This window comes from Gymnogyps californianus, chromosome 5 (genome assembly GCF_018139145.2).
Source record: "Gymnogyps californianus isolate 813 chromosome 5, ASM1813914v2, whole genome shotgun sequence".
NCBI lineage: Eukaryota > Metazoa > Chordata > Aves > Accipitriformes > Cathartidae > Gymnogyps > Gymnogyps californianus.
The window spans coordinates 1,119,004-1,189,619 of record NC_059475.1 but is presented as its reverse complement, the minus strand read 5'-3'; the positions used below and the strand labels follow the sequence as shown (position 1 = coordinate 1,189,619).

Here is a 70,616-nt window from a genome sequence, read left to right as displayed (position 1 = left end):
AGATTCTCCCTTATAAACTGGCAGACTGGTCCCCCAGCCACTCCATCAAAGAAGCATCTGTCCCATATCAGTGCTTGTCAAATAAGGGGAAATGAGACTCTGGTACCCAGTCCTCTTAGGTCCTCTTAGGACCTCTGCCTTTCCTTCTGTGCCATGCATCTGTGACTGACAGCAGCCTGTGGCATGTAAAGACTTTGCTAGCGAGCGCAATGTCACCGTCACTGCCCTCCAGCCACCTACAAACTCAGCTGCCAGAGACAAGCTCACGCAGCACCAGGAAAGCATCCATTTCTTATACAAACCAACAAAACAGTGGGAGATCTGCCTTTTTGGTGTGTTTTGGAGTGTGTTTTTAAAAGAAACTCAGGAAACTGAGCAGTGCGGTTGGTTTTCAGCAAGCCTCTGCTTGCTGAAAGTGGCTGTGGTGGAGCTGCTCCCCAACAGCCAGCCAAGGAGCCGGGAGGAGTCCCCCAGAGACTTCCCCAGGATGAGTTAGTGGAGGATTTGATTGCCAGCCAGTTCAAAGGATCAGGAAGGTCGCAAAGTGAGACATCTGTCAGAGTCTCCCAAAAGACATGGAACTTTTATCATCGTAGTTTTTCACACTTGAGGCACCGAATTTTTAAATAGAAAAGGAGAACAAAATTACCTGCCAAAGTTTCAGCACAGTTGTGCCTAAACTCAACTGTTGAATAGCGCCCTGATAGCTGGGCAACAGATCACTGGGGCTATCTTCAGGTTCAGAACAAAGGGAGGAAAATAAAGAGCTTTTAAGGCCAATCCTGTTCCTTTTATTTGACATATTTAGCTGAGCAATTCTCTGTGAAAGTATCATCCGCAGCAAAGCCGTCCCGCTTTACAATCTGCCTGTAATGCATTTCCGAGAAAAGAGACAGAGGCAGCATCCTGCCTTTCAGGTTAAGCTTTGCAAGAGAGGGATGAGGATGGCGCGGCTTTCTTGGCTTTCCAGGCTCTCCGAGTCCCCCTCCAAGAAGCTGCAGGGATTTATGTACACACTGAATAGATCTTTTGACATTTAACATTCTGGCAAGTTAAGATGTAAAAACTCATGCATTTTTAATGGTGATTAGCTGTGGGGATGAAACTACAGAGAAAATGGCTGGATTTTCCGTCTCTGTTAGCTTAGAGTCAAAACTAGATGTTTTTGTGGATGCCTGGTTTCAGACTAAGCCGCATAATTGATCTCACGCAGGGGTAACCTGGTGAAATACAAGGGTTTGTGTCATAGGGCAGATCAAATTAATATACTTCAAGAGCCCCTACTGGTTTTAAAACATCAGTGAGCTTATTAGAGCCACTTGTTACGAAAAACCTCCTGGGGAGGAGGAGAAGTGCAAGGCAACACAGGCAGGGAAAGGCATGCCTGTGAGCAGCAAGCACATATAAGTGCACCTCCTTCCACCCTCATCTTCACAAAGTCTGTTCTTGTTCACCTGGAAGGGATGTCCTTTCAGGTCCCTGACAAATTCCAAAGCGGGATGTGGCAGAAACGAAGCCCAAGCAGCTGTGTAGCTGTCAGGAGCTGCTGTGCTCATTGCTGGCACTGCACACCTGGAACAGCTGGCCAAGCCTGCCTGCCAGCCAGGACACAGAGCATGTCATCCTTATAATTAAAATTAATTTCCTGAAGTGCTTTCTCCTCTTCCCCAGACACAGCAAACAGCTGGAGGCTAAGATTACGGACACTGATGCCAATTAGAGCTGTGATAAGGCCAGACGCATGGGGAGCATTAGCACACAGCTCTGCTGTGGAGAGATGGCATTTGGAGCTCCTCTGTGTCAAGGTACAAGGTAGCTTCCAGCTGGGCAGAGAGCAATGCCAGGCCGGGAGGGCAAGGATGGCCAGAGCAGTCCTGGGGAGGAAGCCACCCAGTCCTGTCCCGTCATGTCCCTGCAGTGGTATGTGTTGTCCTATCCGTGCATCCCACACTGTGGAGGCTATCTGCAGACAGGCAGAGCGCACCCACTTTGGCAGTCCTCAAAGGAGATTTGGAAGAAGGCCCATAGGGTGTAAAAAACCAGCAAGTGATTGATGGGGGCGACAGCTTGTCTTTGCAGGTCTTTAAAAAGCTCTTTGTGCTTCCTTGGTGACAGAGGGACAGCCACGATACACACATAGGTTGGGAAAACCGAGTTCCCCTCTCCCTTTGAAAACTAGACTGTGCCCTGAGCCTGGCTTTTGCTTTTCTGGATCACAGTGCCAGCCATGGTAAAACCAACCCTTGTTTCTCTACCGTGTCCATTCCCAAGCAGGGAGGAAGATTTGCTTGCAGGAGGGAAGTGCCTCATAGCAGCCCTTGCAAATTCAAGGCTGTCTCCTGCTTGCTGCAGGTGTGCCTGCGCAGGGGAGCAGCGTCTGCAGGATGAGCCTGGCTCAGCCTCAGCATCCCCAGGCAGAGCATCTCTAGGGAGGTGGACTTGCACCCTTAGGGGACCTTCTGGCTTAGCACCCATCCCTGCTCCAGAGCAGGGGGATAAGGGATGTTCTGGCTTGCTTTGAAAGCGCCTCTCTCATCCCATACCATGGAGAGCCAAGGCACTCCGCCAGCACCCAAGGTACCACTCATGCACCAAAGGGGTACTTTTCCCCTTTCTTTTCCCAATTCTTAGCAAAATGTTTTAAGCTTTTTGTTTTTTCCAGTGTGAGCCAAACACCTAATATTTTTCTTAACCTCTTCTTTCAAAAGAGCTGGGTTTTACTGCAGATTTCACCCAAGGATTTGGCTGGAAGCAGATACAACTTTGATCAAAATGACTGAGGTCTGCTCTAGCACAGCCCAGAGCTCCTAACGCAAAGGTTTTGCTGTCCTTGCCCCTGGGTAGTGCTGCCAACCACGGAGATAACTAGCATGTTCAGCATTTTCCTTTCAGACTTCAGAGCAAGTGGGCACACTTTCAGGAATGTGACATTTTATAGTTTTGGCCCCCGCATTTTAACTTTCTTTTTAAACTGGTGCAAATCCAGAAAGGTGCCATATGTTGCAGCAAAACACAACACATCTCCCACCTGCCTTGTTGGACTCTGCTGCCCAGCCGAACAAAGCAGATGAGAGACAGTCAACCTAAGCAAACCTAAGAGCAGCTCAGGAGCTGAGCACTATATAGGCAGATAGAGAGATAGCCACGCACATCCTAGATCCGGACACTTTCTTTGCTTAGAGTAATTTGCCCCTTGCTGAATCACATGCTGCCATGGAGGGATGTGTAGCCTCAAGGACAGGGCTCTCCCATTCCAGGACTGGGACTTGAATGAAACCCAGATATCTTGTCATACTGGGCATGGGGAGGTGCATACCCTGCTCACAGAATGAGCCTTATAGAGAGTGATATAGCCCATTTGCACACACAGAGGCACTGGGAAGCCAGCAAAATAGAGAGGAAACATGGCTTTTCCCTCTGTTTTGTGCATTGCTTTAAGCACAAACCTCCAAAAGGGACCATGAGGGGCTGGCATGCTTCTGTGACACTGGGTTTATTCCAAGACAAGGATTGCTCCCTACCCTGTTCAGGGTTTGGGAATAACTGAGTCTACCTTGGGGCTTGGGAGTAGGGTAGGTGTTTTTCTGAAGTTCCATGACCATATGAGACTGTGATTTTTCCTTCTCTCTTCCTCTCCCAAGCCCACCTACAGCTGCCCCTGCTCACCCCTTCCTCCCATTCGACTCTTTCCTTTTGCAGCCAAAATTACAAAATCAGGTGGTAAAGATTAAAACCACTCCTGAAACTATCCTGTGCAAGAAAGGAGCATTTAGAAGGCTAAATCTTCCAATCCCCTTATTCCAATTAGGGTCCTTTCTCTTACAGACCTGGCAGTGGTGCAAGAAAATTACTCCAATCTGCTCTCAGTAGATAGCAGCGTCATGGTCAGCTCCTTGGCATGGGGAAGGCTCATCTGCAAACATACAAGAGAAAATCCCCACTACACACATGGACTCACACACATACATACTAAGAAAGAAAAAAAACCGAATGGGGGAGGTAGAAGTTCCTGAACACCCCATAAGCTGATTAAAGGGTATTTACTTTTACGTAGGAAGGATTTAGCCATGCAATTCCTACTACCATCTGACCTCAATAAACTCCCATGCCATCGGCAGGTGCCACCATTGGATGGGGTCACAGCCTATTCCTGGGCTCCTTGAAGGTTAGCTGCACCTAGACAGCTTCATCAGGACTTGTGACACCATTGCCTGACATGTGTGGTGGATGAGATGGTCCTTCCCCAACCTTCTCAGCCTGTCTTGACCCTTGTGCACTTAGCCATCTCAAAGCCACGGACCTCAAAGAGAGCAGTGCAGAGGCTGTAGGAGCATTCTGGGATGTGTGTTTTGGCCAGCCAAGGTGTCTCCATGAAGAAGAGCAGCCCCAGCAGATCCTGAGTTACTGCAGTAACACAGCTGGGGTCTGGACTGTGGGCAAGCTGGCAAGGGATGCCACCTTGTAAGGGTTGCCCTGGATAAACAGCAACCCCAAAGGCTGGATGGACTTTCCTGGTCCAAGGCAGGAGCAACAATGTCCACATGACACTGTAGCAGCATTTATCCAGCCTGTTCTTAAAGCTCTCTGGAGGCGGAGTCTGAATGCATCCACACTGCTCCTTCAGCCAGAAAGTCTTTTCTGATCTCCTGTATCAATTTCTTTGAAGTGTGAATGGGAATTTTTCCCCTTCAAAACTCAGACTGACCCCCCAGAGCTCTGTGTGGTCGTTTTTGAGAGTCTGCCTGCGTCCTTCTTGTGGTGTGGGGTCAGGATACCTAACTTTATGATGAAACACTCTCTTTTTCAAAATGCAGTTTCTTATGTCTTTTCCTCCAACATAGAAAAAGGCCAGGCTCATGTGCTCTCCTTAAATAGTGCCAAATTTGGGGCTAATAAATTTAACATAGTTATAAGATGTTGCATTTCACACTGCAGGTTTGGTGACACCCCCCCACCTGCTGTAAAGAGGAGAAAAAAGACCTTCCTCTATGCCACTCTCAGCTTTGATGCCTTTGGAATGGGTCAGCTCATGCGCACTAGCCATTAGGTGCCCTTTAACGCAGAGCCTCGGTGTCGAAGTGGGGATGGCCCCTCTGTTTCGTAACCTTTGCTCACTGCCATGCACGAGGGTGTCCCCAGCCAACAGCGTGGCTGCTGTGAATAGCCCTTGCACCCATGGCAACTGGATTTACTTAATGCAGCTCACCACAGGTCTCTCCACGCTGCAAATGTCAGTTGGTGTCAAGCCTAAGCACAAGTGACTGCACAAAGATCATGGTGGCTTTACACCTGGCAATGTCCTCAGGGCAGCTCACCTCCTGCTCAGGGATGGCCCCAAGGCTCACAGACCCCTTCTCCCTCCTGCCCCGGGGCATCTCTCCCTGCCCGCTTCAAGGAGTCTTGGTGCACGGCCTCAGCGCTCGTTAGTGTTACCTGTTTGTGGCATTTTGCTATACATCCTGTAAACACTGTGTTATGTCCCATAAACAGGTAAGTCACTGGCAGCTGGTGGCAAGGATCAGTTCAGCCCTGACTTCTTGCAGCTTTGGGTATGACAGCTGTGCAAGGAGCAGGGATCAGATGAGGGCAATCATTTCCTTTTCCTTTGTCATTCTTAGAGTCAATGACAGGGAGCTTTTCTCTGCAATCATGCTGCACAGAGATGATGGGTTAGATTACAGTGATTAATGGATTATTTAATCACGCTTTGTGCCTGCTGGATGCAGGCAAGGGGAATCTCCATTCCCACTTTGAATGCTCACACAAATGGAGAATGGGAAAAGCAAGGTGCAAATTCACACAGCTCCATTCAGCTGATATTGCTAAGCAGTATTGTTTAGCACTCCTGTTTCCATAATGTCTCCTGATGAGAGTTTAATGTTAATTCTGGTTCAAGGAGAATCAGATGTTGTTTCAGGACTGGGGATTTGGTTTGGGCTCCAGTTTATTCAGGTATAAATTGCAGCTTGCAAAAGCTTTTGAGTTTCCTTGCATGGTCCTGAATTTCCTCATCAGGGGCCTCAGGAGCTGCATTTAAATTCAAGCCGGTGGTTGTCACCTGCGTTATGTTGCGGCAGTTCTGGGCATGGCCACACACTTTTTTACCCCATCACCTTTTCACTCTCTGCCACTGTTGCTGCAAGGCAAACTCCATTTTTTGTTGCAAAGTAGATAAATCAGGTTACTTAGTTCATGTTCTTCCACACCCCAGGAGCTTTTACTCTCCTGTTACTCACCCTCTGCTGCCATCACGGGGCCACTCCGTCATTGCAACCTCTTCTGTGTGCCTTTTATCTAGACCCGTTTAGATTCTCATAGCAAACTGAGTTTCCGCCAGAGCCTGGGGGCATTTCAGACCCATTGAGGTTATTTGCAAGGGAAAGGAAATCACATTAGTCATTTTTAGCTCCCTATATGTTGTTTAGCCTTTTTTTTATGAACTTTTTTTCCTCCTTGCCTTGTTCCTACATGGTCTTTCTCAGTTGTAGATGTTTGGCAACACCACAAGCCCAAGCTGAAGCCGGTCACCACCGATGCAGACATAAAATATGAATACAGAAAATAGGAAGATTTAAATGCAAAGAACAAAAATACAAGAGTTGCAGATGTCACTAATGTCACTGGGGGCTCCCAAAGCAGGGCTGGGTGCCCAGAAGAGCTTTCAGCTGCAATGGGAGAAGGATGTGACTCACAACGCATCCGCACCTGGTTGTATAGAGAGGAAATGCATTGAATGAGGCCGTAACACTACAGAAAGTTGTACCAGAGCGATGGTGGGAGCGCTGCAGGAGGAATGACAGCACTAACGCAGCTGAAGAAAGCAGTTGTTACAGAAAGGAGAGGAAAATAGTTGGGAAATGCCTGGACGTGTGCAGGACTGACCTGCACTGTCTCAAAGGAGAAAATGGGCTCCTCTGTGCAAGTGGTGGCCACGACACCTCTTGGTCCTCCTGTCCTGGAATGGGACCTGGAATGTCCCTGCTGCTTCTTCCCCTCCCTTTTGCAGGTGTCCGGCTGCAGCCTGCAGTCACATGCAGTAGTGCTGAGGCTTGCTGCTCATCAGTGTGTGCGTTGTTCTTCCAAGGGAAAGATGACAGGGAAAATCAGGTCCCTCCCAGCCCTCTAGTCATGGGGATGCTTTTCCAAAGAAAAAAAGATAAGTAGACAAGAAAAAGTGTAATATAGCTCCTATTTCTCCAGTTGGAAGATAAGAAGATTTATTTATAACGATTAATCCTTCCAAGCTACTTTATACAACATAAAGAAGGGGAGAAAGGGCATAATCCTATTTTCTCCCTCCATTTCCATGTCACTTTTAGCAGCAGTATTTGAAAGCAACCAGCTCCAAACCCCAGCAAAGGCAGGGAATATATTCAGGATGTTTTCTATGTGTGTATAAGTATGCTTCTTTCTTTGAAGCTGTGATACAGTCTGTTCTCAGCAGACCTTTTCCAGGCATGGCTGTGAAACCACAGCTTGAAAGGTATTGTCCCCTCATGCAAAAGTCAGCCCTCATCCTACTGATCAGACTATGTTTGCCCTAAAAAAGTGACACGTTGTTTAGCCAAATCGCAGGTACACACATACACTCACCGACAGTTCCTGGCAATTGCAAACAAAACCCAAGCCAGGATTAAAAAAAGAAGAACAGAAGATTAAGCTCCTATCAAGAGGTAATTAAAGCCAGGAGGAGAGATAATGATGACAATCATAATGAATCAGTTGGTACAGGGATGTTTGCCCAACAAATTACTGTCATTATAGACAGAAGCAGGAATTATTACCCATCAGCAGAAATACAGTCCATCAAACTGCTGCGAACAACCTGATCAGGTTTAGAGAGTAATTAAAAGGACATTCCAGCCTGGATGCATTATTTGCTGTTAATCATGATTACTCATATTCATATCTTTACCCAAATAATTGCTTCTGATAAGGGCTGCAGATTTATAGGAGGCCATGGAGAGGAGTGGGCCAGTGGTGCATCGTAGCCGTGAGACAGCCAAGAGTCTGGAGTGACCACGGTTTGGTGAGTACCGCTGTGCTGACATCGTCAGGCTGGACAGGCTGCCTTCTCCCCTGTTTCAATTTTTGGATGGTGGATTTCAGGCCTCCTTGATGCTTTGCTGAGCCATTGCCATGAGGCCATCCATCTCCTGAACAGCAACGCTGGTAATATGTAGGGGTTTTGTCCTCTGGAGCAACCAGAGGAAAGAACAGAGCCCAAACAGCAGCTGGACCAGATGGCTTCCAGAAATACATGGTCTTTAGTTTTAGGTAGAGCACAACGGATGGGCAGGAGCAAGAAGGTGCGCAAACTGGCTGTGTACCAGCCTTTTTGGAAGCTCTCCTAGTGGTAGTGTTCCTGCAGGGTGATGGGAGCCTTGATTCAGCAAAGCCTTTGGTTGTAATCTGACATTTCAGCAGTAGGATTTGTCTGCTGGAAAGGTCTGAGATGCTCCCAGGTCCTGGGCTGGCTTGGTGTGCCCTTCTTTCAGCTAAAGGTCCCAGCTAGCTAAGCAGTTTGCATTTATTGAAAGCCAGCATCACTGAGGAGGGCAATAAAAAAGCTCAGAAGTATCTTAAGAAGGTTAAACAGCTCTACTGTGATGACACTGAAGATCTACCTCCTCCCTGGGGTCTGACTGATTAAAAAAAAAAAAGCATTATTGATACACAGAAGAAGTTCCCCAACAGCCATTACTGTTCCTAGCAACTTCAGCAAGCAAACATGATCTGCACAGGGAAGACAGAATGCCCAGAAAGGCAAAAGACAAGTTGATCCACTTGATTAGCAGCTAGAAAGGTTATGAAGAGAGGGGAAACTCTGGCGCTAGGGATGGGGTTTAAAATGGGCTCTTAAATGTGGTGCTCCAAGACAAATGCCAGCCCAGGGTTGGAACAAGGAAGGCCAAAATGCTGTGGTGAGATCCTGGCCGGGGGTCAAGGCATTGCGTGGCAGGTATTGTACAGACTGAAGGACAGGCTCAGGATCCAGGTTTCCCTTCCCTGAAGGGTGGTGTGCTCTGGTTTTGGTGGCTGTTTTCACCTCTTTCACATCCCTCAACTGGGAAGCAGTATTGTGGAGTCTGTTTTGTTTGGACTCCAATAAGAAACTGATCTTCGAAATGTCCTTCTTGTTTTACTTATTCCATCCCCCTCAAAGCCAAATCAGGCAGGAAAACACAACACTAAAGCATCAGAAGTGTGTGTGAGATGAAGCTTATGGCTCCTTCATCATGCAAAACCTCTCACCTGTCTGCTCTGCAATCCCCATTAAATATTTGTGCTGTGCCTTACAGTGAATAAATTTCTGTATAAATCCCCCACTCTTGTCCTTCCTCCTCTTGCCTCTTCTCATCTTGCAGTATCTCTAGAATAGCAAACAGTCCCAGAAGGGTGGCTAGAAAGTGCTCAGGAAACTCTGACAGTCCTTTAATGCTCTTTGTACTGTCTAGTTTCAGACTAAAATAAAACCAAAGTGGGAGGACTTTGATTTTGGGTTAGAAAGTACTATGAGAGTTTCCAGGACAGAGACTAAGAAAGCAAGGTTTGCTTCTTTGCAGAAGGAAGGCAGGTATATTATAAATTACAGATATGGCTCCTGCGTAATCCTTGAGGAAATGTGAGCACCCTCTTATAAAGGTACATACACATCTCTACAAGCATAGGGCTGCAAAAAGAGCCTGGAAATAAAAGGGAAAAAACATGCAATGGCTTGTGATAAACAAAATGTGCTTTTCTTTTCTTTTTATTTCAGTAAGCAAACAAAATACAAGATTCTGCTGCTACTGAAAATGTGTATTATTTCTTTTTTCCTTCTTGAAAGATTAGAGGATAGGCAGATTTTGGCACACACAAGAGCCCTTCCCTTTCTCTGTGTGTAGATGAACTTTTATTTGGTACATGCCATTTTTTTGGTCTGAAAAAACCCAAACAGATTTCTCCTGGGCATCCTCTGGGTATACTAATAACTGTCTGTGTGGGATGTTTTCATGGGTGCTTTAAATCCTCTCCCTGAAGGCTCAGCTGTCAGAGACTTATAGTAGAATGGGGTTTATTCCATGGTGTTGTGCTGCTAATGGATTAACTCACATGATACCTTCCTGCATATTCAAGGCATATTATACTGACTCACAGCAAAACTCCAGCACAAACATCATCTCACACAGCCAACCTCAGACCTGTGCTCCGGGACTGCATGGTGGTGGTGATGGGGTAACAACTGCAAACAACTTCCAACCAACTGGCAACATGAATGATTTGAATTGTTCATCTTTTGTATTTTAAAGAAATACTATCTTTGCTGGCAGGAATTCCTGCCTAATTTAGTTATAGTGATGTTATTTATATAGCCATGTCTTCTCTGTGGCATGTGAACTGTACCAGACAAAGACCAAGGTCATTTGTTCTGCTGCTCATAAAACCTTGTGCTTTAATTCAGGAGAGAACATGGTTTCCCTGATGACTGGTCTGTGGCAACTAATTATTCCCATGATTGTCCTATCACACTTCTCAGCATCTCTTCCATCCCGGGAGAGGTAAGCACTTCTTGTGCCTCTGCTTCCTTTTTCTCCGTGGCTTTTTGTTCAAAGAGCCTGCTAGCTATAAAGTCAGCCTTTTATCTTCCTTCCAGAACTCGTATCTACTTGGCTGTTGGATTTTTTTCCTTCCCTAAATTGATTTTGTTAAATGAGTGCAAATGTTGCAAACATTTTTTCTTGCTTAAGAAAGGAAACAATGATTTGACTTAATTCAGGAGAAAAATCAGGACCCCAAACAGGTAAAATGACAGCAAAAAAGACACTCGTGAGTCTGTTTTCCCGCTAGGTACTTATACAGACTGATAGAGGTGGAAGTTTCTGTTTCAAATAGCCTGGTCCCATGAAAACATAACCAAAAATAGTCGATCTAAGTTCCCCAGTTCACAATCTTGTGTGTAAGACCTCGGCAGGGTTGTCTCTCCTCCCACTTGCGCAGGGGCAATTAAAGCACAGAGAGACTAAAGGACTTAGGCTGGAAGAGGACAGAGCTGAGACTCCCTTGCAGCCCTTCCACGGCCACAATCAGTGCCGGGCCCGGCTCCCCTAGCACTGTACCGCACACACACATGCACACGCACACGGGGTCTCTTCAGAAGCTGGACCCCAGACCTTTTATCCTACCCACTGGCTAGTCTGGTTTGAAGTTTAATAGCTCTGGTTGAATTTCTCTGAGGCTTTGAGCACTTCTTTTAATGGCTTGTCAATCAGTCATCTGCGAGTGCTGGTCTTTGGTACCATCACCGTTATCTACCTGTTCCTCAAGGTTTGTGTATCTGGGTGTTTAATTTATTACTTCTCCAGTCTCTTGTCCTACTCTTTTGTGCTGAATCAGTGTTAACCTCAGATTCCCATACCCTTATGGTAAGGTGATTACATTAGTAAGAAGCAAGTGCAGGTAGTTTTTCTGTGTGATTGTTAACTGTCCTGGTTTCGGCTGGGACAGAGTTAATTTTCTTCTTAGTAGCTGCTACAGTGCTGTGTTTTGGATTTAGTGTGAGAATGATGTTGATAACACTCCGATGTTTTAGTTGTTGCTAAGTAGTGCTTATCTTCAGCCAAGGACTTTCCAGTTTCCCGTGCTCTGCCAGCAAGCAGGTGTGCAAGAAGCTGGGAGGGAGCAGAGCCGGGGCAGCTGACCTGAACTAGCCCAAGGGCTATTCCATACCATGGAACGTCATGCCCAGTATATAAACGGGGGGAGTTGGCCGGGAGGCGCGGATCGTGGCTCAGGAACTAACTGGGCATCGGTCAGCGGGTGGTGAGCAACTGCATTGTGCATCACTGGTGGTTTTTTTTTCCTTTGTTGTTGTTTGTTTGGGTTTTTTTCCCTTCCTCCCCCTCCTTTTTGTTATATTCCTTTTCATTACTATTATTATTATTATATATTTCATTATTACTATTGTTAGTATTATATTTTACTTTAGTTATTAAACTGTTCTTATCTCAACCCACGAGTTTTACTTTTTTTTTTCCCTCTTTCCTCCTCCTCACCCCACTGGGAGGGGGAAGGGGGAAGCGGCTGCGTGGTGCTTAGTTGCTGGCTGGGGTTAAACCACGACATTAACAAAGATATTTCTTTTAAACTCTTATAAGATTTGGCCTTTTTTTGTGAGACTTTGCCAAATTGGCACAAATTCTTGCCCATCTTTGTTTGGGACACTCTTCCTTGAGGGAGCAGTTTTAAATGCCCGTTCTTCTCTGGTCTTAAACCCATGCCTTTTCACCTCTTTTTTCTCTTCTAACCTCCCAGGACTGAGAGGCACGCTGATGGGCTCTTCCACAGTGAACTCAGCAAGATGAATGGCAATGCCTACGTGCAGCAGCTAGTCAAACACCTGGTGGGCCTCAAGGAGAGGTAAGGACCAGCCAAAATCACCCTCCTGGGGCACAGAAGTCTCCAGTGGGAGATGGGATCCCAGCAATGAGGGGGATGCCATGAGGCTGAGCTGTCTCCAGCTCCAGAGCCAGCCTGAGCACTGGCCTCATCCAGAAGATGCCCAAGATGAAAGGAGACAGAAGAGGAGAAGGGGAGGGATACAGGACTCCTTCATGGTGGGAAGAGAGAAATTTCCGTGTCTTGTGATAAGTCCCACATCACATGGCTAGGAGGAGCAGCCGTTGTACTGTATTTTCCCTGACACAGGTCCCAGAGGCACTCAGATGGGCTGTTTACCAGCGAATACAGCAAGATGAGAGGAAATGCTCAGGTTCAGAAATTAATTCAAAATCTCATGGGCCGCAAGCGCAGGTAAGAGCTCTGCTTCCTGGGGAATGGGAAGGCAGCTTGGGCCATGCAGGCTGCAGGGAGGCAGGTCTCAGCTCCAAGGAAAGGAGAGTGGCATGACCAGTGGTTTGGAAAACTCAAGACAAGGGCAAGCAGGCTGGAGCTTGGTCTCCTCCTGCTAGGCTGTGCCTGGAGCTGCTGTGCAATGTCAGAGATATCCCATACACAAGCCTTCTCACTGAGGCCATTTCTAAGCATAAAACAACATTATCTCTTGCATATGCATATCAAGCTTAATCCATAGGACACAAAACTTTACATCAGATCACAGCCTGAGATTTTTTGTTTGCATTTTGATTTAGCCTTTTGGGAAAAGTTGTAGGTGATTTACCTACTTCAAATAAAGCACCTGAGAAACTGTAAATAAATGGGCTCTGTAACAGAATGAGGAAGATCTCTGGGTTTCATAGTCCCCACCCATGGCTCTGACTGCCAAACTGGGCAGGCTTTAGACATAATCACATATATGGCCAATATGGGGTCTTTCATCCAGCCGAAATACGGGACCACTAGCTCCCACTGAAGCCACATATATGAGCACATCATCAGTTATAATAAGTGGCGCACTGTGATACAACTCACAACTGCTGCTGCCCTTGCCGCTGGTGTGTTATGGATGGACAACATTGCCTGTAGAGGTTTACTTCAAGCTTGGTCCTTTCTTCAAGGCAGAGACATAGCACATTGATTCCTTCCCATCTGTTCAGGGTGCTTTGATATTTTCTGGGGCATGCACCACTAACAAAATCCTGGCAGATGCAGTTGATTTTTAATTTCCAAATGCTGGAAAAAGGTATATATCCATGGGTGGAAGGACATGCCAGTACTGGGTGATGAGGCAGAGTGCAAGTGCATATTAAAACCTGTGCCTTTGCCAGCCAGAAAGCATCTGAGCCTGATTTGAAGAGGATACTTCTTTTTCTTTCTGCACAGCTACAGTGACAGTCAGCAGGTTAACAGAGCATGGACCATGGGGCAGGTCGGTGGGGGGGGTGAACCTGCCTTCCAGACAGCAGTGCTGCTTTACAGCTCTGGTGGTTACACTATTTGGGTTTTTTTTTTATTATTATTAATTTTCTTTATCTAAACCAGCTCTCCAGGCCCAGTCCACACAGATGTGCAGGGGAGAGAGGAAGAAAGCAGCCACGAGGAACTTTGCTTTATGTGGTTGTACCAGAGCTTTCTAAACACCAGGTGGGTGGGACAGATTTGTCACGTCTATGGCCCTGATCACCACAGTATTGAAGCCAAAAGAGGACTTCTAGTAACTTGTAAATGCCCAGTTTTTGCCCCAAGCGCAGAAGTCTGCTGTAATGCAGCAGATCAGAAGGGCTCAGCTGATATCCTCAAAAATATCCTCAAAAAGGGAAAGGGTGGAAGATTTATTAAATTGTCCATATTTTAAAATCACTTCTGCCTCATTCCCCATCAGCTTGTGAGGCACTGTCTCAGGGACTGTCTTTGCTGAATTGCAGCCCTCCATCACACAGTTTTGTACCTCCTGTCACTCTGCCAGCAACCACACTCCCAGGGGTGGTTTGCAGAGCTAGAAAAGCAAATGCTTTAGTCTAACTGCAAGGTGGCATGTGGCTGTGTGCAATCTCAATTGATTTCTGTGCCTACATTCACGGTAATCTCTATTTCTATGTGCCAAGCCCACCTGGCACTCAGTTTTGCCTTACCTAAACCAAAGCTGGCATTGAGATTTACAGCTAAGAAGTGCCATATAAAAGCCAGTTATTAAAAATAATAAAACCCAAGAAAATGAAATAATATATTTTTCTAATCATAGAGTTGTCATCCTGGACTGAAACAATTGTTCATCCCATTAGGAAACCTAATCTAACAGTTAAAATAGAAAGCCTTTGCTACCCTGTCTTGATTCAGTTATTGATTCAAACACACACCTGAGGATGAGCTGTCCCAGCATCTGGACATTGTCTCTTCCTAGTGACCAACCACTTTCAATTAGACATCTCACTGTTAAATCACTAAAATTAGGAGGAATAAGCTGGCCCTTAGTACCTCTTGTCTGCATTGCCTAGAATAAATGGGGATGATAACACTAATAGGCTTGCTTGTGCATTTGTGGGTGCCTGGCTGCAGGCAGCCATGATCTGGGTCCCTCTATCATACATCTGCTCCTTGGAGTCAGCTTTGAATTTTACAAGGTGGCCTTGTCACACTTCCTGCAGTCCATGCCCCCAGGAATAACAAACTATCACTCATTTTTTCCCTTCCAACAGCCGCTCAGACAGTGATGCCAGGGAAGCTGCTGCAATTACCAGCCAGTACGTTTGCCCCATCTCTAAGCAGCTGGTTGCAGACATGAAGGAAGATACAGACAGTTTCGACTGAAGGTGAAGGGAAAGAAACAGTCAAGGAGACAGCTTTGCATGTATATAGCCTTGAAAATAAACAGGGAAGCTATTGAATTTGCTTAGGAAAAACTCTTGAGATCAGCAAATAAAAAAAATTCTGGAAAGCAGCCAAAACCCAATAAAACCTCTTACATTATCAAGAGTGAAATATGTCAGTGTGAACTGCTGTCAGTAGATGGAGCCTGAATGAAGCACATCACTTCCACTTTGTGTTAGTATCTGGCTGCCTGCTTCTGAAGTCAAATAAAGATTTGTTAGCTACGCCTGTGCTTTGGCTGCTCTTTGGGAAACAGTAATAAGGGTGGTATCATTACTAGGTGTTGGACCATTAGGAATGCGGGGTGGGGGGGAGAAGTATTTTGCCAGGCTTCCCGACATGAGGTATGTTGGGACTAGCTGGAGTCCCTGGCCACATCTTCCGTGGCTAGGACTCAGCACTGCTCACAATCCAACTGTACAAAGAGGCCAGCATCAGGGCCTCCATTTAGCAGGAACTTAGCCAGGTGCTAGATTTTATTGCAAAGAAATGTACTGAGAGCTATGCAACATAGATACACACTGTAAATACTGTTTCCACTCCATTTACTTTGTTTCCCCTGTATTTAACTGGCCCAGCTTTCTCATAGTCCCTAAAGACAAAGCTCCACTAGGAGGAATTTGTTCCCACCATTTAATGAGGTTTACACGTTATCCCTGCACCACACTGCCTGGCAGAGTCCCTCCTCTGATAGAACAGCAACTCCACCTTTCCTGTAAAACCAACAGATTTTGAAGAGCAGCTCTAAAATAAGGCATCTTCAGCTGCAATCATGTGTGCCTACCGCAGAACTTCTCGGTCCATCCTGCACATCAGTTTTCACCATTTATGATGTACCTGACGTCTGCAAAGAAGCTATTCAGTCTCAAATGTTCATCTAAGCACCCATTGCCTTATTGTGATGCTGAAAGGCTGTTCTCACAGACCTTGGCATTTGTTTATTTTCATCCATAGGAAATCTCTGCTAGGAAAGAGACCTCTTGGAGGACTTTGGAGGGAGTGTTGACAGCCTGTATTTTGTTAAGCCACTAACGGCCATCTGGCTAAAATGCAGCAGCTGAGAACTTTCTGAAATCAATTGAGATTTTAAAAGGAGCAGTGAGAGCAGCTGTCCCTTTCTCCTCCTACACAATGGGCAAGTTGAAAACAACAGTGTTTCTGTGCACAAGTGTCCAAACACCTTGCCACATGATATTTGGCTTGGAAAAATTTACTCAGAAAAAGACAGGACAAGACAGCAGAATAGTATGCTATTGAGGCTTCAGGAAGCTGCTGAGATGTAAATAATTGGAGCCTGGATGGAGATTCTGGGGAGCATCCCTGCAAAGAGCCACTGCTGGCCACTGGTAGGATGAGACATGCATTGTCCCTACAAAGTTGCTGGGCAGTCACTGGGCTGCAGCTGAGCCCAGTTGCTGTCTCTGGATTCACTCTGCTCAGCTTGCAAAGGTACTGTAGGGTGGCTGGGAATAATAAGATTGTCTCAGAAACATAACTGATTATCTCAACCCAAGGACTTACACAGGGCCTAGCTCCTTTCTTTACCATCCAAACAAAAGAGCAGCCAAGATGGCTTTGTCTTCACTGAAACCTTTGCCTTTTCCAGAAATGAAGATAAGACATTTGAGAGCTGGCTTTTGAATTTTTTTTTAAAAATCTGTTTTTCAGGAACAACATGACAGACTGCAACTAGAAGAGAGAAACCATAAGTCATTGGCTGGAGAGCAAAACCTGTTATAAAAGGGAATGTGGGCCATGCAGAAAAAGCCTGGCTAAAATAAATAAGATATAGGGGGTATAGTAGCATCATTATGACTTTTTCCAGGAAATGATCTGACCAAAACAGATTCTATCTCTGGCACATCAGAAACATAAACTTGCCCACTTCCTCCCCGCTGGGAGAGGCCAGAGTATACAGACAGCTTCCCAAGTGTCAGCCCTTGTCGTCCTTCATGCTCATGCTCATCTCAGGGGGCTTGGCTCTGAATTCTGAAATGCTTACATATCCTTGTTGTGACAGAGAGCTTAGGATAGGAAAGACCCAGGAACAAAGCAGACACAGGAATTTATGCATCATCATGTTCTGTGACTGGTAAATATCTTTCAACAAGTCATCCAATGAGGCAAAGAGGCAAAGGTTGAACTGCAGCAATCCACTCCAGCCAGCCAATGTTTTTTGCTTTCATGAAGCAGTGAACACAGAAGACGGCACTGGGAGAAACAGGGAGAGAAGAGGATCAGCTTAATCAGAAACAGAATTTTTTCAACAACTGGCAGCTCACCATGGCTGTTTCTCACTGGCTCCTCACTTCTGTGCTCTTTCTGCTGCCCTTCATAACACATGTTTCAGCACAGCAACAAGGTAAGCTCTTGCAAGAGGTCCATGACCACAGAGGAATAACCCCCACAGCAGCAGGTTGCACCATTATAGGTGGGAGATTTTTACACTCCTACTCCAAGACAGCTTTTTTCAATGACCTTCCTTCCAACGGTAACCAGAGGGGTCTCAGGTCTCACCCAACTCTGTCACAATGTGAATCCCTGGGCAATTTTGTGTCTTGTTTGTGTGTTTTTCCAGGATGTTCTGTCAGTAATAGCAAACCAAGCGTTTATGAAAATAACCCTCCTGGCTACGTGGTGACCACGATCCATGCGGAACCAGGCTTCACTGTAATGATTGATCCTACTTCCCCTGATGTCAGTTTTTTCACTCTACAAGGGTCCGAGCTGCAGCTGAACCGAAGTGTGGACTATGAGGTAAGCTTTTAGCTAGCAGGCTGTAAGGACGAGATAGATAATGCTGGGATGCAATGAGTTTCAGCCTGGGGTCTTGGACTTCTGGGGATTTGTAACCCATTTCTAAAGGATCTAGGAACTAACTTTGAAAAATAAACCTATTTCAGCTGGGTTTGAGTTCACTGCTTGGGAGGTCAGCCCTTCCACAAGGAGAGTATAGGGAGGAGGGGGATGCATGGTATGCCTGCTGTCACCTTCCTTCAGTGAGTCTGTATCAATTAAAGCAAGGGGAAGTTTTAAAACCAAAAATGTGACAACTGTAGTGTTCAGAGCTCTCCAGGACTCACGTAAAGTGATCCCTGTTTGCCTGTAGCAAACACAGCTCTGAGCAGTGAGGTGATCTTGTGTGAAGCATAAAGGCAGTATAAAAGGTCAGTGTGTTCAGTTAGGTTGCTGCTAAATTATTTTACCTTCCTGGAGTGCTCTGTACACAGCCACAAGCATCCTTAAGCTGCCTTTCTCCTAATGTAAAAACCCACATTTATTTGAGCAAAGAACAGCAGACAGAGTTAACACCCTGCAGGCGACACTGTACTTGCTGCATGGTGCATTTCTGTTTCATTCAATTTAAAAAGAAATCTCTGTTTGAATTCACCTGAAGTGTGAGAAAATGGCCGATTAGCTCTGCCGACATGTTACACGAATCACAGGGAGAGAAGCTGGAAGATCGATCTGCTTTGACTCCATCATAAACAAGATCCCAGCGCTGATGGATGGCTGTAAAGGAAAGAAAGGAAAAGTTAGATATGCCTGAAAACAAGATAAAGCCCAGCAGTATTTCTGATTCAGCAATGCGTGTATTTGTCTCATTTACTTTAGAAAGAGTTAGTACGTTTTGACTTGTTTCTACAATGGCTGGGTTTTTGTTTTTGCGTACAGAAAGACACCTTGCTGCTGGTGTACCTGATTTGTCGGAACACTGCTGGGCAGGTGAGTGCTCTTCCAATCATTCAGCCCTGTTACAAGGTACTGCAGGGCAGCACGTACTTCTCTCTGCTCTTCCTAGTCCACAGACCGGGATGAGATGTCGTCCTTTTCTTTATGGACATACACACTCCTCTCACAGTCAGAGAGCGAGCATCCAATGCTCTGCAAATGGGGAGGGAGTGGGAACAAACCCACAACCCACACACACACTGTGGGCTGGCTGCAAACGCCCGCCCATCCAGCTATGCTCCTTACGCCATCCCCTCTGGTCACTCTGCAAATCAGGATCAGCCCCTAACAGTCTTACTTTGTCTTTGATTCTCTTGCTTTACTCTTTCTGCAGAGTGATTCTTTGGAAATTCTTGTGACCATTCTCAACATGAACGATAACATCCCAGTGTTTAAGCAAACGAATCTCACCAAAGTTGTTCCTGAGGTAAGCATTTTACAGAAGTGAAGAGGGTACTGGGTCACCCAGTGCTGTGGGACTAAGGAAGGGTTAGCAGGGAGAAGTCTTCAGCCCATTTCACAGAGAGAGTAACCACAGCAACTTTGTTTCAGGATACAAAAGTGAATGCAACCATTGTAGCCCGTGAAGATGTAAGCGCTAGTGATGCTGACCTGGACACCATCTTTTATGAACTCACAACAACAGAGCCGGTGAGCATCTTTGGGGAAAAAATGGTAGCTCTGGAGAAGTCTCTGTGTTTAATTCAGAAGAGCCCCAACTTTGAGGCTAAGGTCACTGCATTGCATTTAGTTCTCTGACAGCTTCTGGAAGAGGTACATCTTTTGCAAAAACCAAACGTTAGTTTGGTTAGCAGAACAGAGCAATCAACATTGCAGGTATTGAATTCTTTTAGTGCTCACACTTTTATTACACTGTACAGACTGAAGTTTCATCTAGGATATTCTGAGCCATATGATCTAGGGAAGTCTGGGAAGTCTTGTTGGAATGGTCTGTAAACATATCAGGAGAGACCTTTGTACCTTACAGAGTTCAGAATTGCGCTAAGTCAGATAGGGAAAGAAGGAGTTACTGGCCTGTTTGCCAACAGTCTCCATGCAGAGTGGAGATAACATGAGCTGCCCAAGATCACACAAAAAGTCTTTGGCAAAGCCAAAGGCAGACTCCACTTTCCCCAGGTCCCAGTTTAGTGCCTTAGTTTATTTGCTCTTAAGGGGTTTGCTTGGTAACATGGTAAATTAATTGTATGCACAGTTAAACTGATGCCAGCCTGGAGTGCAAGGGCCTGCTAGAAACTAAACAAAAAAAAAGTAAATTAAAGAGAAAAACAAAATGTGTAGTTACATTTTTAAAAAGCATTGTGGAGTGAGCAGGCAGTGTCTGACATTCTGCCTCCGTTACCTCCATAACCCCAGGGATTTCAAGGTTTGTGAACAGAAACCACAAGTTTCTGAATTTCAGCTCTGGGACCAGCCTTTGCACTCACATTGGTGTAAATCTAGAGGGATTTAGAAATTCAGAGGAATTCTAGTCAAGACATAAGATTAAAGGAGAACCAAAGCAAGTGCAGAAGGTTATAGAGTAAAATGCAACATATGTTATTTCAATTTGGCTTTACAGTTGCTTCCAAAGTTCAGCTGTGCCAAGCTAAGGCAAGTGATCTTGCCAGCTCTCAGAGGCTGAGCCACCTTTGATCTGTTTTGTGCATGGAGGTGAGATTCCTTGGCTGTCATGGACCAAAGCCAAGCATTGTTGGCAACCTGTTGAGTGTAGGAAATAAATGAGGTAAAAGATTTCATCCAACACCTGCTGAGCCGGTAGGCAAGCAAAGCAGGGGATCTTGGAGAATAAAACTCACAGGAACACGAACAAACCTTTCTGACAAGCCAGGCAACTCCAGTGTGCAATACCAAAGATTAAATAGATCTGGCATTCTCACACTGCCCCTCTTGCCCCCGTCCGCAGGATTAAAGGTCTGATTGGGATGACAAACATAGCAATGAGCAGTATTTTGAACATGTCTGTGATTGAGTCTGCTAGTAGGGTTTTTCTTTTCCCCCCTGCCAGAGCACAGACGGTTATTTTGCCATAAAAGGAGTTAATAACCCAGAAATTTATTTACAAAAAGCATTGGACTATGGGAAATTTAAATCGACAACGTTGGTCTTGTATGCAAGGGTAAGTTCTTCAGGAGGAACAAAATGCCTTGTTTGTCCCAGTCTCTCTTAACTGAAGGGTAAGTCTGAACGGGAGATCTCTGGGATGGCAGGAGGGAGGGTGGATACTGGGGGCCATGAATTTGGAGCAGCTTTCCGCCCTCCATAATTACACAATGACAGACTTGCATTCAGTCCACCTTTGTCAGCAGAATGAGATAATTCACTGCTTTAGCTAATCTCACATAAGATGCTAAGCCTTAGGCCTTAGAGTTAAACAGCTAAAAGACCCTGGGCCACTGGCTTTTGCAGATGGGTTCTTCTTTTGGCAATAAAACTTGCATCTCACGAGTGTGCTTTGCCTTTGGGTACAGGACAGGCCTGTGGGCAGCACCGACACCACCAACACAGCTACCACAAAAATAAACATATTTATTGAACAAGCTGACACCAGATCACCCTGGTTCCTACCCTGTACCTTCATTAACATGGACAATAGCATTTGCGTCAGCAGCCCCTATACTGGGAGGGTCAATATCTCCGAGATGTCGGTAAGTAGGCATGATCAAACAGTATCCTTGATGCTATTCTCAAAAAATATCCAGATGCTATTCCCAGTGGGTGGTGCCTAATAATTTCCATGAGCTCATGCTGATCTCCAGTCATAAATGCAGATGGTTCAGCATGACAGGGAGCCTTTGTCATCCTGGAAAGTGGAGGTTCCCCCACCCCAAGCAGCACTGCTTGTCCTTATTCCTGCAGCACATCACAGGAGAGGCGAGAGCTGGAAAACCCTTTGCTCTAGGCTGTCTCACCTCTGCCCTGTTACAGCCATTTCCCAGCAATCAATGCCATTCTGCCCAGACAAAACCACCAGAGCCACGCTGGGACAGGGGAATGCTGCAAATGCTAATTTGGTGCTGTACTGTGGTACGTAATTCTTTGCCTTGTTATTGCAGACGGAACCACTCATCCTAGAGCCGGGGCCTATCTATGCTATTGATCCTGACTATACTTTAAATGAAAAAATCGTGTACAGTATTGTTGGTGGTGAGTAGAAGTTGTCACCTTCCACAAACTGCATTGCTCATATGTCCTCTACATTACTTGCCAAGAGGAAATACCCTCCACGGCACTTGAGAGTTGAGGGCCTGGGGATTTGCCCCTCTGTTTCTGCCACAGAAACATAACTACATCCACAGAACATTGTGGATTAAGTAGAAGAAACAGACTGTACAGAGAGGAAGAAAAAGAGAATTACAGTCCCACAAACCAATCTCAATGAAATCTGTTTCAAAAGGACTGTTTTTTTGGGAGGTGAGACATGTTTTATCTTTAAGCTTTTAGACTTGATTTTGCCAGTCTGGTCACACCACTTTCATTCAGTCTTTGAGCTGAACCTAAAATTCCCACATCATCAGTATAATTTTCATTCTTTGCCAAGAATTGTGGTTTTATTCCGCAGCACATTGCCACTATCTAATCTGCCCTGTTTTAGTCTTGATTTCAAAAAGATTACTTGAATATAGTCAACTGATTGCCCAATCATTGACTGGGCCATTTATTCATTCAAAGGATTTCTTTTTTCTTTCTTTTTTTTTTTTTTTAAACAATAGTGGGGTTTTGAATAACTCTCAAGGCAAAGGTAGATCATATTGGTCAGGTGGAGTGATCACTTGTTCATCTCCCTTTACCTATGCCACATGGCACCACATCTGTGAATATCCTCCTGATAATAAATACATTAAAGAACCTTAAATTCCACTGGCATTTTGGATGTAGTGTGGCCTCCCTACCCCCCAGTCAATAGGGAACCCCAGACTGGGGGGTCCTTGTCTAAATACAGCCCACAGTGTCTCAGAGTGAGGAGGAGAACTAAAAATTTTGCTTGTATTTTAACATATATCCAACATAGATGTTTTTATGATTCAAACACAGATTAGAGATGTAGGAATCTGATTTCTACCCCTACATCAATACAAGGAAGTTTCTGTGTCTAGGCTCTTTTTGTAGTCTGTAGAGAGAAATAAGCATTTCCAGAGCAGAATGCAGCTCACGTTGAGGCCAATGTTCACAGTAAGTTGGATAAATCATGCACTGAGATGCCATTTTCTCTTCACAATATAGGTAACAAGGTCACGTAGAGATGTCTTCCCTTTAGATGCCTAGAGCTATTTGAGACAAATCCCCACCCAACTGTTCTTTGTAGAATGGTTTCTTGCCTTTAAAATAGGAATAATCCTTCCCTTGTCTCTCCTGAAGTGCAGTTTGGGTTCAGTTAGGGTTTGGGTTCAGGTTAGGGTTAGGCAGCTGGAGACCTTCAGTCCTCAAATTGCACCAGAGTCTCTAGGCTCTAGGCATTTAGCAGAATTTAAGCTGGCTATATCTGGGCCTAGGCACTGGAAATGCAAAGCTTTGCTGTCCTACCTCATCTAGTTGGGTTTAGACACATCTTCTCAATGCTTTTTGTCTGTTGAGTCCCTCTGAATCCCTGGCCAGCACTCCCAGCCCTTGGAGCAGCCAGACAGGCAAGGAAAACAGCATTATGCCCTGGGGGTATTGTCACTAAGATGTGAAAAATGAGTCAATGAGCTCCAGGTCACTTTATGAAGGTATCTGATGATTCAATAGTCTTTCCATTTTCTTTAGGGGATACAGACAGAGTATTCTCAGTGGATGCAGACACAGGGAATCTAACTATGAACAAAGCAGCAACTTCCCCAGGCTCGTACCTATTGCAAGTCATGGTAAGTCTGATGACATCGCAGACAACGCAGCATAGCTGGCTTTCTAGGAAGCAGCAGTCTTGATGTGACAGGAGTCAATTACATTAATAATTAAAGCTAACTTGGTTACACCCTTTCTTTTGGAAGGGCCTAGTATTTGACCAGTGTCTTATACCAACTTAAATGCAAAGCTCTTGCAGAAGTTGAGGCATTTTCCATTATGTGTAAGTTGCAACATAAAAGCAAATTAACTGAATGGGGACATCCTGCTGAGTTGAAAGTATGGAGGAGCATAACTGGAAGGCTTTCTTTAGTCATGACTGGACCTTGTGTTACAGTAGCTAATGTAACTCAACCCTAGAGACAAGCTCCTCTTTTGGCTACAGCTCAAGAGGAAAGGAGGGAGTTGAAAAGCACTCCCTGAACATACATACCCAGGAAGATGTGGACTCCCAGGCAGTAACTGAACTGACCCAAACCCTCATGAAGATGAGCAGACTCTGCCTGCTGGTGCTGGAATCTCACTGCTTTGTACTGGAGCATGGCATTTTGTCCAGATGTGGCGCTTATGGAGGGTCATATTTAGACTTTGGGGTTAGACCAAGGCTATGTGGAGGGCCAACAGCAGAAGCAAGCTAAACACAAGGACTCCAAACCATAAGGCCACCTGTGACAGGCCTGGCCCAAAGCTCACTGAAAATGATGGAAACAACCCCATGGGTTGCAGTGGGCTTCAGATCAAGCCTATCCTTTTATGTCTCATCACTAATAAGAAAACGTTAGCATCTCTCTCTCTCTCCAGGCCACCCAGGTCAACAACATACAGAAATACTCCATAGCCAGTGTAGAGATTAAGGTCATCAATAAAAGTGATTATCCACCGTACTTTGAGAGTAGGATCTACAACGGGACAGTATTTGTTGGTCTGCCTCCAAGAAGCTTTGTCTTCCACGCTGGTGATCCTTCAAGGCCCCTGATGATTACAGCAGCGGATGATGATTTCCCTAATGTAAGAAACTGAAAATGCACTGCATTCTTTCTCACTGCTTCAGACTTAAAGCAGGATCAGAAAACATGAGGAAGGGGAGGTGGGGAGAGGCAAACATATGTTTTCCTCTAGTGTTCTGTATTATATTTCCCTGGAAATTCCACATAGATCAGAACTGCCTATGGTGTGATGTAATGTGGAGAAGCTGCTGGACTCTCTTCCAAAAGCCAGTCCCACCCAGATCTATGTAGGTGAGCTGATCCACTGCAAAACAGCATGCTGAGTAAAGCCTAGGGTTAGCAAATACTGTGAACAGGTCCAGATCTGAATTAGGGCTGGGTGAAGTGCTTCCTTGAAGAGTTCGGGGTGGCAGGATCCCAGCTGGACGTGTCCTCTCTCTGCCAGGTCAAGGAGAGCTATTTATGGACAGGCCTGGGAAGAGGAGCCAGTCCAAAGACAGCAGACTAGCAAAGACCTGCAGTCCTTGGCTGGAAATTGTTAACCTTCTCCCTGTAAGGACTCATTTTGAGAGCGCCATTCTTGAACAATGTATTGGGAGAAGGAAAGGGGAAGAGATTTACTGACCAGCCATTCCCATCCCGCCCTATTAAATAAGAAAAAAGTGCTAGTTTTATTGATGCTGAAGCTTCCATAACAAGACTGGGGACCTAGTAGAGGAATAACAGCTTAGACACAAAGGAAAAATTGTGCAGACCTCAGCACAAGTGTTATTCTCCATGTACTTCCCCCTTTGGCACTGTATTAAAGGCAGAACTGATCAAATTTACAAGGTCCCTTGCATAGATGTGTTTTGCCTGGGCAAATACTGAAGATACCAGCACAAGCTGGGTAAGACTTGGGTTTTTTTTGGAGGCAACACTTTTAGGATACATTCTTGAACTCTGAGCAACAGGGTGAACACACTTGAGTTCAACCTTTCTCACCTCCTCAGTCCAGATTTATTTATTGCACTATACACCTGCTCATACTTCAGATGTATTTGACAAGTCCTGCCAATAGGTTGTTACGAAGATGCATGCAAAGCACAAGCAGTGTGGTTTAATCATTCACTCTTCTGGCTTTTCAGAAAGTCAACCCAAACATTGAGTACTACATAAAAAACAGCATCGATTTCATTGCAACCAAAGATGGACTCATCCTGACAAATGTGATGCTGCAGTCACCGGAAACTATAACCATCGAGGTAGGGCAACTTTCTTCATTATCTTGCCAGGGTCATGGAAGGAAGGGTTAGTTTCTAGTAGAGAAGCACCAAGGGTGGGATTCCATTAGGTAAGGGATATAATGAAAGGACAGTCCTTGCTCCAACCATTTGCATCATAAATGTATAGGGATGGAGGGAGATGAAGTGATAGAAAATTTCCTCTGTGTGATACAAGCTATATATGGTGCTAGCTGTAAAATTGTTTCTCCAATCCTGTGGAAAATATCATTGGAGACAAGCAAAAAGTCAACTGGGGAGATTTTAGGAGCCCTCCTCCCACACTCTGATTCTGATTAGCAAAAAAAGGAGGGTGAGCAAGTGGGTAGGAGGTTAATGTGTAGGTATGGGTAGGGTATGATTGCTGGCATATACCCCAGCTCTAAAGGCTACAGCCCCAAACTTGGAAATCCTGTGGTAAATCCAGTAGGTTTTTTGCTCAGGTCAAAGGAAGCAGTTGATAACTTTAGACTTTCTAAGAAGCTGGATGTTCACTTTGTCCATCTGCCTGCCAGTGACAACTGGCTCCCTAAGACTTGCCTAGCACAATGCCATGCCCTATGGATCTGCCTGACCAGCTTGACTATGCCATTGTTTTAGCTACACAGGCAGGGCAGAGAGAGGTGCCAACACATGCTGCTGCCTGCCCCACACTATCTCATTATCTGCGTACGGCACTGTGCTGCAAAGATGTACACACACGATGCACCTAGTTCTCGCCCTAGGGAACCTTTAGAGTTCTTCTTCCTCTGTGACCAGATTGTCCAGCTACAATGCAGGGCTATTGTGAGGATGTGGTGAGGATATGGACAAGGTGCTTTGTCCACAAAGGGCCTGCCACATACCTTGGGAGTGAGCTGGAGATCTAGGAAGTCCCTAAGCTATCTCTTTCCCATGTTCACATAGGCTGTTGGAAAAGATATGGTGAGCCTGCAGCAGGCGAGCACTGTAATCGTGGTGGAGGTCATCCCTGCCGCAGGTAGGCTGGGTGTCTCTTTGTTTTCTGCTTTGTGGAGATGACTGGGGAGTCTTTTCTACTTCTGTGGGCAAACTGGCAATGACAGGTCACCCACTGAAGTCGTGGACCTGGGCTGAGGCCAACCCCATACCTACAGAAGGTTCTACGGTGGCTATAAGAGAGAAAACACTCAAACAACATCCTTATGATGTGGTCACCACATGCCTCAAACAGCCTCCTGAGACTTTAAGTAGTGCTGTGTATTGTAGTGTCTTTTCTTGTTATTCCAAAGCTAAATCTGGGGTTGCTTCATGCTGTTTTGTGGGTCAGAAATAACCCAGGATGTCTTACTATGGCAAAGAAGGGTTGCCCTGACAGCTTGGTACATCATTGCTCCTTTTTAGCCAAAAATAGAGAAAACTGCAACGTTATTCACTGTCTTATGCAGAGCAGGCAGAAGTTGGCACACCCCCCCCAAAGCCAGGCTTCCTCATGAGCCAAGGCATTTTCTACTCAGGCCAGGTCAAGTTCTTATACTCCAAGATTTTAAGGTCTTAGCAGGAGAAATGACCCATGAGAAATAAGATAGACATGAGGCTAAATACATAAACCTCCAGCTATCATTTGGCTTTGTTGATGTAAAAATAGCTTACATTTCCATACTTCTTAGAAATGGCTTTTAAATAGGTCTTATAAATCAGTTAGATTTGAAGCTTATGAAACTTCTCATGCTTTGGATTAAGATGAACCAATAGCATGCATTTTCACATCAGGATGCCCAGACTCCATTGGTATCTACATGATGATGTGTGATTGAAGATCCCAGTTGGGCTCTTCCATTACTTCACCCTCTTATCGCCACCATCGTGGAGATTTCTGGAGGAAAAAAAAAGTGGGCTCCTGGGTGTAAATTTGGATTCCCTAAAGGTAGTGTCACTTCACAGCTAAAAACACTGGCTGCATAAAAACCACCTAAACCCAATTTAAGGGCACATTCCAGCTCAGCAGAAACCTAGTTCAGGTGTCAGTACACAGAGCTGCAAATGCTCCAAACAGATGTATCAACACTTCTATGCAACTTTTAAATGTTGCCCTTGCTATTTAAACCACACAAAATAATGTTGCTGGTGACTATGCAAAAAAGTAGATTGAAACTACACTGAATGGCTCAGAGTCTATGAGAGGAATTGTGCTTTATTCTATACTATAGCTAGCACCCAGGAATGGCCTGAACAGAGCTGAGGTTACCATTTGCCTGGCCAATCTGTAGAATATTTAACCCTCAACTCTAAGAGGTGGTGTTAAGGAACGTGCATGCAACAGGTTGGAGAGTGCTTTACTGAGCCTTCCGATATCCAGGGAGAAACTAGAGTCGTTTTTAATATACTCTCCTTCTGGGAAGTGGTAACTGTACATTGGCCTCTGGTTTCTGAGACACCAGTGCCGGAGCCAGCTCACATGGATCTCAAGGTGAGTCATTCCACCAAGCTGAGCCAGCTTTCACAGAGGCACTGCGTGCTGCACAGCACAGAAGGAGTTAAGGGTGGTGGAGTTTCACATCAGCTCTGTGGGCTGTGGCTCCCTAGAAGGCACGATTAAAAGAAGCAAAAATTCACCGACGTCCTAAACCCTCACCAACATATTAATGATAAACTGAGGGTGCAATCAAATGCAGAGGGAATACTCAAAGTCCATTGTCATAAACAGGTCAGCAGGAGAACAGAACTGTGTTTCATTAATCATTAAAGAGACTAATTTACACTACAAAATGAAGCTGGAAAACTTAAATATAAAGAATCCCACCGACAACAACAGGCAAAGCTGATTAACCCTGAGGAAGTTACTGTTTTTCCACTATGATGTTGATCTCTATACAAATATGCTTACACTGACGGATGACTGAAAGCATAAGCCGCTCCTGAGAAGGCTGGTGTATATTGCTACAGCTACAAAAGGGCAGGAAAGGGTTTCCTGTCCTGGGCACCTTCTAATGCTTTTCCTATTTCCTATTATGCTTTTTTATTTCTTATTTTCATATGCTTATCAGTATCAGAGGTGATGTTCTGGATTAAAGGAAGCTTTGCATTTTCACACACATATGTACAAACATACCTCATTTTTGCATTCTGGTGTAAATGAGTGTCCTGGTTTTGGCTGAGACAGAAACCAGGACAATGAGTGAAGTGGGAAAGTAAAAGACCTACCTAGCTTTACTCCATGTAACATCTGCTTGCCTAATACAGTCATGTATATATTAACTTAGTTAAATCATGGGGTAAAAGCCATTGTCCTGTAAATGGATACTATTTCCACTTCATATAACTTATTGGAAGTTATAATATTCTGTGAGTGGTCACCTTAAAAAAACCCCTCTGCTTTCAGGACACCAAACAAATGGCCTTCTGTGATATTAAGTATATCACTGTCACATTCTGCAGCACAGGATGCTTCTTTGCCCTTCAAAAATTTGTTGGAGCTTCTCCCACAATGAAGTGTTGTGTTAAAAAAGCTAGCTGCCATTTTTAGGCTTTGTAACACTGGTTTGTTTTTCTTGTAGCTGTAACCTCCTCTGATAAGATATACACTGCTCAGGATATGGCTATCTTAGGTGGTACATTAGCAGCACTGCTAGTAATTGCCTTAGTCTTCCTTGGAGTGATGATATACAAAAGGTATGGAAAACCAGTCAAATACCTGATAAGGAAAAAGGTAAGTGCCTTGTTTGTACCTGAATTTCTTAGAGTTAGAAAGTGGGATCTGAGGAGGTTTTAAAGTATGGATGGGCTGTCCAAATACTACACATATTTGTGTGAAGGTGATGAATCACTCCTGAGACAATGTTTGCAAAGGTAGCATCGCTTTGGTGGTGTTCACTGTTTTTCTTTTCTGCCCCCTGAGGCTGGAGCTGTGTGGTAGATAATGAGCAGACATGGTAAGGAGAGGAGCACAGCTCCATGGAGCACAAAATCTAGGATGAACATGACACATATCAGAGGTAGTCTCTGAAAAACATGTGTCTGGTATAAACCACTCTTCATCCTCCCTCTATAGTCAAAGGAGAGAAAGGTCCCATATATCCTATCCTAAAGCCTGGGCTTAGACAGTTGTCTGCACCTGAGCTATTTACTTTCAGCTTTCTCAAGTCCCTGGCAGACTGGTTACTTTGAAGTTTAGGGTGTAATTCATCTGACCAGATGTTGGTCTCTGCCTTAGGATGGGACTGTCAGGAGCCTAGACTCCACTGACTACAACATGAGTCCAGAGCACATAGCTCAGGTGAATAACAAGAGTCCTTCACCCTGAGTGAGATAAATCCTACTCCAGAGTAATACCTCAAATGGATGGGTATAACTCGGTATACACTGCTGGTGCTCAGCCCTCCTGGAAAACATGCCCGTGCTTATCTGAAAAAACTCCAGAAATGGAGTCAATAAAAACCAGCTGTTCTAGGGAGCCTTATCTTTCCCAGGCTTCAAATAGGTCTAACTGCAAAACAAGCCAAAGCTTTCCTGAGCAGTAGCTCAGTCACTTCAGCCACTCCCCCCTGCCCCCCATTTCTTTTCCTTTCACTACAATCACAAGGTGTCTCTCCCCCTGTAGTTCTCCAAGGAATTATCTCGGGGTTACCAGAACCAATCTTACAAGCAAAATGAACGCCCAGATGTGAGCACCGAACAGCATGAGACATCAAAAAACAGCAGTGTCCAGTCAATGACACATATGCTAGAGCAGCCAGCATTTTCCTTGCCCTCTTCCAATGCAGAAGAAATTCATAGTCTCCCAAAGGCTTCTGTAGCTTCCACCATCATCTTTGACCAGGAAGAAAAAGAGGAAGAAGTGGAAGAAGAGACTGAGCGTGAGAAAGAAGTGAAGTCTATCCTAAAGACAGACAGGCACGTGGCAGATGATGGCTACAAAGCTGTGTGGTTTAAGACCGATGTGGATCCAGACGCTGGAGAGAGGGTAGAAGTGATTGAGGACAACGCAGCAGATGGCGATGACGACAGTGACCAAGATCTGCAGAAGAATGAGGAGGAAGAGGAGGAGGATTATGACAAGGACAATCACCACAGAGGGCTGGGAGTGTCCTTTGCCTCAGAGAGCTCATCACTCCCAGCTGCAGAAGTGATAGTCAACATGTCTCACAGAGGAGCAGTGACAGAAGATAACAATGACATATAATGGAGACAGGCCTGCACTTCCCCCCCAAAAATGGGAGAATCTCAGCTGCTTTGCTGACATGAAGCCCATCTTTCTGCTCAGGAGGGAAACTGGAATGCAGGAGGATGAAGTTGCCTGCCATGCTTGTCCGAATGCAGCAATTAAAGCTGGAAGAGATTACAGCTAATTCAACCTTTTAGTGAGACCCTGAAATATCACTTAGGATTTGGGAGGGGAATACGTGTCTCATCTCTTCACCTTCCTGCCTGTTCCCCCTGGGGCCCCTTACATCACATTTCCCAAACTGGCTGCAGGTACAGCAGAGATGTAGCTGAACTGACTTTGAAGCAGTTAGCCCAGCTCGCGGTAGCCATTTAGTTACACAACCCAGTGTTCATCTCCTCTTGGTGGGTAAATAAGCCAGCACTGACTGCTTGGCTGTTCGCTTTAGGGTGTAACAGCTTGATGCCAGCTGCAGGGCGTAAGCCAGTGCAAGTCACCCTGACCCTGCAGTTGCTCATATGACTGTATCCAGGAGCTCACTTCAGGGCTTGGCTCTGCTCTCCGCCATGCCAGACTCTGTGCTTCCAGCACAAGCAGCTGGCATGTGCCACCATGGTCCTCATCTTGCCAGCAGCCAGGAGTTTACATGCTCAGGAGCTGCTGTTTCCTCTATCACTGGTAAGCAAGGACTGATCACATGTTCTTTACTGAAGGACTTTGTCATCAATTTTTCTATGTCATAAACCCACTAATTGTGCAGTACTTCTTTAGCTGTCTGTCTCCTATCTGTCAGGGAAAAGGACCTGCCTACAAAATGCCATGGGTATTTCCAGCTCTCTGGCTTTTTGGCAGCAATGGGTATCATTCCAGAGGTGCTGGATGTGGGGTCAGCAGGTTGTTTCCCATTGTTTCCCTTGTCCAACAGTGCTCAGGGTGTCCCTTTTATCATTGCTGCTGAAGGTGGAGGTCAGCATTGCCTCCAAGTACCAAATGTCACTGCCATTTCTCTACTCCTCTCTTGTCTCAGATGCCAACCCCTTTGCATACCACCTTTCTCCATTCATGAGGAGCCCAGCAGGCCCTTTTGCTGGTAAAATACCATCTTTCAAGCTTCACCTAGAGCCGAGATGCAGCCTGAGAGCAGAGGTGGCTCACGGAGAGCAAGTCAGCTCTGCTGTGCTCGGCTTACGAGTTCAGGCTTTAGCTAGAAAGCCTGCTGACCTCTGGATTGACTTCATGGGGTGACAGCACCATAGTGTGTTGGACGCCTCCTCCCTCAATCCTCCTTCATCTTTCAGCAATATTGTCTTCAATTATGGTGCTGCCATAAAGCCCCAATTCAGCAAAGTGAGCACACCATTTCCAGGCAGCATGGGGAGTAAAGTGTTTGATGCTCTGGTCTAGATTTACACCTCCCATCAACCAATCTCTTCCCCCACCTGGCAACCAAAAGCTGGGCTGATTTCCACTGTCTGAGAGTATGGCTGTGTGCATTTGCATCTTCTGATCTATCAGCACAAGATTTGTGCTGTTCCAGGTTTTCTCATTTTGGGGCTAGCTGCAGAGCACACATGGGCTGTTGAGTGTTTAATTTCCAGCAAAAAGCTCAGGACTGTCCAAGACAGGGATGCAGCAGAAGGAGCTTGGGTCACTAATGTTCGTCTCGCTTTCTCAGCTTAGCTCAACAGCACAGGATTGCAACAAGATAAGTCTCATGGTAGAGAAGCAAAACCAATAAATAATCCTGCCTTTTCCCTATAAGCCAATCTCCATATTGCTGCCATTACTCCAGATAAACCCTTGAGAGAGAGAAACCAAAGTATGGCTGCTGGGATCTGCACGTACACCAAAGCACAAATGATTTCCAAGGAGGCTTTTATCCTCTTGGTCCATACTTTATTTCTGTACATCTCCCTGTCTCAGTGTTGCTAGCGCTAGCACTCCTTTCTCTGAGGAGTGCTGCCCTTGCTGTGTGGACTTCAGGAGCTGCACTTTTGCTGCAGATAGAGGCTGAAATGTGGAAAGCTTTCCTCCTTACTGCAATAAAGCTATTTGCCCAGAAATTACAAGTGCAGTTTGTCTGATAACAGAGGGTGGGGAGTGCACCCTGTGTTTGCCATGTAAGCATGGTTCCTCTAGCAGCTTAGAGTTATCTCCAGCAAACATTTCCCATGGGACTGTGAGAACTCTCCAGTAGTTGCTAATTGCCAGCCCAACACCTTCAGCCACCAGCAAGGGTGAGGGTAGAGGCCATCCTGCCCTCCATGCTGATGCTACCCATAGGAGGATTGCTGATGGGTGGGCGAAGCTGGAGTGTTTCTACTTGTACTTGCTCCAGGCATTTGCTTTTTTCATCTCTGGCTAAAGGTCCAAAAATGTGCCACCGGCTTGCTGTGCACAAAGAATCAGCATTTATGATGGTTCAGTGGTGCTAAATGCCCAGCTGATTAGGGATCGTTTTGGCAATGCAGGATTGTGTCCCAGGACAGTGGCTGACATAACCCAGCTTTCGTGGAACAAGGGATGATCTCTCTTTCAGCAAAGCAGAAAGCTGAACTAAGAAGCAGACGTTACACTAATGCAGCAGTGAGTGCTCCCCATCAGATGGGCAAAGGGAACACACACAGCACTGTGCTTTCTAACCCATGTGGGTATGGGAAGAGACTGGAAAGGACAGAGAACGTTTAAAAGAAGGAGCAAAGTGCAGATAAAAGCAATCTGATGTTCACTAGCCCCTCTGCTCCAGTTTTCTGCAATTCGGACCAGTGCTTATCAGAACCCAGTTATTGTTATCCACAGCTATGTTACATGGGTATTCCTGCCTCAGGGCATCAATAAGGAGCTTTGAATTATTTTAAAGCATAATGACCTGAAAAGTGACTGACTGGCATTGGGAAGGAGAACTGCTGATTGCCAGATACGGTCTGCCTTTAATGAACCAGGAAAAATATTTCTGAGAGAAATGCTGACACAGACAGAACTGTTTAGTGACAGCAAGGGACAGGGGACAGGTTCAAATCAGTCCTGGTGCAGCTGGATATGTGCAGTCAGGTAGTACTGGTCTGGAATCTATAACAGCATGGTGAATTTGGCCCCACCAGCTGTTAGCAAAGATGATACCACCACAGTGATGAAGGGACACAGACAGATGCACACACAACTCCCTTAGACCAGTTGCCCCCTAAGTGTGCTAGAGCAGAAATACCTCCTCAATTCCTGCAGCATTTTGCTAGCCTCAGGATTACTTGAGGCACAACTTTCCTCTCACTTTTACATTTGGAGACTGTTTTCCTGCGGACTATCCTTCTCTAACTCTTCTTTCTACACACCTGGAGAAAGGAAAAACTCTTTTCCGCTTGTCCAGAAGACTGTTTCATGATACCTGTGACCAATGACTGAATGGTTTCCAGCCGAAGGCAGTTTGTGTGGGCTGACACAGCGTAGCTGCTCCATTTCCGTCATTGCTGTGCCATATGTGATCTATTCCTTCCCACTGGCACACTGTTGTCAGTCTGTCTTCCCTCTGCTGCTGTATTGTTTGGGCTTCTGGGCACATGCGTTGGCACACTGATTTATGAGCTCCCTCGATATGCAATCTGTACTCATCTGTTGGTGCTTCACCTTCCCCTCATTGGTGTGCTTCTCATGCTTTTGGCCTTTTGTGTTAGCATGCTGTTTGAATCCAGGCACCCTCAGTTTGTAATTCGTTGGCTGTTGGTGCTCTGGCTTTCCTCCGCTGGCATGCAACTGAAATCCTGTCAATGTGCCACCCACCTGCCAGGCTCCCTGTTGGCTGTTCGTTCCTCTGCAATCCCAGCTGCTCAGTATGTCCCCCCACAAGCTTTTATGTTCTTGTTCTTTTATCCTGCAAAATTCGTACTGGAAATACCCAGAAGTTTGTGCTTGTTAAAACAAAAGTTAAACTGCAGCGCTCAGAAAGGGAAAAGTGTGTTCAAATAGTGCCATCACATGGACAGCAAAGGCATCTGCCTTTACACAGCTTGAATGAGAAAGCAGAAAGTGAAGGTGCTTCTGCCACTTGACCATTCCTTCAGAGCCTTGTGGTGAATTGGGGAGTCCTGTCAGCAGGAAGATTTCACTGACCTTTCCTCTCTTGGGATAACAGCTCCACACAAAGACAGCATGCATTTGCAGAACCTAATTATGATTTGTACAGTGAGTGTATGAATTACAGGGCTGGCTGCAGCTCTGGAATGAGGGTGTTGAGATGCCACCAGTGCCGTGACTTCATCAATGTGCCATATCAGAAGTTCTCACTGGGCATGACAGGGAGAGGGAAGTGTGGCTGCTGGTTCTCTTTATGCCATTTTTGAGGTACTGAAACCAGGGCTGCCAGGGCTAGGATGGTGCTGAGAGAGGGGGACCATGGGAGGTTGGAGGCTGTCTTCCTTTGCCTGCACCTGGATGGGCAGGAGAGACCAAAGGAAAACGTTCTTGAGCCATCACTTATGATGCTGATCCTCACCACCACTCCCCCGACCCCACATCCTGTTTCCAAACTTCGGTCTCAAAAGAGGGTTTGGGTACCTCTTTCTTTTGTTTTCTCTGTTGTAGTGATGTCCAAGGACCCCTATTTCATTCTGCAGCCTCTTCCTTGCAGGTACACTGTGAGCCATCAGTGCCATGCTCAGCTTGAGAGCCATCCCCACACCCTGCCACATGGTTTCTGTTGTCCTATCCCTCCAGGAGACCCTGGGAGTCCCTGCTGTTCAGTTGGGGTGCAAGAAAGGAATTAGAGTCCTGTTCCCTCTTATGGAGGCCCTCCCAGGCTCTCTCACTCTGCTCTCCTGAGCAGGGACACTAAGAGCAGTGAGCAAGAGCACTTTGAGTACCAGGTCACAGAGTGTACTGCATGTGACTAGCTGCACGTCAGGACCAATGACCTCTCCTGCCTCTTCCTGGATACCAGCAGCCCAGATGGAGCCTGCAACATGTATGTGGGGGCCATGGCACACCATGAGGGTTCAGAGACACGTACTTCACCTTTCCAAGTATACTGCAAAAGATCATGGCCTCACAGATGATAAAGTATATGTTCCTGGTAAGAAGGCAAAAGAAAACCTTTCCTTTCCCTTGCACCATAGTGAGCTTGGGAGCTGTGCTTGAAGTGGCTCTCATCCTTCAAAGGATCCCATCATCTCTGTGATATGAATATCAGTCTGGCATACTTTGTAGTCACAATGCTGGCGCATGAAGCAGAGATACCTACACAGAAGAGGGATCACTTTTTTCCTTCCCAGTCTAGCATTGTTCAAATCCTGCAGCACTAATTTGATATGCAGAGGAAGTTAGCAACATTTTCCATCATGCTTCACTTGTTCATTCTCTTACTTTTGGGTGAGATTTGAGATTTCACTTAAGAAGGAGTCTGATATTTCCTGCACGTTTCCTCCAGGAAATACCTCTCCTGGGAGGTGGGTCAAAGACGAGATCCCTACAGGTCTTCTGTTTATGCCATTGTAATTTCTGAGAGATGTGAATGGTTATGAAGTCTCCCATATCATCCTCTATAACTTGAAGATACCATTAATGAAGAGCATTACAATAAATAACCTAAAATATGTTGTACTAATATAGACTTATCAGATCTGCTGGGAACTAAACCCGAACAGCACCAGCCCTGGACTCTCCAGGTTGATTTGTACAGCTGTACAGCAAAGTACCATGCAGTTGACAACCTGGCCAGGATTTCCAGGATTTTCCATGCACAGGATTACCTCTAGCCTGGGCATCTCAGCAGTAACCCTACCCAGATGAAAGGGAAGTGTCTAATCCACAAATTGGAAATAAATTTGAAATTCTATTGGGAAAAATAAATTCAAATAGTGGAAAAATAGTCTAATAATATTAATGTTATGTGAATATCAAATGTCAATAAATTCCAAGTATATCTTTAAGATTCATCTTTCAAACATAGAAATTGGACAGGTCCAGTTAAACCAGTCTTTTCATTTTGCTCTTCCATTCCTAACATCAGTACATACAGCCACAGTATTTGGTATTTTTCAGGGTTATGCTTGTATCCATTCAAAGGAGATGATGTTTTGTAAATATTATGACTATGGTAGTGGTTGTTGTTGTTGTTGTGAGGAGAGCTAAAAAAACTTGGCAGCAGGCAGAGCTCAGCCTCTTCCAGCTATTGCCTGTTAAAGCCTCCAGATCCTATGTTCTTGTCTCCTGTCTTGGGCCTGCCCTGACAGTATTTTTGGTTTAAGAAAATCATTGGAACTGGATGAAAAAATAGTAAAGATTGTGGAAAATGGCAAACAAAACCTTTCATTTTTACCTTACTTCTAATGTGTTATGGCTATTTCTGATTTGTGTTTTTTTTAATGGAAATACTATACAACAAAGAAAATTACTGATTTTAAAAAGGAAGAGTCTTTTTCTCCTTTCAATCTCACATTACTTTTTGAAAGGAATTGAAGAAACGTGTGAAAGAAACAAGAAGAAAATGTAATCTTTTAAGTTCAAGTCCATCTGAGATTACACTAAATCTGGTTGGATTTGTTTGTCTGTTTAGGCTGGGAGGGTTGACTAACTTTTTGCATTATTGTACGACAATCGTGTTCATTTATAAACATTTGTATGAGAAAGAAAAATATACTAAGTGATAGAAATGTTTTTATAAAATTGTTTGGATCAGTTGGAAGATTTTTGATAAATCAACGTGACAAAAAAGTGTTTCAGTAAGCTTTTAAATAAATATCATAGGTTCAGATATGAATATTACGAGAAGCACGATGACTTTTCTGAGACAGGCATAAAGTTTCATGCACTGGTTTCTACATGGACCTTTCCTGTGCAGGACTGAAAAGCACGTAAGTGCTTAAGCTGAAGTGTTTTTTGGTGGCAAATAAGCATCTAAGTACCTTTAAAAGCTCATCCTTAAACTCCAAAGACATTCAAATATTTTTGAAAGTTTAACTCTACAGGTAGATTTAAGAAATTTCTTTCACCCCATCCACAATCAAGCTCTGATTTTTATTTCTGTACCAGCTTAGAATAATCTTTATTTAATATCTGTAATGCAGAGCTATAAAAAGCCATATCTGGTCTTTGACTTGGGCTTTGCAGATGACTGCCTTTCTCTGCTAATTATTTTATCTGACCATTTTAGTGACACAAGCATCAGCTAGGGCAGTCTCTCTGATAGATGCAAACCACTAAGGAACAAATTACACAGGACTAGGAATCTTCAATGCTTACTTGCTGGAGTTAAATACTAAACCAAAAAAGAACCACAACCTCTAATCATCTTACTGCGATTTTTCTCCATAGGTTCGAAATACTGTCTCACAAACTCACATTGATATTAGCTAAAAGACAAGGAGGAGTGAAAAACTGTCACATAGCTTGCATTATGAAAATAAGCACTAATTCAAGAATCTGGATTCTCTAAATTTGTCAGACTTAAGATATACTAACATACTGCATGCAATGATCGAATCTGGCTCAGAGAAGTTCTTTTTTTTTTCCTTGTAATGCAATGGCAGTTCTAAGATCTTTGAAAAAATGTGTTGCAATGTAAGATGTGAAATTATTCTCAGATTTCTTTTCCCTGCAACAGCCTGGAGTAACACTTTGTGATCTAAGGCGCATGACCATGCAAGGCACAGTTCTAAGGAATTTGGTCTATCGTTAGTATAACCCTGGCTTAACAGGGCAGGAAGATATATTCGCAGTTGTCAACAAATCTGCAGGGGGAAAAATAGCAGTTTCAGTGTGACAGTGGTAGATCTGGATTTGAGATTACAGGTGGAAGCTGAAGGGAGACTGAAATGCGTTGCAGAGAGGACACAGCTGCCAAGGGAGATGATGCTCATGACGTCTCTGAGCTTTGAGCACCCTCTTTGGAGTAACACACACCTAAGAAGTGGCCATTTCATTTTCATTCTTAGCCTCTACAGAGAAAAGAAGCAACGTCCCTTCTTGGCTGCCAGGGAAAACCCTAAAGCTGAATTGAAATCAGCAGACACAAGCAGGGAATTTGAAAATCAAGTAAAATATAGACATTTCACCTTCAGGAAGTAACAGAAACAAATCAAAAAATTCCCAGGTCTCTGAAAATTCATTTCTGCTAGCCCAAATTCTGTCCCTATTTAGAACTGAATAACCTCATGGATTGCATCAAGTCTTCATTGGCATAGCTGACAGCAAGTGCATCCTTTTGCCTTTTTTGCCTCTAAGAGAAAAATGGCTTTGGTACATGGCTAATTAGAGTGCAGAGGACACTTCTTGGTTTAGTTTTGAAGGGATGGAAGGTAACTGGAGACCTATTCTCTTTGTATGTAGGATAGCAGAACTATCTAGCATTTATCTGAATCAATAATGAACCCTGATCTCTTCAATCACATGATCCAGAGAAAATTATTCTTGATCTCAAAGAACAGCTTCCAAATGATAGTCAACTGTAGAAGACCTGTTTTAGCCTGATTTGCCTTGGATATACAGTGTCTTTAGCTCCAAAAGGGATTCTTTTTCCTTTGAAAAAAGTCAATTCAATTTTATTCTGGTTTGTACAATTTATTTTTTCATTAGTTGGTTACTAAGTCCTCATAAAAGTAAAACTGACCTCAGCAGACCTGTAAATGGAAACTTAAAGAAATGAGATCAACTCCATCACGTGGACTTTAAGCAAATTATGGCCTTTACTTTTTATAAATACATATTTTATCCAATCAATAAAAACAAAGCAGTCCACCAAACAGATTCAAAGGAACAGATTTGGAACCATAATAAAAAATTAAGCTGCAGAAATGATCTGTGAAGAGCAGTGACCCAGTAGTAATACTTAGATAGAAATTATATTTCAGAGAGTACTGTCCCATCTTTTGCTCCTAAAAGGGGAACAATCCAAAAGATGGTGGTGTTCACAGTAGCAAAGGCAGTGGCTGAAGCAGAGTGAAAACAAGCACAAAGATTTGGTGGGGGTGGGAAATCTGCACTCCTCAATCGAAATTGCCTGTTGTCTCCTTATATGCAAGAAGTTTTCCTCCTAAAGCCTCCTCCCAATGCCTCTTTCCCCTGTTCGTGGCTTAACACAGTCAAATTTTACATTATGAAATCAGAAAGTCACATAAATTCGCTGACTTGCATTCAAGATTTCACAAGATTTCCTTCACTACCATCTGACTAGATAAAAATATTGTGTTCTAAGACTTGTTTGTATATATGATTAAAAAAAGAAAACTTTGATTCGACTCAAACTCGGAGGACTGTCCTCCAAGACAGTCACTGTTGTAGGAAGTCAAGTTATTAAAAAAATTTAAGCATTTGTTACTAGGTTTAGCTTTGGGCTATGCTCTCATCTCTGTTAGCTGGACATGTTGCAGCACACAGGTATGGCTCTGTATCTGAGCCAGAATTCAAGAATAGAATGAAAACAAGCCCTAATTATCAAAAAGGATACATATTCTCCAAAATCTTATTCAGGGCAATATTCAACCACAGGTGATTCACCACACAATTCCATAGTTTTATAAACACATGCTGACCACAACATCCTGGTACAGAAGTTCTACTTATAACAACAATAGCAATACTCATCATATGAAAGTTCTGCATAAAAATGTAGGTGGAAGGAACGAAATTCAGATTTAAGTAATAATCTTAGACCAACAGGGATTTAGTGTTCAGTCTAAACATTTTATATCTTAATGTGTTGTACCTTGTCCCCAAGAGCTGCTCAAGATCTCTGCTTTCATTCCTTATTTTCCTCTTCAAACAGCTTAGATAACAGTCTGTTCTCAAGCTTGGAAACTGGTGATTGTAACATGGGCTAGTCCTCTCTGAAACTCCATGAGATGAAGGTCTTGGAGTGCTCCTGTAATACATCAAACAAAAGATGTGTTAGAGAAAAAGTAGTTGCACTCTCACAAAGATCTCAGCACTGAATGGGTTCCCCTAGCTTCTGAATGTTGTGAAGCACCCATCTTAGGCTAAAGCTTTGGTGGTCTCTTTTGCACCCAACAGTGTCAGCTCTGTTACCGAGTCCTTGAGTTACTGCATTGCACCACATTTCTGAAGCACTCTACGTTGTCCCTTGTGTGTAGAATACTAATGAAGATGGATTAATGCTATTAAGCATCATGTTAAAATACTCCATATTTGTAGAAACAGAAAGGTCAAGAGATCACATTATTTGTCATTCTCTGCCTGTTTCTTCACAGGCTCTTGGAGGAGCCCAGAAAGAATGAGAAAGAGGCTTTTGTCATTACTCTGGGCACATCCGAGTTTTCGTTCATGAACAAGACCTTAGACATTGAAAGTTCAGTTGTGCTATTGTCGTAAGAGCACAAGCAGGTCTGTGACAACTTGTGTGTAGGCCATTCTTTCCTACAATAGCACACAGCATCTAATTTGTGTTAAATAAGGCAGAGAGAGGTTGCTGTAATGAATGATAGAGATTGCAGTTCTGTGTTTCACCTTGATTTTGTGTAAGTTGAGATGAGCACTTGTATGGTAAGTCTTAATGGAATAGCTGAAAAATTTAAGAGACCATATTATACTTGATGTTATGCTTAGATTTATATATCTTTATGCATACATTATGTATTTTATTGTAGGATAAGTATGTTAACTGTTCAGGTATAGAAGTAACAGATTTATTAGGCGGATATAAGGCCATATATCCCTTTTAGGTATGTCATTAATTTCTTGCCCATGTAGTGAAGAAGCAATCACCCATCAACGACATGATCACAGTTTGCTTTTAATATAGGCACTTTTTCTTAAAAAAAACCCCAACAACCCAAATATCAGGCTGTGATTATCCTTTGTGTTTACTTTGCATACTTGCACTCACAAGAGCACTCATGCCTTTTATTGATATCGTATGAATGCTATGGAATATCTAAACAGTGAAGGGTGATTATTACATCTCATCTGTGAGTATGAAACTTTCATAACTCACAGGCATCACAAATGCCTTCAGAGTCTGTGAGTTATTAAGGTCAGTTGTGAAGATAAAAATCATGTTTTACTCACGAAATATTCAATTTGCGTTATGAGAAATATTTTTTTAAATTGATCACCTTTCCAATAACAGTGTTACCAAAAGAGTCCGACAATTTGATGAAGAAGAGGCCGCTCTGTGTAAACTTTGCACAGACAGAACAAGCAGGCCTACATACCAAAGATGAGCAAGCCTGTGTACCAAGGACAAGCTGGCCTACATACCAAAGATAAGCAAGTCTGCGTACCAAAGAACAGTACGTGCCAAAAGGGCTAGATGTTCCTCAATATCAGTATTGTACACCCTGGTTCTGCGAGTTACAAAACAGAGTTACGATTCTCAAAACGACCACCAGAGACCACCAGAGACTCTTTCCCATGCTTGTATAGCGGCAGTTTCGTACTGTATTAGCATATGCATTAAGTAGGCGCACACTTCTCGGAGATTATATGAATATTCATTTTTCTATGGATACAATGAGTATGCTTTCGTTCCTCGGTGTGCATGCTAGGAGGAAGAATCACCCATGCACCCACCGCTGTGATAAATCAATGTCGGCTTTCTAAACTATCATTTGGTTTGGAGAGTTTTCCTGGTTACGATTTTCGATAACAACAGCAGGCAGCTAATCTATATTACTCACAGGAAACTTCTGTCCATGTCGAAGGCAATTTTTTTTTCAGCTGCTTCATATTTCAGTTTTTGCAGATATAGAATGCAGAAGGGAGCAAGACATCTGTACATTTAAGACCCTGAAGATACCGGATTTTATTTAGATCTCAACTTCCACTTAAAGAGAGGTAAACAGCTAGTCCTAACTCATTTCAGTTAGCGTGCAGGAACACAAGCCAGTGCTGAAGAACAACTTGAAACTAGTGTGAGGAGCTGTAAAGCACTTCAGCCATCTTATTAGGTTGCTAACTCTGAGGACATGCCTATACGATGTAAATAAGGTAGAAAAAATTGGTCTCTCACTGCACGATCGTGCTCTGGCACTGGAAGCAGTATAGCAATATTACTGCAGCCTGTTGGGCTAATTAGTTCTCTCTCGCGATGCTGTAGGAGAGAAGGCAATTAACCGGGCTGAGCATCACATTAACACAGCAATACTGCCTCTGGGGCCTGAGCTAGTACCTCTGTATACACTCTTTTGTTCGGACCAAAGAGGTTACTTGGAGCCGGTTTGGGGGTCTCAAACGCTGCATTGTATTTGACAAGGATACCTGAAAAGTGAGGTTTTCTGGGATAACAAAGCCGAGCTAATGGCTAGGTGCATGCCGAAAGGAGCGCTCCCCTCAGAGAAAATCACAGAATTATTTTCTGTTTTTCTGGCAGAGAAATAACCTGGAGAAATCAGCAGATTTCCGTCGTTAGCAGAGCCACTGTCAGGTCAGACGAGCACCAGAGCTGAGGAAGGGAAATGATGGGAACATATGCGAGCAGGAAAAGGAGGACGCAGGAATGTTCCTTGTGGTGACAGCTGCCTTTTAGATGAGATTAATTATAATGTCATTAATTATAAAGTTAATTATGCATTTCTCCCTGTCAGAAGCCCACGGCGCGAGCCGCCTGAGGGAAACTATAATTCCCATGATGCACCGGTGCGGCAGGGCGGGCTCGGGGCGGAACCAATCAGGCAGGGCGTGGTGAAGGGGGTGGCCAATGGGGAGGAGGCTGGCGGCGGTTGGAGTTTGAATTTCGAAGGGGGCTGAGGCAGGGCTGCCGTTACGGCGCGGGGCTCGTGCGCTCGCCGCGGACCTGGGACACCTGCGCTTGGTGCGTGTGGCTGTGGGGTTTGGCGGGCGGCGCGGGCTGAGGGACGCCTTCCTCTTCCCTCCGGCCGCTGCCAGGAGAGCGCGGGGCCCCTTCTCCCGGCCTGAGGGAAGAGGGGCGGGGGGTGCGTCCCGGGGGCGAACCGCCATTGTGGAGCTGCGTAGCTAAACGGCTTCTCCTCTCGCTCTGTGCTAGCGGGGAGCGCTGCTCGCTTGCACGCGGTGGTGGAGAGTCTCCGCCGCGCTGCTCGTCCCCTCCGGGCGTCGCCTCACCGCGGGGAGGCAGGGGTCGAGACTCGCCTGTCCTGCCAGCCCGCTACAGCTACGCGTGGGTAAAGAGCCAGAGGGGCCTGACTCGGTTTATGGCGCTGCCGAGGCTCCCCTCGGGCGGAGTTCGGCGCTCGCCAGCCTCAGAGAGGGCGGTGATCTCGGGGGAAGGGAGGGAGCACGCAGGTGGGGAGGGAAACAGCTTAATCTTAGTAGACCTTGCTGCTAACATCACCTGCCTGAGATTCTTGATTGTAAAGAAGTGCTTAGCTCTCGTTTCATATAATTCCATGGAGGGGAATTAAACGCCCTATTCCCTCTAAAAGTTGGGGACCTAAACGGTGTGCTTATGCATACACAGAAAGCGTGTGGTGGATCGGCTAATGAAAGCCAGATCTGTCAGGTTTCAGGTTAATATCCTACCTAATGAATCAATTCCTTATTGTTTTTGTTGTTGGTGCAGAATCTAAAGGAGAGGCTGTCATGTCACAGGAGTGCAACGATGAGTGGGAGCTGAGCAAAGAGAATGTGCAGCCCCTCCGGCAGGGGCGCGTCATGTCCACCTTGCAGGAAGCACTGGCTCAGCAGGAGACCTCCACCCACACTGCTGTTCAGCTCAAAAAACAGTGAGCCATGTTTTGACACCTTCTTTCCCCGTATCTGCCTGCTTCCTCCTCAATTTTTCTATGTCTTATTTAACTGTACTAATCTCATAGGTATTAAAAAGAGCATAAAAGAACAGAAGTTTAGTAACTGGTGTCTATGCTACTATCACAGTCCAGGTATTTAGGACTACTTGCTGTGGGTGCTGTGCACTATAGACTACTATTTTTAGGTTTGCAATGGAGCATTTAAACAGCAAACACTAGAGAGATTCGGTTGTGCTTTTAAACGTACTCATTTAAAAAAGTACATAAAGGTTACAAGGAGGAGAGTTTTTTGTCTTTCCTACAATAATCTATTGAAACAGAGTATTTCTTAGGAGATAAATACTTCCTACTATCATAACTTAGGCACAATACAGGTATCTCTGTGTTTTCTCTGGATTGCAAAGACACCTGAGTCAGCAAAGTCAGCTTGGGTTTGGTCTGTCTTGCATACAGTATTCCACAGATATGACTATATGACTTCGAGGGGCATCTTGTGTCCCAAACCTATTCAGTTATATTTCTATTGTCTGATCCTCAAATTTACATGCCCTGTGAAGGCCAAGTTGACTTTGTGAAGAATCTGCATATTGTGTCTGTACTGTGTTAGAATTTGGAAGCACTGGTGTTTGTCATGCTGAACTATCTGGGTGATTTCATGTGAAGTCAGCAGGGTCTATGAACACCTGCCCAGTACTTACTGAACCAGTGCTTATCAGCTGGATCTGGATTTTTTTCATGGAAAGCCATGGAATTGTTATTGTACTGGGTCTGCAAGAGGGTTTGTTCAACTTGACTCATTATGTTTGTGAGGTGTTACGGTTGAGCAGAGCCTTCCAAGAACAAGGGACTGCCTGGGGAGCTCTACAGGATCTGGACTCAATGATCTTAAAGGTCTTTTCCAACCTAAATGATTCTATAAGTTAGAGCCACTGCTAAACACAAGCTAATGTTCTTGTCTAACTCAAGCTGCAAGGTGGTTTTCTTTCTTGATGTGCTGCCTGAGGGTGAAGTCATGTTGTAGGGATGGAATGATGCACGGGAGTTAAAGAATGAGACAAGATGATGGCTGTCAGTGTGGCCGCTTAGATGTGTCTTCACTGTGCTCTCTGGTGCAGTTCTGTAGTTGTCTGATCATCAAGTTTTTCCATCATCCTGTGTGTGTATTCCAGCTTCCTCCTATACTTAAATAGGGATGTTTCATGCAAAAATTAAACATCACAGTATATCTGTCTGCTAATAACTCTTCATAACAGAACAAGCATTCTGTCAAGGGAGACCATATAAGCTTTGGGGTAACAGAAATTATTGGAAATATCCTTTGAAAAGATGCATATCTGTTCTTGTTAAATAATGATACATTTCCCAGTGCTTTCATTTTGAGAAGAGTGCAAAAGCTTATTTTTTTGCTTCTGCTGGTCTCAGTAAAAGCTCAAGTCTAAATATATGCTAACCTAGGCTTTTTTTTTTATAGACCTACAAAATGGTATGAGTGAGAGCAAAGGTTTTAGTTTACAGTATAGAAAACATCTTTACAGTTATACACATGTATTTATTAGATGGATAACTTTTTTTTTTTTAGGGAGTTTGAATCAGAAATCCGATTTTACTCTGGAGATGATCCACTGGATGTCTGGGACCGGTAAGTTTCCTTTTATTTCAGAGGAAAGAATAAGAAGGTCAGATATTCTTGTAAAAGCTTGGGAAAAAAATTTCTAATTTAATAAGAAAATCATTAAAAGATAAATTCTATAACAGTTTTTTTGAATAATATGTTGTATTTCGATGCTATGCCTAATTTTTTTTCTAAATCTCCTTGTGTTGTCCAGAAATAGAAGCCTTGTATCTTTTTCAGAACTGACTTCCTATGAATATATTCCATCTCTAGGTACATCAAGTGGACAGAGCAAACCTTCCCCCAAGGTGGAAAGGAGAGTAATCTCGCAGCAATATTGGAAAGAGCAGTGAAAGCACTCAATGAACAGCAGCGATACTACAAAGATCCCCGCTATCTTAATCTCTGGCTCAAGTTTGTGAGTGTTTTGTGAATATGTCTTGGGTGCTGCTTTTTCTTGGTACTTGTCATGTCATTTGCACAAAGTTAAGCTGTTTTTTGTAACAACAGAGTCAAAAAGTATGTTGTACAACTAGTGCAATATTAGAAGTATCTCTCTGCAAACATGTTACCTACTATTGAATTCCTCTTCTCATTTTCAATAGGATCTTCAGACCTTTTTTAGGATCATTCAGTTTGGACAGCTACAAACTCCATAAATTTTGTTTTGGAAAAGCTAGTTTGAATTAGTAGAGCTTGATTATTTATTTAAAGAGAAAAGAAAGTGATTTAAAGATACATTTTAGGTGTTATATTTGTCCTACCAGTGATCTTAACTTCTAACTGTATTGTATCCACATCCTGTGTTTAAACAAAACCAGGCTGAGTGTGTTCTGGTATTGTCCTGTCTCTCCATTGCTATAGTTTTTGTTGCTCTCACCTTCTTAAAGCAGGTTTTCTCCAGGTTTAGCTTCCTGAGCTGATTTACCGGTTCCAAAACTGATAAGAAGTATGTTGTACTTTATCTAAAGCTAAAATAACTATTCTCAGGAATACTAATGTGACATAGTTCAAGCATTGAATTATCTCAGATAAAAAAAAAAAATCTAAGAAATGACTGACTTCGAATATGCAGGCTAGAATTAAGGGATTGGTAATAATATTGACAAATATATACATGGAGTCAGAGGTTTTTCTCGTTATTATTCTTCTATTGAATTCCTTTCCTTTACCTTGTGCACTGTGACGTGATACAATTGTATGTCCTGGCCTTACAGCTGCTCCTGTAAGACTTGTATTGAAGTCAATGGGGTCTTGCAGGAGGCATCAAAACACAGACATCGACTTGGAATCCTTTGTAGTCCAATGTGATTACTGAAATACTTTGGTTGTTTCAGGGAAATTGTTGTAACGAGCCCTTGGATCTGTACAGTTACCTACATAGCCAGGAAATTGGCACAACACTGGCACTACTCTACATCACATGGGCAGAAGTACTTGAGGCTAGAGGAAGTTTTAAGAAAGCAGATCTGATATTCCAGGAAGGTCTTCAGCGCAAGGCTGAGCCTTTGGACAAACTCCAGTCCCATCACAGGTAAGCTTCCAGCTGAAGGGAATAACTTAGAGTAGTCTTATGTGCTTCAGTGGATACCTGGTACAGTGAAGTTTATGCTGACTTCTTCAATGTTTTTCTCAGGCAGTTTCAGACCCGTGTTTCTCGGCAGACACTACTGGAGCTTGAGGAAACTCCTGATGAAAAAGATACGGGTCTTCTGGGAACTGCCGAACCTCAGAGAAGCTCATTGGCAGATCTAAAAGGCAGGGGGAAGAAAAAAGTGAGAGCCCCAATTAGTCGTGTAGGAGATGCACTTAAAGGTACATTCAGTTGCTGAAACCACGTATTATTATTGTAAGAGTTACATCTTTTTATTGTGGAATTTGCACTTGAGTGTGATAGTTAAAGGTTAATTTGCAAAAATCTTCTTGCTTATAGCCACAAACCAAAACAGAAGCTTCCAGACTTCTCAGCAGCTTTCAAATAATCCGGGTTTTGCTGTGTTTGATGAAAATTCAGCTTCTGGACCTGAGATTCCCACGCTTACACCACAGCCATGGACAGTGCCTCCAGCGCCGAGGGCCAAGGAGAATGAACTAAGTGCAGGACCTTGGAACTCTGGCAGGGTAAGGAGTCTCGAAATGGACTGGGGAAAAAAGAGGAAGGTGTGTATAATCTGATGACTTCTTCTGATCCCCGAGACAAAGGTCATATTCTTTCTCCCTTGCCTGGGGTTTGTGTCTATTTGTAACTACAGATCTTCCTAGCTTCTTCCTAAAGAGTCTCTGGCTATGCGTAACCTATTCAAGTTTAGCAAGCTGATCTTGCTAGAATAAGTTTAAAAAACTCTCTAGAGTTCTTAAATCAAGAAATTAAAATTCTTGCTAACCAGAAAAATTGGTAGAGATGGCCTGCCAAACTGCTTGGAGGGCAGAAAAGGAATATAAGAGGGAAAACGCTGGCCAAAGAAAGAAGAAGCCAGGCATTAGTTAATTCTGTAAGAAAGAAGAGCAAGAGTTAAATTGATTATCATACAATATAACCTGCAGGAAGAACTTCTTGCCTATCTTTTTATGAAAATAAGGCATGTACAGCATTCTGCAAGTCTGTTTTGAAGTGCTTGTATGGAAAACAGGAGTGGAGATCAAAAGAATTGAAGAGCTACTGTATCAATGGAATATTTATCCTGACAGTATAGGGAAGCTTGTCAGTAGGTGAAAAAAGGATGACAGAAAGTAGATTCCAATGGCTTAAACTAATGCTGGAGACATGAAAAGAAGCAGCTGTGCTACAGGTGTTTAAGCTGTTCTAGAGAAATGATCCAAGACATTATCTGAAGGAAATTAATCCTATGAAATCAAGTTTGTTTTGTAGGTCCTTAGATAACCCCCAGTGTTCCCCTGCTCTTTGTAGGTTAGAGAGGAAGAATAGAAAGTAATCAGATGATAAAAATATTTTAGACTTCTCAATATAGAAATCATTATAAGTGAAGCTTAGAAACAAACTAGGATGAGGGGAGGGAAGCAAATGGGCTGAAATTCATGGAAACTCCAGGAAGAATTACTGCCAGATATAAAAAATTTGATTAAGTGAATGGAAAAGTTCAGTAAATCACAGGTTTAATTTAGCTGAGAAGAATGAGGAGGAGGAATTATTAATGTAAATCTTCTTTTATCAGTTGCCTTGCTTTGGGCTGCTTAACACATTCATTCTGGTTCCCAAATGCTTCTGTATTCATTTAATGTTTGTCCTTAGAGTTACCTCTGTTCCCCCTTTCATGAAACTTGTTAGATTTAATTAAAAAAAGAAAAAGCTGCAACTAACAGAAGAGTTGAGGATGTTTAATTACCCTTCACTGAAGTGTGGCGCTCATTCTGCCTTGTATTACAGTGAAGGAATAACCTTTTGTGAATGCTTTGAGATATTAAAATCTGCACAGAGGAAAGAGGTTTCTCTTTTATGGCCAGTGTGAAGATGGCTAAGTAAACAGATTGAAAAATGGTAGAGAAGAGAAGTTGGTTTGTGAAATATCCCCACCATGTAACTTTTTCTGCTTAAGAGTCTAGGGGAATTTCAAGTAGGCAGATGAGAGTAGCATGTTGTCAGACTAAATTCCATCTGTCTTCTCTTAAATAATGGACCCCAGAAGCAGTTAAGGGATTTTTGTGGTGTTGGAATAGCCTCTGAGAGGAAAGTTGAGAAGTCTGGAGGTTCTTGGTGGATAGCAGAAGGAATACTATCATAAAATTGGGACAGTCTTGGCTGAAAAATGAGGACTATAGCATTTCTGGAAAACAAACGAGCAGTAACCGGAATACCCAGCTTGACCAGCGTTCCTTCAGAATAACAGAAACTAGGTACTGGTGGGGACACGCAGGAGGAGTGTCATGCTTTTTTAGGTGCTAGTGCTCAGCTGATGGTCTGTTTATGTATCAGAATGCAATTAATCTTGTAAATTAATCTTGGAAAAGTCTATCAGGTTTAATTTTCTTTAAATAACAAACTACAAATGAGCCAAACACTGGGAAAAGGGAGACTCAGAGTACAGAGGAATGTAGAGTCTAAAGATGAATCTTTAAGCTGTTAACATTGACTCTTCCTTCCTCAGCGTCCTCGCAGCAGTGCAAATTCTGGTATAGAAGTGCCCTGCCCACTGCCCAGTTTCACCCCGTATGTGGAAGAGTCAGCTCAGCAACAAGTCATGTGAGTCTTCACTTCAGTTTGAAATGGGGATTGTGTTTGAAATTATCAAAGCTGCTTCGTAAAATTCTGACTTGTTTTGCCAAGTAGCCAGGCCTCTAGATTGACAAGAATTTAAAAATCTGTCAACCTGGAAGCTCTTAGTGCTTTAGCTTGATGGCAGAGGCTTCAGTGGAGGATGCATAAGGACATAGGAAGTATTTGACCATCGCTGCTCATTATGTGGGAGCCTATACCATATTTATATATGCTAATTAGTTTAATAGGTTAACTCAGTGTGTTTACACAAAAACAGTTACCTCTCTTAGGATGCTGTTGCTATGAAAGCAGCCCTGAATTGAGACAAGCTTATTGCTGTTTTCCTCTGTCTTGGGAACTCTGTGCTCATTCTCTCTGGAGTTTTATTCTGAAACAAGCTATCAAAGTTTCCATGACAACAGTGTTGCTTAGGTTATGGAGGAGTATGCTGTTTTGCCTGAAATTACCTTCCTGCTTGTACAGTGCTCACTGAAATGCTGATAAATCCCAGGATATGGGGTTGCTCTGTTTTGTTAGAGCAGAGGAAAATGCATTATTTTGCAAAGCTGCTTAACTTTCTTGTTCTGTGGCTAATGATGGCCATAGAATACATAGGCTCTTCCTAAGAGAGAAGTGGAAAAGAATTATTGATATTACAGACAGCTTCCTTGGCTTTGAATTGCCTGTAATCAAAGAATGTTGAAAGGTGGCTAACAGCATGGATTTTTCCTGTGGCTTTTGTATGTTTTTTCCTGTGGCTTTTGTATGTTGCATGTGGACTGCAGAGTAGCTCTGACCAAGGACATACCATGATTTAGTTTAAGAATATGTAAAAAATTAAGTTTCTGTCTAAGCTATAAGACTATTTCTTGCTCCTGAAAGTCAGTGATGCCATGGAATTAGATCTCTTGACATGCTGGTCTCTTAGATGAACACTTATTATTTACAGAAGCTAGCATCTTTTTATACCAGGGAAAAGGAAGGAGTGGGTGGGAACTAAACATCATGCTAAATTGGCTGTAAGCAACTTGAGCAGAGAGTTTGTACATGGTTTTATACTATGTAGTTGAAAGTTTAAAAGCAGATTTTTTTTTTTCCTGCCTTTGAGTCCATTTCCTCATGATGCCGTGGTCGTCAACCTAATCAAGTCTGAAAGTGTTGTGTTGAAATTGTGTAAACATGAGGCAAATCATGCTATCAGTTGCCATCTGGAGATGTGGGTAGAAGGACCCTGTAGTGATCTTAGTAATAAGCCCCCACCCACACAAATAAAAGCTTTAAAACCCCCCAACCATTAGGAGCACCTGTTTGCCTCATAGTCTCCCAGATGGTCTTAGGATTGTGAGTCCATTCACATGCAGGAAAAAAACAGATGTCTTGGAACTGTGCACTGTGTTTTCTTTTGAACTAACTATTTACCCAGACCACAGTTAACACATTTCTCAAGGTCAGTTGTTCAGATCATCTTTTATTGAGGTACAGATAATTGCTGGAGTCATCTGGATTTACTGGTATCTGTAAACCTGTACAAATTCTGGTTCCTCTCTCCTGAAATTAGCATGTAGCACTTCCAGAAAGCACTTTCAAGCTAAGAAATTGACTGCTACTGACTCCTTTCACTGTACAGTGATGGGGGGTTTTGTGGGTGGTTTTGTGTGTGTTTGGTTTTTTTGTAATGGGGCACTTCATTTCTGTCACTCAGCATGCAAAACATTCTCCTTGAGCAAATTCCCCTTTTATTGCATCTTAAATCTTCCCTTTTTTTCTTAACCTAAAATGCCAGGCTGAATCTAGTCCAAGATCTTCTATTTTTAAGTCCTGCTGATTCTTCTAACCCTTCCCCCCACCCCTGATAAACTCTGGTTTGTAGGATGATTAGGGACTTGTCACCTGTGTGGTCGCAGATCGATGGAGCTAAAGTAAACATAGATCCTGCTCCAGAATGCACAGCAATTCAGAGTATCATAAGAATTTTATTTGCTCTTGACTAGGCCTTATTAACATTTTGTTCTGGGTTTGGGGTTTTTTTATTACACAATTCTGAGTTGGTATGCTTGCCTTTTATGTGCTGTCATTCCAGTTTTCTTCTTTGGTTTTTCTATCAACAGAACAGAATGTCTTTACACTATTCTACAACTAGATTCTGAAACTAGCTATTTTTCTCTCCTATGCTTGCTTTTCTGTGTTACAGTGAAGTACCTATAATCAAAGTAATAACTGCATTTTTTTTTTTCAGGACTCCCTGCAAAATTGAACCCAGCATAAACCGTGTTTTAAGTGCTCGCAAACCTGAGAAAGAGGAGGACCCACTACAGCGAGTGCAAAATCATCAGCAGGATACTCAAGAAAAGAAAGAGGTGGTGATGTACTGTAAAGATAAAGTTTATGCTGGAGTCGAAGAATTTTCTTTGGAAGAGATCCGAGCTGAAATCTACAGAAAGAAAGCAAAAAAGAAAACTGAAGGTATGTTTCAAAATGGGTTGACATAAGACTTTCTGAGATGGAATCACAAAATTATACTTCTTATCAGCATACAGCTGCCTGTTATTGCAGCTGCTTCTCTTTTTCTGCTGGAATAGTTATTTAACTACTCTGAGGTATAAAGTAACATATCTGACAGCTTTACATGTAAGCCGTGAAACAGGGAAAGACGACGAGAGGTTTTAGCCCCTTTAAAAATAATTTAGGCTTTAGCCACAGATTGCATGTGAAATATGCATTGTGCCTTATAAGCTTTTCCTCCTTAGAGGAGATGCAGGCCATAGCACAGAAGAAGGAAGAAATACAAAGGAAAATTGAGGAGCTGGAGAAGAAATTAAAGAAGAAGGAAGATGACAAACAGCAACAACCGCATGAACAGGTATTGTCCTCATTTAACTGTTCTTTTAGAAATAGCTACTATTTTAAGTAAAAGTACAAAAGAAGGAACAATATCTAATATGTTTCTCTTTGGCTAACTCTTTTTAAACTTTTTTTGAAAGGATGCTTCAGTCTATTGTATGCATACATCACCCAGTAAATGAATGCTCAGAGAAATATTTCTTTTCTTCTCCCCCACTTGTCCCCAAGCCATATCCTTTCACTATAGGAAGGTAAATCAAAGACTTCAAGTTTTGTAGTGTTACTTTACAAGTATTGTTAAGTTATTTCACAATCAGACAGGATACCTTATGCTAAGATATAAACTTCTAAATTTTTTTTAAGTAAAGGTATGCCAAACGCTTAAGGGCAAATAGCTCTCTCTTAAGCTCTATTCATGTGCGGTTTCCTTTTATATAGAGAATTTGTAGTGCAAAAGAAGATAGGAGAAGAAGTTGGAACTAGAGCAAGAAGTGAAGTGTTGCAAAGTGGTGTGGGCTAACCCCGGTAGACAAGTAAGCACCACACTCCTGCTTGCTCGCTCCCCCTCAGCGGGATGGGGGAGAGAATCGGAAGGGTAAAAGTGAGAAAACTCATGGGTTCAGATAAGGACAGTTCAATAGGTAAACCAAAAGCTGTGCACACAAGCAAAGCAAAACAAGAAATTCTTTCACTACTTCCCATTGGCAGCCAGATGTTTAGCCATTTTCAGGAAAGCAGGGCTTCATCATGCATAACAGTTACTTGGGAAGGCAAATGCCTTAATTCTGAACGTCCTGCCTTCATCCAGATTTTATTGCTAAGCATGATGTAATATGGTATGGAATATCCTTTTGGTCAGTTTGGGTCAGCTGTCTGAGCTGTGTCCCCTCCCAACTTGTGCCCTGCCAGCCTACCTGCTGGTGGGGCAGCATGAAGAACAGAAGACCTTGATGCTGTGTAAGCACTGTTCAGCAATAGCTAAAACACCAGCGTGTTATCAACATTGTTTTGGTCAAAAATCCAAAACATAGCACCATACTAGCTACTATGAAGAAAATTAACTCTATCCCAGCCAAGACCAGTACATAAAGCCTTATCTGATTCATCTCCAAGTTTTATAGACAGTAGTATGCCTTAGGTTTTTTTTTTTCCTTTTCTATGCAGACCAGTCTTGAGCACAGTATCTTTCAAGCAAGTATACTTTGGTCTGTCATTGCTAGGTAGTGTTTAAACCCCAGCTTTCTTATAGGTTGCAAATAACAAGTAAAAGTTAACTATTTTAAAGCTTTTCCTTTTCCCAGCTTCATCAGTTGGGCTAATAAAGTATGTTCTCTCTTTCTCTCTCTCTCTTTCTTCCCTCCTTCCCCATTTCCAAAACAAAGCCTTAATAGTAAATATTTTAAATAATGAAATACAAAGTGTTGTGAATTGATGTAAGCTATGTAACTGCTGCAATTATTAAAGACATATGTAAGCATAACTAAAACCTCCTATGAAAGTTATATACAGTTGCAAAGAGTAAAATTCTGCATTTTAACTACACTAAGCAATAAGACTGGACTTTTTTTCATGCAAGTAAATTAAGTACAAATAAAAATGGCACTAAACAACTATTAATCTATCAGGGCTTTCACGACCTATACAGGATTATCATAATGTTCTTGGAATCCTGTTGCATGGCTTGTGATTCCATCACTGTAGAACCAAAATATGGTTTTGTTTCTACAGCCAATAGAGATAACAGAAGCTTCGCCACCTTTGGGACTGCAAGGATTTACTTTTTCCAGTGCAACAGAAGCTGGGGAGAAACGGCCTCAGTTGCAAAGGTAATAAAGGATTTTCTTTGCCAGGAATTGGAAAAGTTGTGGGGATAATTAGCTATGAGTAACATGGATCACTAACAGATAGCCTTTTTCCACAGGCAGAATGGAATATACCCTTAGGCATCAGCCTGTAACCAGGATCTGTAATCTGTCTTTATGTATTTTTGATTATTTGTCTGAGGGATGTTAACTTCTTACAAGTAGCATATGTCAGCTTGGCTTGCCTTTTTACAAAGTTTATGTTTGTGAAGGTGTGTAAAATATAAGAAACAAGTTTGTATCTTTTCACAGTGAATTCCAGGTCTCTGAAGATACTCAACTACATAAACCGTCTTGTTCTGAGGGTAAGTATTTAAATTTCTTACCATTAAGGAAAAGGCTGTGTTAAAGGGAAGTGTTCTTTTATATGAATAGCAAGACTGCAACAAACTAAAAACAAAAGTCCAGGTGGATTAGAAGAATGAAAATGAGAACGTGCTAGTAGTGCCTTTAACTATCTTCAGCAAAAGACTGAGCATCTGAGGTCTGAGAACTGTCACTATTTGAAAGGACCTTCAAGCAGAAGAGCTTTTTTTCTTTTAATAGCTGAAGAGCTTTCTTCACACTTTCATATATGATGTGGTCTTACTAAAATCTGTAAGAGAGTGTAACACTAAGATTGATACTATGTTAAGTCCTTCTTTTTATTCAGAGGATTTGGTAGAGGAATACAATCAGAAATTATATATTCAGTTTTGTTGTTGGGAAGGGTGCGTGCTGAAGAAATTTACTTTTGACCCGAATTGACTACTGTTACTGTTGACAGAGGTTATCCAATCTCTCGATGTATGCCCAGATACACAAAGGGGAAATGTCTTTTTAGACTCTGAGGATGAACAGGAGGAACAGAGAGATGAGGCCAGCCTTGGGAAAAAAGGTACAAATTCTGAAGTATATTCTAAAAAGAGCACGCTAGCTAACATAATATGGTGGTAAAAGTGTGGTTTGTTAACATGACAAAACTAAGCCTTTTTTAATAGGTTTCTTCAAATGTCAGTTCTGTAACTTCCTGCTAGGACTGGTATTTTTAAGACTGTGTAGTGAATGTTTAAGTAGCATTGGGTACGCTGTTGTGGAAAAACTGTTGATACAATAGAGCCTTTTGGTTTTTCTTTACAGATGTAGGTCTCCTTCCCCCACCGGATCCTGCTATGTTTTTCTCCATATTTGATGAATCCTCTACTTTGGCAAATCAGAATATAAGGTAGAATTATTCAAGACCTAGATTTCAGAGGGAGGAAAAACTGAAGTATCAAACCACTTTCTGTAGCAGCTGAAATACAGTACTGTTTCTTGTATGGATGTGGGATAGTTTTTTTGTTTTGTATCTTTTTTTTTTTTTAAATTTCATTACTCTACTTGGGAAGTCCATGATGAGGAAATACTCTCCTGCCGTTCCTCCTCAATCTAGAACTATTTAAGCTGCTATATAAACTTTCTTCACTCTGGAGAGCTGTATATATTCCAGTTTACTGATAGTTCTGTAGTAGGAAGTGGTAGATTGAAATTGTCAGTAGACTTAAACCCTTGAGAGGAATCTCTGTTGAAGATCAGAAGCTACTCTAATAAATATTTAATGGAATGTAACTTTATCTTAGTTGTTCTGCAGATCAGACGCAGAAGAGTGCCCGGCGCCCTCTTGCTGTTCGTAAACCTTCAGATTCTCTAACTGCAAAGGAAAACATACCACCAGAAGCCTGTGTAAGGAGGCAATTTACCCTGTAGCAGATTTCCTGTCAAGGAGAAACCAACATAGAATGTCCTACTGTTGAACTGAGTGGTATTGGCTGGACTGACATGATGTGTGATAAGCAAGGATTCTAAACTTCTGTCTGGCATGGCAATACTTGAATTGGGTGATGTTAAGATTACACTGGAAATTTCATGTTTTTATTAGGCTTTAAGGTGGCCAATACAGGGATGATGGGAAGGAGTCTTCCAAATTTTAAGCAACTGATTAGTGGCCAGGATTACACATGCTAAAACCTTAAAAAGTTTGTGTGATGAAGAGTTGCGCTCTTAAACACTGCCTGCTCTTCTATCCAGTTTCTTGCATGCATCCAAACAAGCATCTCAGCTCTTGTGTTCCTCACCTGAAGTACCATACGCTTGACTCCATTTAACTTCGGTATCTTGTTTCCTAAGCTATGTGTCTTTATGTGGCAGTCTTGCAGATGTTTGTAAAACTTTCAGTAGAGGTGGTAGTTGCTGTCTCACCAAAGGACTTAGTTATTGCATGCTGCAATAGACCTTTAGACTGGTTGAGCGAGAGGATTTTATTCTGAGCTGAGAAGGATTTTATGTACAGCTACAATATGAAACACTTAGCAGGGTTAAGCATGGTAAGTATCATGCTGATTTTGGTTCTAGAGTCAGTCTGGATAACTGCATAGTTCTGCTTTACATGTTCTATGTGTCTTCAATGCCCAACATTTTAGTAAACACTTCAATAATGTGCTTGTAACTGAACTGAAATGCACTTCTGGGGTGATAGATACTAAGTAGCCTTTAACAGTTCATTGCAGCTCTGCAGCACTCTGGAGGGTACCAAAGCTACCCTTTCTAATTGGAAAAAAATACACAACTATATTACAGTTAGGGTTCAATTAGTCAATTTGAGCAATGTAAGTAGAGTACATGAAGACTGAATGTCAGATTCATGTTGGAAAGTGGTGGGGTGGAAGAAAGGGGAGAGAGAAATGTTCGGCTTTTAAATAAATTAAAAGAAAATTTGACATGACATCTACAGGCTTTTCACTGTCTCTTCCTACTTTTTTCAGGATGAGCTGAATGGAATTGAGCCTTTGACTGAAGATGCAATTGTGACAGGCTCCTACAAGAACAAAACCCTTTGTGCCAACCCAGAAGACACGTGTGACTTTGTTAGGGCTGCCCATCTGGCCTCAACGCCCTTTCATGGGGTGGTAGCTCAGAGAGTCCCAGCTCCTGCTTTTTCACAGAGTGTCCTGAAGGAAGACTGTCCAGAATCTAAGACTGCACCTCTGAATCAGGAAACACTGGTTTGTGAGGGAGCGTACAATGAAGCTCTTTGTGTAAACAAACTGAGGTAATTAACAGCAAAGCATCTTAAGCCCCTTTTCCTTTGTGTCTTTCGTTGGTTGTGGTTTTACTACTCTGTTGCTGAAGAAACAATTTTCTGAAGAGATCAGAACATACTGAAGACAGCCATTTCTCTAGCTCAGGGTCCATTTTGCCTTGAGCAGATTTAAGAGGTAATAGCAAGCCCACTTGACTTTTCAGCATTACTGCTGTGGGACTTAACTCCATGCTTTTTCTACCAAATAACTTGCAAAGAAATTAATAAACCCATGCTGTCTTTGTGACCAGAGATTAAAAGTAGAATCATCAGTTCCTTTTATACTTGTATGCTTTTGTAGTTATTTTAGTATATAAAATGCATCAGGTGATTATGGCTTCAGTTTCTTCTGCAGAGGAGAAAAGCTGGAGAGAAGAAAAACTGGCAAACAACCTCCTGTTTCTTATCATTGTAAAGAAAAAAAGCTTCTGTTGTATGGGGTTTTCTTAATTTAGAACTGAATTTGATTTGCTAGCTGTTAATATATAATCATGTATACCATGCTGAAGGTGTTTGTTTACTTGGCAAGTTCCCTGGGAAACCATGCTGATTATAATTAAGAAGGAAGAGCAAGAGTTATTTCCCACCCAACCCTCCACTGCTTTAAAAGCACTGTAGGTCTGAATTTTGGTAGTGAAGGGAGTAATAAACATTCAGTATGTCCTCTGTTGTAGCAGCCATATTTAATGGAAGAGAAGATAAAATTCCTCTGTAGACTGAGATTCTGAGTATAAACAATCATCAAAGCTAAAATGAAACTTTGACATAACTATTGGTTTTCCACTAAGGATGGGAAAGGACTACTTTTAACATAAAGAAGTCTGGGAGTGCACAGTATCCTTTCATAGTCACTAGGCTGGCATTATCTAGACACTGTATCTTCTGAAAGTCTGAATAGTTGGTGACTTTATTTACAGCCCGATCATGGAAGCAAGCCTGGAAGATACTCGCTCGTCAGGTTCTTCTGTCTCCTCAGGATCTTCTCTTTCCTCTGTTACACAAATATCTACTATTAAATACCTGCATATCCCTGAGAAACTGGAACTTGCTCAGAGCTTGCCTGCTGAAACGGTTACCAGTTCTGGAGGTATCAGTGAAAACATTACTGGTTAGTACTAAACTGAGTTTCACTCACAACAAATAACTTGCAGCTGACACTAAACTATGGTGCTTTTTCTGTACTTCCTATATTCTACTCTGCTTTCTATGTATTTCCTGTTACTTTGACTTGTGACTAAACTTGTCTCCCTTGTTGGAAGTAGTAGTGAGGTATACAGTATAGCATGCTTGTCAGCATCCGAAAGATGTAAACATTAAGGTGATGGAGAAGTTATTTAAGGTATTAAAGCAGGGAGTGTGTGGGAGTAATGACGTCAAATTCTGAAATGAAAAAGTTGGACTGGCTTGTAGTGAGAACTTCTAAGACAGCTTTGTTTTGTTTTGTCTTGATTTTTTTTCTCTCTAATCATACTGTGTGTTCTCCTGATGTGCTGATAAGTGCCATGTTGAAAAAGGTGAATATGAATTTGAAATATGGTGAAAGTTGCATAATTTTGGTTTTAAATTTGCACTTTTAACTTTGCTGTAAACTATTGTGCTGCTTTGCAGTATGTTTCTTTTTGCTATTGAAGGAAAACAATGCTGGTATTTAAATAGTTAATTTCTTTTTTTTTCTTCTAGCTAAAGACCTTTGTTTCTCTCTGTTATAAATCTTTATGTTACAGTTAGAACAGGAATGGTCACAAAAAGCCTTCAAAATCTGGCCTGTAGAATTAGGTTTGTGTTGAATGATGGTTTTCAAGGTGTTTAACCTGCTTTATCTCCTTTGATTTTGATTTATGATATTTTAATTAGGACTGTGTATCTGAAAATTCTCAGTGTATCTACTCTAGAGAAGAAATATGTTATTGTGTGTCTGCAGACTATTTTATGATGAAGCATGCTCAGGACCTGGAATGAGAATACAATTAGCAGAAGAGTGTTGTCACTGAAATAGCTGAAATATTTTGGATAGATCTTACACTCATTTTTTTTTTATCTCATGCACTCTTCTTTAGAGCAAGAAGAAGAATCTTTACAGATTCTTTTCAGAAAAAGAAGGCATTTGTTCAGATGTTTTAATGGTCCTTTCTTAAACTTTTGATCATTCCTGTTGCGTGCTTTTTTTTTTTTCTTACTTTCTGCACATTTTCCTTGAACTACAGTTCTCAACCTGGATGTAGTAATTCTACTGAGGACTCCTTAATGCTGAATAGAGCAGAAGAATTCAGATGTCTGTCAGTTTATTCCTGTAAAATATGCCAGTAAATTTCATAGGTTTGTGGCAGTAAAACATTGGAACACATATTTAGCCTTCAACCTACAATGTTCCCTGGATCTACTTTCACGGAATTACTTCTGGGGCAATATCTTACTGCAATGCTTTTCAAATAAATATAACAGTAGGCAATGATACTCTGATTCTTACCTTTGTACTGTGAAAGCTGAAAATGTCATCCATTACTAGTCATAGTCTTTGGGAGAGGAAGTCAGTAGAAGCCATCTAGTTTTGCTGTGTTTTACTCTGCCTGATCATTTGAGATCAACACTTTTCAGGCTACCTTGGTTTTGTACAGATGAACTCATCTACTGAATGATTTTTTTCTCTGTCCTATTATGCAGGAAAATAAACCCAGACCTACATGTAATTATCTTGTGTGTCTTCCAGGAGGTAAAAGCCATTAAATTCTTAATATTGCAGTGAGCAGCAGAGTTGGAGTCCAACTTTGTTTTCCTTTTCTTAAATAAAATCCCTGCTGTATTCAAAGGAGTGAATTTCAATAAAACTCTTCATTTAAAAATCACAAACTGATCATTTACTCTGGACATAGATTTAAAAAAGGAGTGCTAATTTGCAAAGTGAGTTTGAATTCTGCTGTGGCTGAGCAGACATACCTAATCTGATTCATAGCTTTGTCTCTTGTGAAAGATACATTTTACATGATGCTACAGTAGAATCATTGAGACCTCATGATGAGATAGTCTGTAAGGTAGTTTAAAAGGTGAGTGTTATGTTCACTTCACAGAACAAGAAACTATTGGAAAGAGATTAATTGACTTGCTGAAAGGTGATGCAGTAAATCAGTATGCAGATAGAAAGCTTCCAATATCCAGGTTCCTTTTTCTTGACAGATACAATCAAGTCACAGGGACTCAACACCTAGTTTCAGCTCATCTGTTTCTATTACTTGTCTTCCTAGGTGATGATGTAACTCAGTTCTTGTGGAACGCTGAACAGCGTAAAAAGTTTTTAGATCCTATGCCAGAATCGTTGACTGCTGCTCCAGATTTTCATTTGGAGACAGGCGCTCTGCCTGTCATGGAGTCCGAGAGAGACGTAGAGCTAGGTAAGTATGCCAGACACCCTACAGTGCAAGGGATCTATTTATGTTGTAATTGGTTTGAAGTATACTTCATATTCACCCTCACTAGTTTTATGTGGTGTAGATGGGGAATAACTTGAACAGCCTGGGTACATATATTTGCTGTGACAGCTCATAAATGTAAACTTTCATAACAGGAAATGAGACTTACTGTATCAAATGGGAATATTGGACCAATGAAGAATACAAGATGTTTTTTGCCATTCCAGCTAACTTTCCCCAGTTGGATGCAAAGGGATTTGCAATAAAGGTAACACACATGATGGTGGTTATACAGGAAGTGTGAAATGTTAAAATCTCCTCAACCAATGTAAAGTAAAATATAGTAAGTTTGGTCTTAACTTCTGAATTCCGTGCATGAAGTTTGCTACTTCAAGTCCTCTTTCTAATTGTTGATATAGATTAAAAGTTTCTAACTGTGGAAAATGTCTTCCTTGGTAAAGTGGGGAAGAAAAAAAGAGGGTGAGAAGAATATGAAGATGAGCAATTTTTGCTTTATTCCAAAAATAAATGTTCTTCTTATTCCTTCTTGTAGGTGTATTCTCAGCCCGTGCCTTGGGATTTTTATATCACACTTCAGTTACAGGAGCGTTTGAATGCTGATTTTGACCAAAGCTTCAGTGTGAATTGCAGCTGTTACTTGTATCAAGATGGCTGTGCTATTTTGCACAGGGATATAAATCGCTTCACGCTTGGGGTCAGTACAGATAAACAAAGTACAGTTGTGGAAGACATGAACTCTTGCACAGGGTACCATTAGTGAGTTTTGTTTGTCATTATGCTCATTGCTGAAGATAGCTTCACATGTTTAATCCTGCAATCTAGATCCTCTGTTTTTTGTTTTATCTATACACAAATTAGGACTGTCTAGTGTAGACTTAGGTAGAGCTGGTTTCTCATTCATAGATCATGTGCTTCTCAGAGACAAACTTGAACCAATTTTTCACATTTTCTTTATTGATGAGTGATAAACCTGAGCCAAGAACCACATGTTATTCCACAACAAGGTTTGCATCTAAACCTCTTGTTTAACTTGGCATCTTTCAATGAGTTCCAGTTGTCCAGTCTGCTATAGCAAGGCCATAACATTTAGTGTCTTGCTGAAGGATTTACATTTTAAATAAAGTCTTGTAAGTGCATTTTGAATTGTTGCATATAAATAGGATACAAATTAAATAGTGATTTCAGCCTTCAGTTCAATTTCCTCCTCCTGATCTTTTGTCCACTTCTGAATAATAGTGTCTCCTAAGAGCTCATGGTTCTTTTAATTCTGGATGGGCTGATCATGGGCAAAATCTGATTATACTGAATTCAGGTTAGGACTGTTATCTCTGTACAGATGAGTAGGGAAAAAAAAGGTGAGCTATAAATATTTCACTTTATATGCCATTCTACCTTAGATTGATACATGTTTATTCCCTGTTTTCAGGATGTTATTCGTGGCTGTAAGTCCATCACGGAGGAAGTTATCCTACTGGTTGTTTATAATCTTCTGGGTGTGGTAGAGAAGCTCCACAAAGCAGAGATTGTCCATGGAGATCTGAGTCCAGATGTGTTCTTTCTGGGAGACAGGTTTGTCTCTTTGTATGAATATGGGAGGATATATAATACTCAGTTTCAGCTACAGCTCTTGTACTTTTGTAATTTCTCCTCTTTAGTTGGGATACTGATATTGCAGTCCAGTTTTTTTAGGCTACAGTGTATTCTGAAAATAGTGAAAACACTTTGTTTAGGAATAAACCTTTCTTTTGTTTCTTTCTATAGAAATAGTATACAATGATGTTGTAAAACTTATACTAAACAAAATGGTTTTGCTATTGCTTGTGTTCTCAAGTTTCTACTTTACCAATGTACTGGACAGCTAACTGGATATTGGTAAATAACTTGCCTTCTGGTTTTACGTATTTGGAAATTAGAAGACAAAGGGCAGGTGGGACTGGAATATCCAGACACTCTCTTAAACAGATTGCTTAGCCTCCTCTACAGTCCAGCTTGTAACCTGATGCACAGCTCTAGTTTTCTTCTTTAAGCTCTGTCCCATATTATGTTAACAAAGTCATATATCCCTTGGAATGTAATCTGTGAACTAAGGGTGGGAGATAGTAACTTTGGAATGTCTAATGATTCAGATGGAATTTCCATTAGAAGAAATTCACTGAGGCTGTTCTTAGTCTACACTGATATGTTAAAAATAGCTATTAACTTTAAATTTATTTTGAACCTACAGTCATCTAACGTGTGCACCCTCAATATAGTTTATTTACAATTTATTTATAGTTTTATTTATAACTTTTACATATAACTTATTTATTAACTATATACATGTACTACTGAAGTTCTAATATTTTCTTCACCCCAATGGATTGCCTTGCACATCCCTTGGGTCCACGCATCCTATTTTGGAAGTCACTGATCTAACAGTGGCTTGATGGACTTGGATATCTCCTGCTGGATTTCTCTGTGGCGAATACAAACCAAACTAAACTGCCAAAAAGTTAGGATAATGGTATTGGGTTTTTTAGATAGCAAAAACTATCCTAGGACAAGTGCATAGCCTAAATTACATACTTGTATGCTATGAGCATGTTTTGTAAGAAGAATAGTAGTGAGAAGTGTGATATGTTTATATTGTTGGCTTGGCAGTACACTGTCATCTATACAGATACTCCTCACTGCCCTTTGTGTTTGTCCTCCTAGTGTGTAGACTAGGAAAGGTTTATTAAAGTATTATGAAGCTTAATTCTTTCTTGTGTAAAGTATTCTGAGATCTTGAAGGAGAGGGAGAAGTGCTAAACATTACACTATTCTCCTGTTCCACCAGCTGTGTTTCAGATAACTGTGACAAATATCAAAACAGTGTCATCCTTAACCCTTTAGTGTTTCCCATTGCTTTCTCTGGAGATACTAGTATCATCTCGAAGCTTCAGGCTACCAGCTGGTTCCCCATCCAGGGTAGTCATTTCAGCAGTAGTTCTTAAGCTAACCATCAGAGGGAAGCATTGACATAGCTAAGACTCACCTTCACTATGCTGTTAAACTTACTTTAAAAAAAAAAAGTTTGTTTGATTGTCTTATGCTTCATTTGCTTCCTCTGCTCAGGATCTGTGATCCATTTGCTAATGATGAGATGACAAGAGCTCTGAAGATAGTGGATTTCTCTCACAGTCTAGATTTGAGATTACAGTCTCAAGTAAGTTTGCTCAACAGCTTTCCTGTATCTCAGACCCCTCATGGAAAACAGCTTCTGGCGAAAAGTTCTCTTCCTTATCAGGTGAGTCTCTGTTTAGCAGGACATCTTAGTTTCTGTGTTTCCTTTACAAAATCTCTATTTTCTTAAGTTATATTTTGCAAACGCTGTGGAAAGCTCTGATCAATAAATACTGAATAAAGAGAATTTTTCATCTGATTAAATCTTTGGCATTAAGTGAAGGGACTAGCAGCGCTGTTGAGTGCCTGTGACTACTGTATTTATTTAGGAACCTACAATAAGACCAGAATTTTACTTTGTGAAGTTTTCATGCTTAGCAGGTCTCTGGAAGATTCTGATGTAAAGACCAATTCAGACTTAAATGTGTAAAAGCACCAACAGTAGAAATCTGTAGTGGACTGCAGAAATTGACAGAAGTTGAACTTTCTGATGTTTGTTGTGATTGCAGGTAGACTTGGTTGGCATTGCAGATATAGTCCATTTGATGCTGTTTGGGGATCATGTCCAGGTCTATCAAGAGAATTCTATCTGGAAAATCAGCCAAAATGTATCAAAGTAAGTCCTTTTGCAGAGGAGGCTGCTGGGAAAGAACAGACTTCTAACTTTCTTTACAATGGTATCATCTTCAAAGCTTAGAACACAGAACTTAGTGCTGTTGTTGCCAAAAGCATTAGTTCTGTGGGGACTTAAATTCTGAAGCTACTAGACTTCTTCATTGTATAGTAGCCTTAGTGCTATGTAGGAGACAATTTTAAGCTGAATATGAGCCTAACAGTCCAGTTAAGATGACTTTGCTTTTTCTATACTTTCGGATCAGACTGCTTTAGTCTCTCTTCTCACTTGATAGACCAAGCTTGGAGAAGTTTATAAGGGGGTGGGTGGTGAGGAAAAAAAATTATGTGAGCGTGTTGCTTTAGAAATGGAGATTATTTTGTTTTTCTGCTCTTTTCATTCTAGGCTATATTGAAGGGCTACTAAGACACTGATGCCAGAATTCTGTCTGTAACAGTTGCAGAAACAGTATACATGCACAAGAAGGAAAATAATTTAAAATTATAATTTAAGATGCATGTGCAAGCAGCTTCTTTTTGGAAGCTGCTGTTTGTCCTCGGGTATTAATTTCTACTGCTGTCTTTCAGCCACGTGTTTTGGCTATAAGACTACTCTGCCTTTATCTACCCTTTGTTTGTTCTTAGACTAAACACTTGTTCATTTTGTTAGTCACATCCTGCAGAATTTTCTGCCTTAGCATTTCATAAGGATTTTCCAGAACTCTCTGCTCATGACAGAAATTGCTTGACAGATATCTGCATTCAGGGTCATGGTATATTAGCTACATTCGCTGTGTGGATATACTTCTATAACCATTGCTTTAAGAAAACCTACTACCAATCTGGGAGTTGTCCAGTTCCCTAGCAACCTGCATTACTTATACTTCCTAGTTTGTTTGTTGTATTCAACCTTTGAAAAAAATCTTATCTTCTTAAGCGGTGTACAGGGGAAAAATGCTTTTTTCTTTGCTGGGCACATATGTTTTTCTACTACTGATACCAGTAGTTACAAGGCTATAGCAGGCTTCTGCTGAGTACTCACTGTGCATGCCATTCTGTACCCTGTCGCTTTTGTCTTTTCTTCAGAGGATCAACTTACAGGACTAGGCTGTGAAGAACAAAATCACCAAGGGTGATTGTTCTCTGAAGAGATGAATATCAATGATGTATAGGTTGGCAGTAAATATGTATCTTATACCGCCTTGTTTCAGAAATACTAAAAAAAAAAACGGGGCAAAAAAAAAAGCAGCAGCTAAAGCATTGATGGAGACTGGCTTTTGCTCTCTACTGACAGATATTCTAACATTACATATCTTTAAGCTATGTAAATCTGACCTGCTCTGAAAAATAGGACTCCTGTATATTAATTTCTATCAGAACATGATCTGTTTTTAACAATATTCTGTTGGGATAGAGGGACAGATTTGTAACAAGCATTGCCTTTTTTTTACTTTTATTTAATTCTACAAGAGATTAAATTGAGCTACTGCAGATAAAGCCACACAAGGCCTGAGTTGAGAAGGTAGGAACAGGATGTTGGGGACCAGATCAGGATGCGGGTATGGGAAAAATAGCAATAACTGTCTGGATAACTGGAGCAGGAGGAGCTGAGTAGCAGGTATAGTAAGTCTGAGTTTGGAAGGATAGGGCTGGCTGTTACAGGGAGTTTGGAGGGGAGGGGTCAATTGGAAAGGAATTTCAGTCAAAGCTGGGGACACTGGATCAAAAGAAGTAGGATTCTGGGTAGAGGTAGAACTTGGAGGGAGACTTGGGTAGAAGGGGAGTAAGACCTGTGAAGGGCTAGAGGAGACTAAGGAGGAAGAAGGTAAAGCCTGGGCATGAGTTCTGTGTAGCTGGAACCAGGCTGTAATGGCTCGTCGCTCACTTGGGTACATCAGTTTATAATTTTGCTTTGGAGTTGGGAGTACAAATAAGGATTTTCCATTTTCCATCCTGTCTTCTACCTTGCTTCTGAAAGTGTTATAGACTTATTATTCATCTTCTATACTTACTTTTCAATATCACGAATTCCAAGAAATGTTTGTATAGGTGCTTTAGTTACATGTTATACTGAAGTCTTATATCAACAGTGTAAACAGGGCATTTCATTATGCGGGAATAAGGAATCTGCACTGAATATTTTTTTTCATTCACACATAGATCTTTTAGTGTGTCTGGCTCTTATTAATTGATGACATTTCCTCCAGTCAATTTGAAGCTTTCAATAAATTCTCAAGTAATCTCTGACAAGCAAGTTTACTGCTGCAGGGAATCTTCATGCACCAGAAGGGACTGTACAATTAAGCACTACCCTGTGAGAATAGTCAGCTGATGGATATTAATCTTGCGCTGTATCCTTTGCATACAGCCACGCATGGCAATGACACTTGCAACACCCATGAAGACACAGGATTCTTTTTCCTGTTGCTTTTAGTAATTCTACTCTTCATTTGTAAAGAACATGTTATTTCTGTCCTTTCTGCTGAAAGTTCTATAAGTGACTTGGAAAGTGTGGGTGTTTTTTTTTCTTTGGGGGTTGGTTTTGGTTTTGTTTGGGGTTTTTTTTTTTTGAGGGTTGTATTGACAGGATAACTTTCCTCGAAGAACGTTCTGAGAACTTAGGTAGTAAGAAATAGAAAGAAGGCTTCTTATTAGAAGACTGACTGGTGTTAAATGGAACAACCATGACCTCCTTATCTTAGGAAAGCTTTTAATAAGGGACTTAATTATTTTTAAGTATTAAACAAACTTAAAGATAGTAGAATGACTGGTAGAGCCACTATTTTACTACTAGTTCAACAAAATACCAAAGCAGTGGGGAATTGCAAAGCACAAAATTGTTCTTCTAAGGCCAATGGCACTCAATGAAGCAGAACCCACTTAAAAGCTGACAGAATGAATGCAAAGCACTTAAGTCAATGTTGTAGTAAAGACTTCTGGAAAGGTAGAATGCGAATTCTGATAAGTTTTCTTTTATCTTTGAGCATATTACTATAAGGTTGACAACCTGTTTTTCAGGGGAGGGAGTTTTAGCTTGTTACCATTAGTAAAGAATGGATTTGGAGATTTTTCACTTCCGGGAGTGTTTTTAGTTTTTCTATTTTTCACTATACTATTTTAGGAAACTTCATCTGTGCAGGCTTATGTGAGGTAGTATACAGAAGCTGAGTTTGAATTTTTAGGACTATTTTTGTCACTCATAACTCCTTAGATATCCTTACCAGCATGTTACCTCCTCTGCTATGCCTCTTACTTGTCTAAGTCCCTGAAGGAAATGGCCTCAAGTCTTGCATTTTTTTTTTTTGTTAGGTTCTGTATGACTTCATTATTTTAGAAAATGTCAGAGTTACTAGTGTAATTGTACAGGCCAGATTCATTCTGAGACTATGGCTGCTGCTGTTTTGTGAGTCATGTAAAGCAGAGGCAGATAATTTGTTCAAAAGCCAATGTAACTCCTGGCTTGAGGGAGAAAAGTGCTTCAGTAGTCAGAAGCACTGTGGTCTATGGACTTCAGTGCAAGACTGAAGAACAAAGGTTAGCTCTGATAGCAGTTTTCTGAGACTTTAATGAGTCGGTTAACCTTTTTATTCATGTTGTGTGGGTATATCTGTGAGAGGGGATTTATTACTATTAATTGTCTTTGAAATGTTATCTATATGAGAAATATGGCAGTTGGAAGGCAGGGAAAAAAGAAAGTAAAACTGGCTGTAAACCACTTTTTTTTTTTTTTTATTTCTCTTGCAGCTTTTCTTTAATATTGACCTGTGAACTTAACTTGCAAACAGGGGAGTAAGATTTACCTCTACCCCTTATTTGTGAAAGGAATCTGCCAACTTTGTTGGTTCAAAGAACGCTCTTGATAACTCCTTTAATTTAAAAGTGCCGTGGCTCAATGTGAATGGTGATAGTGGTCAGGTACACTAGAAGAGGTAACTGTAAAAATAGTGGTTTTGACAGACCTGTGAAACAGCCTGTCTAGTTACTATCCAGAAGCCTACTGGAGAAAGAGAAAGGGGCCCACACGTATAAACTTAACACTACATTCCTAGTTTTCCTTTACATTTACTCATGTGAGTGAAATTATTATTTCAGACTTGGTTTTCCCAGGGCATTTAGTGCTGAATATAAATGGAAATCTTGACAGACATGTTGTGTATGCATACTGTTTCACTGAAACTGCTCTATTTGTTTTAGGACTGTTGACAGTGATTTCTGGAGTAAACTTTTTGGGAGAATTCTGAATGCAGGTGGTAAGTCCACAGTGCCTCTGCTGAGGGAGTTAAGAGAGGAAATAAGTGACATGTTTGACAGCTGTTTCCAAGAACGTCTTTGTGAATCCTTAGCTGCACTGGGAGAAACTTTCCTCTTGGAGAACTTCCTGTGACTTCATAGAGGACAAATACATTTTGTATTATAGAGAGGAATTTGTTGTTAACTCTTTATTTATTTTTTCCAAATGTAAGCATGAACAGTGATTGTAGCCATTTCTGCAATACTTCACACGGGACTTCCTAAAGAATGTTGATATTGCATCAGTGCATAGATAACCTCCTAAGCCTGCTACATGAACTAGTCTGTGTCTGAGAACAGATTTTCTGAGAGAAAATTGGTTGTCATAACTGCCCCCTCCCCTTTTTGTATAGCTCCTTAAAAATGTGTTTAATACCTAGTTCACACTGCAGTCTCTGAAACATCTTTGTCCTACGCTTAGTTGGTCTTTTAACTGGTGTTTCATCAATAAAGTTGTATTTTGATAGCAACTCTGTCATATTAAATGTTACTTTCAGATGGTTTCAAAAGACTTGATTTAGTATCCATGCTGGAGTGCTTCTGCCTGACTGGGAACTGTTTGTGACTGCTAGATAAAAAGCCCCTCATTTGGTGGCAGCTTTCATAACCACACAGGACTTCCTGGACACTTGAACACAATTTGAATGATTCTACTTGGAATGTGCTCTCATGGATGATTGTCGTAAGAAAAAGTAGATGAAG

The 70,616-nt window shown here is 42.3% G+C and overlaps 3 protein-coding genes across 7 annotated transcripts in view; all 3 read left to right on the top strand.

Annotated features, from left to right (window-relative positions):
• The window catches only part of SCT (secretin), a 21,321-nt gene extending 4,265 nt beyond the window's left edge, over window positions 1–17,056 (top strand). The window contains exons 2-7 of one of the 2 annotated variants that reach the window (XM_050898173.1): window positions 10,445–10,541; window positions 12,295–12,399; window positions 12,688–12,792; window positions 13,921–14,022; window positions 15,075–15,188; window positions 16,915–17,056. In XM_050898173.1, coding sequence (XP_050754130.1) covers window positions 10,453–10,541; window positions 12,295–12,399; window positions 12,688–12,792; window positions 13,921–14,022; window positions 15,075–15,186 — 513 coding nt within the window. In that variant the 5' untranslated portion in view covers window positions 10,445–10,452 and the 3' untranslated portion in view covers window positions 15,187–15,188; window positions 16,915–17,056. Of the gene's footprint in view, window positions 1–10,444; window positions 10,542–12,294; window positions 12,400–12,687; window positions 12,793–13,920; window positions 14,023–15,074; window positions 15,458–16,914 lie in introns of those variants that run through there. The other variant, XM_050898172.1, reaches the window with a different exon arrangement.
• A 473-nt stretch (window positions 17,057–17,529) lies between these two features.
• CDHR5 (cadherin related family member 5) lies at window positions 17,530–31,554 on the top strand. Its single transcript, XM_050898219.1, has 14 exons — window positions 17,530–17,608; window positions 17,825–18,003; window positions 18,922–18,972; window positions 19,313–19,405; window positions 19,531–19,629; window positions 21,005–21,115; window positions 21,468–21,644; window positions 22,053–22,143; window positions 23,743–23,840; window positions 24,622–24,828; window positions 25,895–26,011; window positions 26,936–27,008; window positions 29,545–29,696; window positions 30,588–31,554. The coding sequence occupies exons 1-14, from the start codon at window positions 17,530–17,532 to the stop codon at window positions 31,167–31,169; spliced, it is 2,109 nt and encodes a 702-aa protein (XP_050754176.1). The 3' UTR covers window positions 31,170–31,554.
• Window positions 31,555–43,870: 12,316 nt separating this feature from the next.
• On the top strand, window positions 43,871–70,385 carry BUB1B (BUB1 mitotic checkpoint serine/threonine kinase B). Of its 4 annotated transcripts, none has more exons than XM_050896845.1 (24): window positions 43,871–43,905; window positions 44,632–44,794; window positions 46,398–46,457; window positions 46,704–46,848; window positions 47,768–47,964; window positions 48,067–48,245; window positions 48,364–48,551; window positions 50,534–50,628; window positions 52,880–53,106; window positions 53,391–53,503; window positions 55,213–55,310; window positions 55,599–55,651; window positions 56,170–56,223; window positions 56,466–56,550; window positions 56,945–57,047; window positions 58,127–58,413; window positions 59,361–59,551; window positions 61,683–61,829; window positions 62,003–62,115; window positions 62,401–62,562; window positions 63,295–63,437; window positions 64,965–65,136; window positions 65,522–65,628; window positions 69,819–70,385. In XM_050896845.1, exons 2-24 carry the CDS (start codon window positions 44,652–44,654, stop codon window positions 70,006–70,008), a joined length of 3,252 nt encoding a protein of 1,083 aa, XP_050752802.1. In that variant the 5' UTR covers window positions 43,871–43,905; window positions 44,632–44,651; the 3' UTR covers window positions 70,009–70,385. The 4 variants fall into 4 exon arrangements, with proteins under 4 accessions (XP_050752802.1, XP_050752801.1, XP_050752799.1 ...); XM_050896844.1 differs by having other exon boundaries at window positions 56,143–56,223; XM_050896842.1 differs by having other exon boundaries at window positions 56,113–56,223.
• Window positions 70,386–70,616: the final 231 nt, after the last annotated feature.

Excerpts from the sequence above, each read along its gene's own strand:
- CDHR5 (XM_050898219.1), top strand. The coding sequence starts at position 17,530 with ATGGCTGTTTCTCACTGGCTCCTCACTTCTGTGCTCTTTCTGCTGCCC. Across the intron at positions 19,630-21,004 it reads AACTCACAACAACAGAGCCG|AGCACAGACGGTTATTTTGC; the intron begins GTGAGCATCTTT and ends CCCCCCTGCCAG. Across the intron at positions 24,829-25,894 it reads CGGATGATGATTTCCCTAAT|AAAGTCAACCCAAACATTGA; the intron begins GTAAGAAACTGA and ends CTGGCTTTTCAG.
- BUB1B (XM_050896842.1), top strand. The coding sequence starts at position 44,652 with ATGTCACAGGAGTGCAACGATGAGTGGGAGCTGAGCAAAGAGAATGTG. Across the intron at positions 47,965-48,066 it reads AAACTCCAGTCCCATCACAG|GCAGTTTCAGACCCGTGTTT; the intron begins GTAAGCTTCCAG and ends TGTTTTTCTCAG. Across the intron at positions 50,629-52,879 it reads TCAGCTCAGCAACAAGTCAT|GACTCCCTGCAAAATTGAAC; the intron begins GTGAGTCTTCAC and ends TTTTTTTTTCAG.